Source organism: Apodemus sylvaticus, chromosome 3, assembly GCF_947179515.1.
Source record: "Apodemus sylvaticus chromosome 3, mApoSyl1.1, whole genome shotgun sequence".
NCBI lineage: Eukaryota > Metazoa > Chordata > Mammalia > Rodentia > Muridae > Apodemus > Apodemus sylvaticus.
In genome coordinates this window covers 5571416-5643504 of record NC_067474.1, presented here as the reverse complement: position 1 = coordinate 5643504, position 72089 = coordinate 5571416, and the positions used below count along the sequence as shown (strand labels likewise).

At 40.5% G+C, this 72089-nt stretch overlaps 1 protein-coding gene across 1 annotated transcript; it reads left to right on the top strand.

Moving 5' to 3' along the window:
* Window positions 1–39678: 39678 nt before the first annotated feature.
* Terf1 (telomeric repeat binding factor 1) lies at window positions 39679–71889 on the top strand. The gene is made up of 10 exons (XM_052175929.1): window positions 39679–40014; window positions 41689–41784; window positions 45364–45485; window positions 47178–47264; window positions 49207–49356; window positions 49929–50041; window positions 56133–56192; window positions 64074–64162; window positions 66998–67104; window positions 70888–71889. Exons 1-10 carry the CDS (start codon window positions 39732–39734, stop codon window positions 71047–71049), a joined length of 1269 nt encoding a protein of 422 aa, XP_052031889.1. The 5' UTR covers window positions 39679–39731; the 3' UTR covers window positions 71050–71889.
* The last annotated feature ends 200 nt before the right edge of the window (window positions 71890–72089 follow it).

Genomic DNA, 72089 nt, shown 5'->3' with positions numbered 1-72089 from the left:
AGGCAGAGTGGAAGAGAGCCATTTACATACTTGAGTCCCTGACCTACAGGGATATGAGTAAAGAAATTGTTACTATGAACTTCTGTATTTGGGGATGGTAGTAAATAGCAATATGTAGCTGGCAGAAATAGTTCAATGTACCATTGTAACAATTGCCACAAAGTTTCATGATACCCTGTTTATATCTCTTTGCAATGTGACATTGCCATGTGTCCCATCCAAAGGTAGGAAACTATGACTGCTGGTCAACAGAATACAACAAAAGAAACACTGTAGAAGTCCCAGGTGAGCCTGAAGCCACAAAAAGCCTCAAGGCTCCACCACTCACAGTTTTTGAGCCTGGATTCTACCACATTAACAGAAATCTAAACTTAACTGTACAAAAGGATGCTCCAGCTGATAGCCGACTTCAACCAGCAGATGCTTGAATGAGGCCATCTTGAAGCTCTTCCAGCAAATTCCACAAAATACACAAATCAGCCCACACAAGTTCATCAACTCTGCTGTCTCTCAATAATCAAAGGATTATTGTTTTAAGCCACTAAGCATAGAGACAGTGACTTACACAGACAGTCTGTGCGGCAGATAATAATGGATAAAAATGCTCACCTACATGGCTCTAACCTACCCCAACCCACGAGTCCAAAAAGGTACAATTTAGACAGTCACCACTGTTGGAAGTCCAGCACAGTAGTCAGATCCAAGCTCTAGTGTTATACTCATTGGGTTTATTAGGGCTCTACCACTAATAAAGGAAGTGATTAATCTAATACAAATTTCTTTGTTTGCAAAATAGGGATCAGTTTGTTTGTTTGCAATTAGGGATCATGATAGTAAGTACATCAATGGGATCTCAACAGGCAATTAGTGAAACATCTACATAGTATACATTTAGTAAATGTTAGGCAGCCGGGCGGTGGTGGCACACGCCTGTAATCCCAGCACTCTGGGAGGCAGAGGCAGGCGGATTTCTGAGTTTGAGGCCAACCTGGTCTACAGAGTGAGTTCCAGGACAGCCAGGGCTATACAGAGAAACCCTGTCTCGAAAAAACCAAATCAAAAAACCAAAAAAAAAAAAAAATAAATAAAAAGTAAATGTTAGGCAGCCTTATTTTTTCAAAGGCATAAGGTAGGTTTTTATGGAAAGTCTTTACAAATTTTCAAGTGAAGTCATATCCTTTTAAGATCTTTTTATAAAATGAAACTGAGAATGAAAAGCCCACATTCCATAGTCCTCCAAACCTTCTTCAGAGGTTGTCATGGTAGTACTGAAAGGATTATAGAGAATATGGTATAGGGCATTTTTATGGGATGGATCTGTAGGAGGGAATACTTCTACATGGTAATTTAAAACAGTTTTGAGTGAAACTTTAAGCCCTGATTTTTTTGAAATTGCTACTTCCAATTTATGTCTTAAACTAGGATTCTGAAAACTTCAAATTTCCTGTCAATATGAAGATAAACATCTAAATATTTGTTTATGTTGATGTTATAAGACAGAAATACCCACAAGCACTTGTGTTGTGCTGTTTCATAGAACAGTGAGAGTAACCATTCTGTGACATAACAAAGAAATGCAGAGAAGAGGGCAGGCGACATGGCACAGCAGGTAAGGGTGCTCTCTGCCAAGACTGGGACCCAAGTCCAAGCCTGGGATGCACATAGTAGAAGGAAAGGACTGACTCCCTCAAGTTGCCCTTTGGTTAACACATGCACCCTTTGACCCAAGGCACCTACATGTACGCATAGGAAATATATTCATGAATGTAATTTTAAAGTTTAAAGAATAAAACAAATAAATTCAGTGCTTAATCACTGGAAGCAAAGTTAAATAGTTGAAAATTGAAAACTTAATTAAATGGTGCTATATCAATATATCATGAATTTATATGCTAGGGATAAGGAACCAGTGAGCTGTCCAATCTATTTGATTACATTGCAAATTTTTTGTTTGTATTAATTAGATGGACTTCAGGAACTTCCTCATGACTAAGACATCAAAGTTGTCAAGACAGTAGAATAAGAATGAACTATGTTCTTAACTTGATAAATGAGATGAAAATTCTCTATAACCAAAGGCAATGCTATAATTTAGGTACATTTTAAATAATTAGCATAGAAAATGCTACCAAAATTAATGTATATTCTTTTTATACCCTTTAGAATTTTACTTAATTGGGGTTACATCAGCAAAATAGCCTATTCTAGTAATTGTAAGGAACAGAAATATATTTGTCACAGTTTTCCTGGAGGCTGAGAGGTCTATGGCCAACATGCCAACGTTTTTGAGGGCTCACTTCCTGGTGGGTAGAAGAACACCTCCTTGCTGTGCTCTTACATGGAACAGAAGCAGAAACCAAGGAATAGAAAAAAGAAACAGCAATCCGCAGGCAATATAAGTAAGTTCTCTGGTGTCTCTTCTCAAGTCTAACTTTCAATACCTAATTACCATCCAAAGGCTCATCTCCAAATGCCATCACTGTGAGGATCAGTGTTCTACAGGTAAACGGGGAGGATGAAATCAGTCCATAATGGTAATGAAAGGGTTACTGTGGCGTGCCTGCCTATCTGACAGAACTAATTACATTTCTTGTCACACATGCATTCTTAGCAGGCTTCTGTAATAGGTTTTCTCCACCAGTGAAATAAGTCAATTCAAGCCAAATTAAAAGTATAAAGGCAGGTTCATTTGGGGGCAGTTCTCAGGTGAGTTCAATGGTCCCAGAAAATGAGGTCAGGGAAATCACCATAGAGACAGGGAGACAGAGAAAGAATGGGCATTCATGCAGAAAGGAGAAATGCAGGGGGCCTGGGTAGGGAGGAGGGATAGAGGGAGGGAGGGAGGGAGGAGCAGGGGAAGAAGCGGGAGGAAGACCTTGGGTGGCTGGAGAGTTCTTTTATCTGCAGCATACACCTAGTGCACCTGACAATGGCAGATGATAAGGTACGCAATTGCTAGGTCCCTGTCTCACCGACCAGGAGAACTGCCTGTATATTAAAGGGTTAGGGTTAGGGGAACCAGATTTGAGATCTAACATCCTATAAATCCTTAAATCTGGGAAGACATAATACATCTACTACAAGCAACATCAGTGGTTTGCACTCAAGAATGTCTGTTCCCTTGGGAACATTTGGCAGTATCTAGAAACAAAGAATTATGACTAGAGAAGCCAGTATTGCTACTGCTAACTACCGAATAATGTATAGTCTCAGCCATGATGAGGCTGAACAAGTCTGTCATAGAGATAATCTAAATCAGTGGTTCTCAACCTGTGGGTCACTACCCATTTGGGAGTGTAAGAATTCCTTTACAGGGATCACATATCAGACATCTTACATATCAGATATTTACATTACAATTCATAACAAGCAGCAACAAAAATGATTTTATGGTTGGGATCACCATAGCATGAGGAGCCATATTAAAAGATCACAGCAACCTTCAGATCTGGCCAGGTTTACCTTGGGCGCGAACTCTGCAGCTAGTCCCTTAACACCCAGAGAAAGCTCCACTTCCAGGTGCTCTAATACGCCCAGGATCATAGGATCAGAGGTGCGGAGGACATAACATCTGTCCCAAAACCACTGGGCATAACTGGGACCAGTGGGATCCAGGGATTCAGGAACCCCACCAAACTAGTGGCACAGGTACTTTCTGGCCTGGACTGGTTTACCTTGGGTGCAAACTCTGCAGCCAGTCCCTTAACACCAAGAGGAAGCTCTGCTCCCAGGTGCACTAACACAACCAGGATCTGAGGAGTTTAATCACACCAGATCTCCGGACCCCAGAGGCAGCTTGACTTCCAGGAGCTCTGACACACCCAGGATCTCAGGATCACAGGATCCCTGGAATTGCAGGCCCACAGAGACAGCTGGACTCTGAGGAGTTCTGACACAACCAGGATCACAGGAAGGACAGGCTACAGTCACATATAGCAAGAGAAGCTAGCACTAGAGATAACCAGATGGTGGGGGGGGAGGCAAACATAAGAACATAAGCAACAGAAACCAAGGTAACTTGGCATCATCAGAATCAAATTCTTCCACCATAGCAAGTCCTGAATACACCACCACACCAGAAAAAGCAAAATTCAGGTCTAAAATCACTTCTCATAATTCTGATAGAGGACTTTAAGAAGGACATAAATAATTCCCTTTAAAAAAAAAAATACAGGAGGACACGGGTAAACAAGTAGAAGCCCTTGAAGACGAAATGCAAAAATCCAGAAAAGAATTACAGGAAAACACAAACAGACAAAGGAAATGAACAAAACCACCTAAGATCTAAAAATGGAAATAGAAACAGTAAAGAAATCACAAAGGGAAACAACCCTGAAGTTAGAAAACCTAGGAAATAGATCAGGAGTCATAGATGCAAGCATCACCAACAGAATGCAAGATAAAGAAGAGAGAATCTCAGATGCAGAAGATACCACAGTCAAAGAACACGCAAAATGCAAAAGGCTCCTAACCCAAAACATTCAGGAAATCCAGGACACAATGAAAAGACCAAACCTAAGAATAATAGGTATAGAAAAGAGTGAAGATTCCCAACTTAAAGGGCCAGTAAATATCTTCAACAAAATTATGGAAGAAAACTTCCCTAACTTAAAGAAAAGAGATGCCCATGAACATACAAGAAGCCTACAGAACTCCAGACTGGACCAGAAAATAAATTCCTCCTGTCACATAATAATTAAAACACCAAATGCACTAAAAAAAAGAAAGAATATTAAAAGTAGGAAGGGGAAAAAGTCAAGTAACTTATAAAGGCAGGCCTATCAGAATTACACCAGACTTCTCATCGGAGATGATGAAAGCTAGAAGATCCTGGGCAGATGTCATACAGATCCTAAGAGAACATAAAAGCCAGCCCATGCTACTATACCCAACAAAACTCTCAATTACCATAGACAGAGAAAACAAGATATTCCATGACAAAACCAAATTTACACAATATCTTTCCAGCTCTAGAAAGGATGTTACATGGAAAACACCAAACACAAAGAGGAAAACTGCATCCTAGAAAAAGCAAAAAAGTAATCTTCTTTTAACGAACCCTAAAGAAGATAGCCACACAAAAAATAAAATAAAATAAAATAAAAATAACAGGAAGCAACAATTACTATTCCTTAATATCTCTTAACATCAATGGACTCGATTCCCCAATAAAGAGACATAGACTAACAGACTGGATACATAAATAGGACCCAGCATTTTGCTGCATACAGGAAACACAAAGACAGTGACAAAGACGGTCACTATCTCAGAGTCAAAGGTTGGAAAACAAATTTCCAAGTAAATGGTTCCAAGAAGCAAACTGGAGTTGTCATTCTAATATTGAATAAAATCAACTTTTAACCAAAAGTTATCAAAAAAAAAAAAAAGATAAGGAAGGGCACTTTATACAGGTCAAAGGGAAAAAATCTACCAAGATGAAATCTCAGTTCTGAAGATCTATGCTTCAAATGCAAGGGTACCCACATTCATAAAAGAAACTTTACTACAGTTCAAAGCATACATTACACCCCATACAATAATAGTGGGAGACTTCAACACCCCACTCTCAGCAATAGACAGATCATGGAAATAGAAACTAAACAGAGACACAGTAAAACTACCAGAAGTTATGAACCAAATAGATCTAACAGATATCTACAGAATGTTTTATCCTAAAGCAAAAGAATATACGTTCTTCTCAGCACCTCATGGCACCTCCTCGAAAACTGACCATTTAATTGGTCATAAATCAGGCTTCAACAGACACAAGAAGATTAAAATAATGCCGTGTACCCTATCAGATCACCACAGACTAAGACTGGTCTTAAATGCCAACAAAAACAACGGAAAACTCACGTACATATGGAAGCTGAACAACGCTCTACTCAGTGATAACTTGGTCAAGAAACAAAGAAAGAAATTAAAGACTTTTTAGAATTTAATTAAAATGAAGACACATCATACCAAAACTTATGGGACACAATGAAAGCAGTACTAAGAGGAAAACTCATAGCTCTAAGTGCCTCCAAAAAGAAACTGGAGAGAGCTTACACTAGCGGCTTGACAGCATACCTGAAAGCCCTAAAACAAAAAGAAGCAAATACACCCAAGAGAAGTAGAAGGCAGGATATAATGAAACTCGGGGCTGAAATCACCAAATAGAAACAAAAAGAACTATACAAAGAATCAACAAAACCAGGAGCTGGTTCATCGAGAAAATCAACAAGATAGATAAACCCTTAGCCAGACTAACCAGAGGTCACAGAGACAGTATACAGATTAATAAAAATCAGAAATGAAAAGGGAGCGATAACAAAAGAACCTGGAAATTTAAAAAATCATCAGCACCTACTACAGAAGATTATACTCAACAAAATTGGGAAATCATGATGAAATGGACAATTTTCTAGACACATATCAGATGCCAAATTTAAAACAGGGACAGATAAACCATCTAAACAGTCCCATAACCCCTAAAGAAATAGAAGCAGTCATTAATAGTCTCCTAACCAAAAAAAAAGCCCAGGACCAGAAGGGTTTAGTGGAGAATTCTATCAGACCCTCAAAGAAGACCTAATACCAGTACTCTTCAAATTAGTCCACAAATGAGAAACAGAAGGAACACTATCCAGTTCATTCTGTGAAGCCACAATTACGCATATACCTAAACCACAAAAAGACCAAACAAAGAAAGAGGATTTCAGACCAATTTCCCTTATGAACATTGATGCAAAAATACTCAATCAAATTCTTGCTGACGGAATCCAAGAACAAATCAAAGCAGTCATTCACCACAATCAAGTAGGCTTCATCCCAGGGATGCAGGGATGGTTCAATGTGCGGAAATCCAACAATGGAATCCACTACATTAACAAACTCAAAGAGAAATACCATATGATCATTTCATTGGATGCTGAAAAAGCATTTGACAAAATCCAACACTCCTTCATGTTAAAAATCTTATAAAGAACAGGAATTCAAGGCCTGTACCTAAACATAGTAAAAGCAATATACAGCAAGCCAGTAGCTAACATCATACTAAGTGGAGAGAAACATGAAGCAATCCCACTAAAATCAGGGACTAGACAAGGCTGCCCACTCTCTCCCTATCTATTCAATATAGTATTTGAAGTCCTAGCCAGAGCAATTAGACAACAAAAGGAGGCCAAAGGGGTACAAATTGGAAAGGAAAAGGTCAAAATATCACTATTTGAAGGTGATATGATAGTACACTTAAGTGACCCAAAAAACTCCACCAGAGAACTCCTGTAGCTGATAAACAACTTTAGCAAAATGGCTAGATATAAAGTTAACTCAAATAAATCAGTAGCCTTCCTATACTCAAAGGATAAACAGGTTGAGACAGAAATTAGGGAAACAACACCCTTCACAATAGTCACAAATAATATAAAATACTTAGGTGTGACCCTAGTGAATCAAGTGAAATATGTGTATGACAAGAACTTCAAGTCTCTGAGGAAAAAAATCAAAGATCTCAAAAGATGAAAAAATCTCTTATGCAGGATTGGCAGGATTAACATAGTAAAAATAGCCATCTTGCTGAAAGCAATCTACTGATTCAATGGAATCCCCATCAAAATTCCAACTCAATTCTTCATAGAGTTAGAAAGAACAATTTGCAAATTCTTTTGGAATAACAAAAAAGCCAGGATAGGGAAAACTATTCTCAACAATAAAAAAAACTTCTGGGGGAATCACCATCTCTGACATCAAGCTGTGTTACAGAGCAATAGTAATGAAAACTGCATGGTATTGGTACAGAGACAGTCACATTGATCAATGGAACAGAATTGAAGACCCAAAAATGAGCCCACATACCTATGGTCACTTGATCTTTGACAAAGGAGCTAAAACCATCCAGTGGAAAAAAAAACAGCATTTTCAACAAATGGTGCTGGTTCAACTGGTGGTCAGCATGTAGAAGAATGCAAATTGATCCATTCTTATCTCCCTGTGTAAAGATCAAGGACCTCCACATAAAACCAGATACACTGAAACTAATAGAAGAGAAAGTAGGGAGATACACATGGGCACACGGGGAAATTTCCTGAACAGAACATCAATGACTCTTAAATCGAGAATTGACAAATAGTACTTCATAACATTGTGAAGCTTCTGTAAGGCAAAGGACATTGTCAATAGGACACAATGGCAACCAACCAATTGGGAAAAGGTCTTTACCAACCCTACATCCGATAGAGGGTTAATATCCAATATATACAAAGAACTCAAGAAGTTAGACTCCGAAGAATCAAATAACCCTATTAAAAATGGGGTACAGAGCTAAACAAAGAATTTTCAACTGAAGAATATCGAATGGCCAAGAAGCACCTAAAGAAATGTTCAACATCCTTAGTCATCAGGGAAATGCAAATCAAAGCAACCCTGAGATTCTGCCTCACACCAGTCAGAATGGCTAAGATCAAAAACTCAGGTGACAGCAGATGCTGGTGAGGATGTGAAGGAAGAAGAACACTCCTCCTTTGCTGGTGGAATTGCAAGTGGTACACTCACTCTGAAAATCAGTATGGCTCCTCAAAAAATTGGGCATAGTACAACCTGAGGACCCAGATATACCACTCTTGGGCATATACCCAGAAGATGTTTCAATATGTAATAAGGACACATGCTCTACTACGTTCATAGCAGCCATATTTATAATAGCCAGAAGCTGGAAAGAGCCCAGATGTCCTTCAACAGAGGAATGGAAACAGAAAATGTGGTATATTTATACAATGGAACACTACTCAGCTATTCAAAGTGATGAATTCATGAAATTCTTAGGCAAATGGTGGAACTAGAAAATATCATCCTGAGTAAGGTGACCCATTCAGAAAAGAATGCATATTCTATCCACTCAATGATAAGTGAATATTAGGTCAAAAGTTCAGAAACTCCAAGATACAATTCACAGACCACAAGAAGCTCAAGAAGAATGAAGACTGAAGTGTGGGTGCTTCGGTTCTTCTGAGAAGGGGAACAAAATACTCACAAAAGCAAATGTGGAGATAAAATGTAGAGCAGAGACTGAAGGAAAGACTATCCAGAGGCTGCCCCACCTGGGGATTCATCCCACATACAGTCACCAAATCCCAGCATTGCTGTGGATGCCAAAAATGCTTGCTGACAGGAGCCTGATATGACTGTCTCCTGAGAGACCCTGCCAGAGCCTTACAAATACAGAGTCGGATGCTCGCAGCCAACCATTGGACTGAGCACAGAGTCCCCAGTGGTGGAGCTAGATAGAGAAAGGACCCAAGGAACTGAAAGGGATTTGCAGCCCCATAGGAGGAACAACATTATCACCAACCAGATCCCCCAGAGTTCCCTGCGACTAAGCCATCAACCAAGGAGTACACATGGCTCCAGCTGCATATGTAGCAGAGGATTGCCTTGTCAAGCATCAATAGGAGGAGAGGCCCTCCATTCTATGAAGGCTCGATAGATGTCCCAGTGTATGGGAATCAAGGGTGGGGAGGTGGGAGTGGGGTGGGTAGAGGAACACTCTCACAGAAGCAGGGAGAGGGATAATGGGATAGGGAATTTCTGGGAGTGGGGGAAACCAGGAAAGGATGCAACATTTGAAGTGTAAATAAAGAAAATGTCCAATAAAAACAACATTAAAAAAAAAAAAGCTGGACATTGGTGGCACACACCTTTGATCCCAGCACTTGGGAGGCAGAGGCAGGAGGATTTCTGGGTTCAAGGCCAGCCTGGTCTACAGAGTGAGTTCCAGGACAGCCAGGGCTACACAGAGAAACCCTGTCTCAAAAAAAAAATGAGAAACATAACAATAATAATAATAATAATAACAATAAATGAATGAATAAATGAATTAAAAAGGATCACAGCAATAAGAAGTCTGAGAAACCAGTGGCCTAAGGGGTATGTATAAATGACTCTCTGGGCTAGACTGTAGAGGATACTGTAGCTTCTTCTTAGTGTGTCCTTTTAGAGATTGTTTGCCTTTGGGACCAGCATGCAAAGAAAAACCCAGGCACACAGAGAATCAAAGATCTGAATCATACGTCTTGCAAAAGGCCAAACTGACAAGCAGTAACAATTTACCCAGACACATGAGTGTTGCACCTGGGAGTCAGGTCTCCAGCTCTGAGTTAAGCCAAGTCCCCGATATGTGCAGCGGAAGCAGATTAGCCACCTCCTCAGAGTCTGGACAATGCAGACTCATAAGACAAATGGATGACCTTTCTTTATGTCGCTAAGTTTGTAAATGGCCTGTTCCACAACCAATGGAAAACTGCCATCCATTTATCACCTCTCCAGGTGATACCTGTCATCTGCCTATTTATGCTTTCTCATTAATACAGTGAGAATTAAAACCACATGTTTAAATGGTATGGGGCTGTTGATAAAACATTTAAATACTACATAGTATTTGCTTCATTGACTCTGTTATAAAGAGAACAGATAAGGAGCAGCAATCAACCCTTCCTGGGTACTTGTGAGTCACGGGTCTGTGTTACCCTACAGAGGGAACTGTGACTTGTACCTGCCGTTCGTAAGCTGATAAAAGCCACACACTAAAAACACTGGCAAGACTATCAAAGAGGGTAATTATTGATCCTTCATCAAAATACTGAAATGAAGCTCAGACATATACAGCAGTATAAGAATATTGTTTTTAGGGACTAGAGAGATGGCTTGGTGGTTAAGAGCACTGACTGCTCTTCCAGAGGTTCTGAGTTCAAGTCCCAGCAACCACGTGGTAGATTACAACCATCTATAATGGGATCTGATACCCTCTTCTCGTGTGTCTTAAGAGCACAACAGTGTATGCTCACACACAGTAAATAAATAAATAAATAAATAAATAAATATTTAAAAATAAATAAAACAATATTTAAAAAGAATATTGTTTTTAAGGAATTCATACATATATTATACATTGATAATGTTTTTGAAGTGAAAATTTTCTGGTAGAAAATTGTCCCCAAAAGCAAATTAGTAAAAGAAGTGACCTTGTTTCTAATTAGAATTTCTGCATTGCATTTCAAAAATTACATTAAAAACTTCAGGGCCATTCATACACTAAAGAAAATAATGATGGCAACCAGGTAGCTTAGCATTAGTTGATGTTTAGAATTTGTTATACTACTTCTACTTGACATCTTCATTCTTGGTAGTACTATGTTTAGAATTTTACATACTGATTGAGAGTAATACATTGTGTTAAGAGAGTCTCACATGATTAATATTTAAAAACTTTAGTACCCTTTTCTTGTAAGTCACCTGAGGACCTGTAAAATAATTTTTATGCTCTTGACCCAGAAATCCCTGCAAAATCATGCAAACCAAGAGGTTCCATCTGTGTTCTCTTTAAGAACTCCCATGAAATTTCCCAGTCACCTGTAGAATTCATGTCCCCAAAGCCACCAAGTATCAGAAAGACATAGTTTTAGTATGTGAGCACACATTTAATGATGCATGTGTCTAAAGAGGCAATGGTGAAACCCATTACTTTGTATAATAGCAAAAACAAAAAACAAGCAAAAATAAAACAGGAAAAATGGCAACTTTTTATTCACCTGATATAATTGTCCTCTCTGCGGCTTTCCGCTGAAGGAGCTTAGCCTTTCTAGTGCTTCCTGTTCTCTGGCTGGCTGGTTCAACTCAGCTAGCTGTTCTGGCTCAAAGTCCTCTCCAAGCTTACTGACTCACATTCCGGCTTCCGGCAGCTTCTCACTGAATTGCTCTGCCTGGTCTCTAACTAACTCTGGCAGTCTGTTCTAATCTTCTGGCTCCTTTTTACTCTCTGGTTTGTTCTGTCTTCACCTGTGACCTGTCTCTGTAAAATAGTCCTAGTAAAATTGCCTCCCTCTCACCATCCCCCCTCTCCCTCCCTCTTTCTTTCTCTCCCTCTCCATCTCCCTCCCTCCCTCCCTCCTTCTTCTTCTTCTCTCTCTCTCTCTCTCTCTCTCTCTCTCTCTCTCTCTCTCTCTCTCCTGCTCTCTTAAGTCACCACTCCTTCCTGTCCCTTCCTGTCCCCTGTGAGAGTTATGCATATCTTATCTCGGACTCACACTGTCAAATCTTTCTTGTCTGTCTCTCAATTAGACATCACTTTTAAACATGGTTAGTTCCTTGGTGATCTCTACCCAGAGCAGCCATGTTGCTGGTTTAACCCCATGTCAGTGGGATTGTCATGTGTGCCGAGGCCAAAGAATGGAAAGGGAGTTGGACTTACTACCCCGAAAAGAAAGTTACATTTTTTTCCTATTGTGATTAAAAATGCAGAAAGTTATGTTGATTTAGGTATGGGTTTTTCTTGCCATTAAAGACATCCAAATGAACAAAACACCACCACACTTATAGACCTCATGGTTGGATCAACCAGTATATGAACTCCAACATGAAATGCCTTTTCATCACTGGGACCAAATACCTGACAAGAAACAAATTAAGGAAGGTGTGCTTATGTACGCAGTTTGTGGAGTTACAGTTTACTACTGCAGGAAAGTCACTGGAATCGGTAATTTACAGTGTTGGAAGCATGAGAGTTCCTCTCAGTGGCTCAGAAAAACAGACAAAGAGAGGCTTTCATACCTTCAATGAGGCAGAGCATCATGGTGGGAGCATGTTGCCAAACCAAGCCACATGCCTCATCACTAGAGAGTAAGAGGGAGCGAGGAAAGAACAACTCCACTGTCTTCTTCAAAAGATATGCCTCCAACTGCCTGAAGACCTCCCACTGCGTACTTCTTCCTGAAGATTCCACCATCTCCCAGTAATGTCACACTGGTGATTAAGTCTTTGCCATATGGACTCTGGGGAGAGACTTAAGCCAGGCCTGGTGGCTTATGTCTATAACCCAGCCATTAGGAGACAGATTATAACTTTAAAGTCAGTCTTGTCCATATATTGAGTTCCAGGCCAGCCAGAGATACATATCAAGTCATAGGTCTGGAGATACAGGTCAAGGGAAAAATATCTGTTTTGCATGTATGAGACCAAGATTTGTTTGTGGTGGAGGATCGGAGACAAAGACAGAGAGATAAGAGGAAGAAAGTCAGACTGGGATGATAAAAAAGGATGGTAAATAGGGAGGGTAGGTTGGTCTAGATTATCGATAGATAGATACATACATAGATAGATAGATAGATAGATAGATAGATAGATAGATAGATAGATAGATAGATGGATGGATGGATGGATGGATGGATGGATGGATGGATAGATAGATAGATAGATAGATAGATAGATAGATAGATAGATAGATAGGTAGATAGATAGATAGATAGATAGATAGGTAGATGGATGGATGGATGGATAGATATAGATAGATAGATAGATAGATAGATAGATAGATAGATAGATAGATAGATGGATAGATAGATAGATAGATAGATGGGTGGATAGATAGATAGATAGATAGATAGATAGATAGATAGATAGATGGGTAGATAGATAGATAGATAGATAGATAGATAGATAGATAGATAGATAGGTGGGTAGATAGATGGGTAGGTAGATATAGAGATTGATAAAGAGACAAACACATACATACATACATACATACATACATACATACATACATACATACATAGGTTCTTTTTTATTTTCTTTTGGTTTCTTGAGACAGGGTTTCTCTGTGTAGCCGTGGTTGTTCTAGAACTCTGTAGACCAGGCTGGCCTCCAACTCATAGATTCACCTGCTGCTGCCTGCTGAGTCCTGGGCTTAAGGGCTTGTACCCCAGTATTTACCTACTTATTTGGCACTGTCCCTTTTATTGTTTGTAATCATATGGCCTTATACATCCTCTTGCCTTTGATTGATCAATGACAAATCTTCCTAACTCCATCAACACATATCTGTGGCTCCTTGTTCTGCCTTTGAAGCCCTTGTCCCTCAGTGCACAGAGCGCGGTGACTTTTTCTGTTCATTACCACCCACAAAGTCTTAAACTCTGTAGAGACCTCAAAGAAAATCTGCAAAACACCTACTTGGAAAACTTAGAAAAATATATGAAAAGAGATCTCAGAAACAGTACAGCACAGACTAATTTTTAAGTTGGCTCAATTGGCATGTTTAAGTCATTTCATAATGGTGCTCAGTCTGTGATAAAGGGCTGGTTTCTTATTTTATCTCATTTCTGCAGTTTATGACTAATTTGCAGGTCTGGCCATATGCCCATACAAGAGTCACTACATAGAATTCAATAATGCCTGAACGTGTCTAGACCTTTACTTAACAAGGCAAATCAAACAGTCCACAATTACATGTCTCAGCAATAATTCATTGCTATAGTCTAAAGCTGATCACAGAGGCATACATATGTATCCCACCATTTAGGGAGTAGAGGCAGGAGATTCAGTTCAAAGCCAATCTTTACTGCACAGTAAGTTAGAAGCCAGTTGGGCTATATGAGTCCCTGTCTTACAAAAGTTCCTAGATATTTCATATTAGCTTTGTTCTTTATTAAACAAAAGCAGTAGTTTACAGCACCAATTGTAAGCTGTACTCTATGTAACCCTACACTAGAATTTTCAATTAGCTAAGCTAGGAGTATAGTTTAGGTGGCAAAGTGCTTGCCTAGTAAGCTGCAGTTGAATGCCCAGCACCACACAAAACCAGAAATGATGGTTCATGCCTATAATCCTAACATTCAGGGGTGGGGTAGGATAATCAAAAGTTGAAGGTCTTCCTCAGCTGCATAGCAAGTTCACAGTAAGTCTGAATAATATGAAATATTGTCTCAAAAAAATAAAATAAAATCAATTGGAGCTGGAAAGATGGCACAGTGGTTAAGCACACCGGCTGCTCTTAGACAGGACTCTGGTTCAACTCCCAACACCCACAAGTCAGCTTGTCACCATTTGTAACTCCAATTCCAGGAAATCTAGTACCATCTTCTGAGTGATCTGTAACCCCGCCATCACACACACACATACACACACACACACACACACACACAAATAATAAGATAAATATTTTTAAAAAAAAATCAATTATCCTGAATGATTGTTTTCAGAGAGTATCAGTTAACAATATATTAAATGTAGAAAATGTAGAGCTCCCCCGACCTGGACATTTTTATTTGCATAAATTTCACATTCCAAACTGTCATGCTTTTGCTAACATTTATAATTTTGTTTTATTATGTGTGTTTATATATACACACATGCATTTGCCACATGAGTGCAGATATCCTTGAAAGTTAGAAGAGGACACTGAATGCCCTAGAACTGGAGTCACAGGCTGTGGTGAACGTTATGTGCTCTTCTAGAAGAAGAACAACTACTCTTAACAACTGAGCCATCTCTCCAGACCCCCAAAGTGCCACCTGAAGAGTAATGACAATAAGGGGGAGATGTCAGTGCACACAAGCTCGGATCTCGGCTGCACATCTAGTGAATGTATGGTTTTAGGAAAGTTTCTTAACTTCTTACCCTCAATTTCCCTCATTTGGAATATGTGAGTAACATGTCACAAAAATGGTAGGGGATTCGGATTAATGATGCTGTGAGGTAGTAACCAAGCTGCTACAGTGCAGCTATGAATGAAAGTTGCTGCTTCCATGATTTGCATTTTGTGTTTGTTGGTCAGTGAGTGCTGAGATTTGAACTCAGGACCATATATAGTCTAAGCACATACATGTTGTACCATGATAGCTTGTATCCCAGAGCTTATGTATAAATTGGGAAAACTGCCTTGCTATTGACATTAATTGGCAGTCCATAATTTCATTTTACTCAAGTACAACTTTCTTTTAAAAACTGCTTCTCACAAGTTGGGTCAGATATTTCACATCTATAGTGCTCCTGCTCTGTCCAAAGCTGTAAGAAAGTCAGACAGTTGGGGGTGAGAGCGATGGCTGTTCTGAGAGCAGATGGGTGAATGGTCATTAACTTAGCATAGCATGCAGATTTGAAGCTGAGTCCGGGACAGGGGAATTCTACTTCAGGAATCTAGAAAATATATTAAACAAAGAAACAAACAAACAAATATGCACTGGATAACCATTGAAGGCAGAATTGTGGCATAAGAAAACCAGCAGTTCCTTTCTTCCAGGGTCTAACTCAGAGCAGAGAGCATTAACTCCTCTTTATATGGGAGATAACCATTCTTATTTCCATTGCTATATAAAATATATGTGATAAAACATGAGGACGGGGTAGCTTACAAAGGTTTGTGCTTGGGGCACTTCAGAAGGAGCCTGTGTCCTTTAAATGCTAGAAAGGCGCTCAACCTCAGCTCCCCACCCCCACTCCTTTTCCAAATAGAGGTTTGGGCAACTTAGGCTGCTTTCCCACTCACTTGTAGCTGAGGATAACTGAACTTCTGATCCTCCTGCTTCCGGCTTCCAAGTGCTGGCATTATAGGTATATTCATGATGGCCAGTTTATATAGTTTGTAGGGTTTAAACCTTAGGGTTTCAGGCATGCTAGAGAAGTACTTTACCAACTGATCTACACCCCCAAAACACCTGCAGCACAGACTACCACTGCCACTGCCGCCGCCGCCGCCACCACCACCACCATCACCATCACTACCTCTACCTCCACTGACATGGCACATACTTGAGAGAGAGAGAGAGAGAGAGAGAGAGAGAGAGAGAGAGAGAGAGAGAGAGAGACTTTATAGCAGGCCTTAAATTTGTCATCTTCCTACCTCCTCCTACAGAATAGCTAGGATTGCAGGTCTACATAACTTGCTTTTCTGGGTTCTGTTTTGCTGTGTCTGTGACAGGGGCTGGGGAGGTGAGAGAGGAGGGTTGTTTTTATAACTCATAGCTCTAGAACTTGAAAGACCAAAAGCACTGTACTGGTATTTAGTCAGCATCTAAACCTTCTCATTGCGTGTTCATGGCGTGGCAAAGGGAGGCGCACAGCGAGAACAAGGCGCAAGCTTGGCTTCTCTTCCAATCTTTGTAAGACCACGGTAGCTATCACTAAATCCCTTCCAACAGTAAATTCCACCACTTCAAGTTTAGAGGTTGAGTTCTGCAGAGGACACATCAAAGCCCAGACCACGTTCATGAGAACACTGGCGAGCTACAGTAAACAGTCCTCTGCCGATATGAGAAGTCAATGTTCTGACTTAGAAAAAACAAAACCTACTCCTTTTCCTCACTTCAAGTGTCAGACTAGGAGCTCTTCAGCTGACATGCGAGGACTCCTTTCTGGAGAAACCATCTAATCCAAGAGAAATGATCTATAGGCACTACAAATGGCTAGTGGTTAGGAAGATGTAGTGAAAAAAATCCAGTAGTCCCCTAATCACTCTGCACTGTTACTGATTCATCATGTAGATGAGTTAGGACTAAATCAGAAACAAGCTCTCAGGCTCTGTAACAGAGAACTCATGCTGAGAGCAAATGGGCTGGGGCCCAGTGGACGGACAGTGGAGAATCTACAGCTACAGTCCACGATCATGTCTGCAAAGTTGATGTATATAACAGGCACTGCAGAAACCCATACTTGAAGCTGACCTCGGAGGCACAAAACTGGACCCTGCTCTCCTATTTCTGTGAAGGAATGGTCCTAAAGCCTCAGAGCCCTAGAGGCAGGCACCTTCTACCTACCAGCCCCATGAAAACTCCGAGGGGCTTTTCTGTTTTGCAAATGGGGGATCTGAGAGATCACAATTTCTCTACCACCATTTTCCTCCATCCTCAATTCAGACTTGAATAAAAACTCTTTTCTGCATTAGTCTGTCCCCTGGTTTTCTAGGAAGCATACAGTAGCAGGGCTTCCAAATTCCTGCAACAAATCTAGCACAAACAGCCATGTAGCAGGCATCAGATTTGGGAAATTTCAGGTGAAAACATCCTTGTTGACATACACAGCTGCTGACTACCTCGTCAGTATTCCACGTTCAAATATGGACAAAGGTTAGAAGGTAACTGGGGAAAACGTTTAGTATTTTTAAAAAAGAAAGAAGCTAGAACAAATGGAAATATGAAGTAAGCTGGCAAAAGCTAAAATATAAAATATATCCTGAGAAAGATAAAGCATATGGCATCTAGGAAACACACGGAGCAAGCATTTTCTTTTTTTTTTTTCATGTTATTTTTTTATTATTGAATATCATCTTCATTTACATTGCCATGGTAAAACCTTTCCCAATTTCCTCCCTCCCCAAAGACCCCCAATGTGGGAAGCCGTCCTGAGCTATTCAGATTTACTGCTTACTCATGGCCCTAAGGTGGTGGCTGCTAAAATATGAGAACCATTAACTAGAGCCTTCCCTACGAGCTGTTGGTGCGAGAAGATCCCAAGAATACAAGATGTTCTTGCCCTAACCGCGGAATGTTCCTACCAGCGTTAACTCCAGGTGTCCCCACTGGATGACCTCCTCGCTTCCTGCTTAGAGCACCAGGGGTGTCTCCGCCCTTCCCTCCTTTGTTCTTGTGTTAAGGTCGATTCCTTCTCTGTAAGCCTTAAAACTCATTTACCTCCCCGACATTAAATGAGACCTTGACATAACCCAGACTGACTTTGTCTTTCTTAGTGTGCTTGGCCTCCTTTCTCCCCCCCATTTTTGACCCTCAGGTAGTGCCTCTTCGGGACCCTGGAATAACTGGGCCTGCTGGACAGGTCACCCCAACCCCACCCCTTCCTCCCACCCCCTGCCTCCATGTATATGCCCCTCCACCTGACACACTTCCACCTCCCTCACCCCACCCCCAATTTCCCTTTGTTGGGGCCTCTGTTGAGCCTTTACCTGACCAAGGATCATTCCTCCCACTGATGCCCAACAAGGCCTTCCTCTGCCACATTTTTGGCTGGAACCATCTGTGCCCCTTGGTTGATGGTTCAGTCCCTAGGAGTCTTGGGGCATCTGGGTGGCCGAAATTATTGTTCTTCCCATGGGGTTGTAAACCCCTTCAGCTCCTCTGGGCCACCCTCCAGCTCCTCCATTGGGGAGTCCATGCCCAGTCCAATAGTTGGTTGCTAGCATCTGCCTCTGTATTTGTAAGGCTCTGGCAGGGCTCCTCTGGAGACAACCATTGCATTTGGTATACATTCCTTTTGGTATACACTTCTTGTCATCCTTAGTAGTGTCGGGGTGATGTTTATAGGATGAATCCCCAGCTCTACTACAGAGCAATCATGATAAAAACTGGTATTGGTATGCAGACAGGCAGGAAGATCAATGGAATAGAATGGAAGACACAGTCAGTTGATATTTGACAAAGGAGCTAAAAACATCCAGAGGAAAAAAGACAGCATTTTTAACATGGTGGTGGATCAACTGAAGACCTGCATGCAGAAAAATGCAAATCAACCCATTCTTATCTCCTTGTACAAAGCTCAGAGGAGAAAGTGGGGATGAATCTTGAACACATGGGTACAGAGGAAAAGTTCTTGAACAGGACACCAATGACTTATGCTCTAAGAACAAGAATCCACAAATGGAACCTCATAAAACTGCAAAGCTTCTGTAAGACAAAGGACACAGTCAACAGGACAAAACGGCAGCCAACAAACTGGGAAAAGATCTTTACTAACCCTACATCCAATAGAGGGCTAATATCCAACATATACAAAGAATTCAAGAAGTTAGTTTCCAGAGAGTCAAATAACCCTATTAAAAAATGGGGTACAAACCGGGTGGTGAGGGCGCACGCCTGTAATCCCAGCACTCTGGGAGGCAGAGGCAGGCAGATTTCTGAGTTCGAGGCCAGCCTGGTCTACAGAGTGAGTTCCAGGACAGCCAGGGCTATACAGAGAAACCCTGTCTCGAAAAGACCAAATCCAAAAAAAAAAAAAAAAAAAAATGGGATACAGAACTAAACAGGGAATTCTCAACTAAGGAAATTCGAATGGCCCTAAAGCACCTAAAGAAATGCTCAGCATCCTTAGTTATTAGGGAAATGCAAATCAAAACAACACTGAGATTACACCTTACACCAGTCAGAATGGCTAAGATGAAAAACTCAGGGGACAGCAGATGCTGGAGAGGATGTGGGGTAAAAGGAACACTTCTCCATTGTTGGTGGGATTGCAAGCTGGTAAAACCACTCTGGAAATCAGTCTGGCGATTCCTCAGAAAATTAGACATAGTACTACCTCCTGACCCAGTATACTGACCCATAGTATACTACTCCTGGGCATAAACCCAGAAGATGCTCCTACATGTAATAAGGACACATGTTCCACTATGTTCATTGCTGCCTTATTTATAATAACCAGAAGCTGGAAAGAACCCAGATGTTCCTCAACAGAGGAATAAATACAGAAACTGTGGTATATATACACAATGGAGTACTATTCAGCCATTAAAAACAATGAATTTATGAAATTCTTAGGCAAATGGATGGAACTAGAAAGTGTCATCCTGAGCGAGGTAACCCAATCACAAAAGATCACACATGATATGCACTCACTAATAAGAGAAAGTTAGCCAAAAAGCTCAAAATAAACAAGCTACAATTCACCCAGCCCAGGAAGCACAAGAAGGAGGACTTAAGTGAGGGTGCTTTGGTTCCTCTAAGAAAGGGAACAAAATGCTCACAGGAGCAATAAGGGAGACAATGTGTGGAGCAAGCACTTTCACAGTGAAAAAGTCAGAGGAAAAGACAGAGCTCATGGGCATTAAAAATGCTAACTAGGGACAGGCGAGATGCTCAGGAGAAGAGCATTTGCTGCTCTTAACAGAGGGCCTACAGGGTGCTCACAACCGTCCATCTAACTCTGGCCTCAGAGGGCACCTCTATGCACCATGCCGTGGGGCACACAAACCCAGGCAGGCACACACGCAGACACATAAATAAAAAATACATCTTTTTAAAAAAGCAAGATTTAAGTTAGAAGAACTAAGTATTCTTGTCAAGATACAAGTTCCATTTCCGAGAAATGGAAAAACACAAGAGAAAAATGATTTCTTTTTTTCTAACAAACAATTAGCCAGAGAACTTTTTACTGACCATTAGAAGCTCCAGAAACAGAGAAGACAGGGAGCGGGGAAATTACTAGAAATAATGCAATTCATTAGACTCATGAGACAGGACTAAAGAACACGACTTTCTAAATTAAAAATAATCACCAAGAAAAACCATGTTAAGCAACGTCATGAAATTTCAGAAAATGGCATAGAGAGGAAATTGTTAAAAGCTTCCAGACAGGAGGCAAATAAAGGTTTCCAAAAGAAAGATTTAAAACTGTAATCGCATCAGATCTCACTGTCTTTTACTGGAACCAAAAGGACAGTGAAGTAAGATCTCTCAGCAATTTCCACCATCCAGACCTCAAACAAGTATTTTGAATCGGGAGGTTACTGCACTTTTAGGCAAGAAGAGTTACCTCCCATACAAACAGGGACAAAGCACCCAGATGGGAATGGGATGAGGGCAGGCTACTGTTGACTGCTGCCTTCACCCCCAATTCACTTGCAGAACAAACCTGCCTTCCTCTTGTTACTTACCTCACTGTGACTCCTAACACTTTACAGGTAACTTTTACAGGCTTCTTTAGGGTTGAAAGGCATAGATCAGTAAGATTGAGTGTTTTGTTTGGTTGGTTAGTTGTTTTTGCTTTGATTTGTTTTCTTTGTTTTTTGAAACAGGGGCACACTATATAAACCAAGCTACCCTGGAACTGAATATGTAAACCAAGCTAGCCTCAAACTCAGAGATCTACCAGCCTCGGCCTCCTAAGTGTAGGGACTAAAGGTATGCGCCACCATGCCAGGACTGTAGCCCTGTTTTGAATGCATTTAGCTAAGTATGCTAAAAGTAGAATTGGACCATTTTTTAAAACGTGAAGCTCACTGATACAGAACTTACTTTGGAAGCCCTAAGTCTGATCACCAACACTGTAAGGAAAGGGAGAAAAATAAGAAGAAGATATGTGTCTGAAGTAGGATTTAGTTCCCAGATGGGAATTCCTGTGCTAATGAATTGAGACTCCACCAGGAACCCCACAGACTCTGATGCTACCTACAGGGGGCAGTTCCTCTCACCTCAGTTAACATAGTCAAGATAATCGCTCAAAGCCAACACTATCTAGACAATTCCTTATGAGACTCCACTGATTCTAGATTATTTCAAATTGGCAATTAAAACTAACCATCAGAGCTGTAAATAACAATAAATGTGTACATTAGTACACACACACACACACACACACACAAGAATAACCTGGAGATCACTGCATTAAACAATATAAGCCAGACTGTAAAGACAAATTTTTCATTTCTTTCATGTGGAGTCTACATGTACATACATATATTATGTATACCCCAGTGAAAATGAAGGCTGGACAACGGCTTAGTGGGCACAGTGCCTGCCATGCAAGTGTGCAGACCTGAGGTCAGATCTCCAGCACTTGTGTGAAAACTGAGCATAGGAAACCTCTGCAAGCCCAACTGCTGGTAGGTGGAGACAAGAAGATCTCCACAGCTCAATAGCCAGCCCCCTAGATAACATGGTTAGGGCTTCCTTGCTGTGAAAAAATGACTGCACTGGCTGGGTGTGTGTGTCAGCTTGACACAGGTTGGAGTTATCACAGAGAAAGGAGCTTCAGTTGGGGAAGTGCCTCCATGAGATCCAGCTGTGGGGCATTTTCTCTTAGTGATCAAGTGGGGAGGGCCCCTTGTGGGTGGTGCCATCCCTGGGCTGGTGCTCTTGGGTTCTATAAGAGAACAGGCTAAGCAAGCCAGGGGAAGCAAGCCAGTAAGATACATCCCTCCATGGCCTCTGCATCAGCTCCTGCTTCCTGACCTGCTTGAGTTCCAGTCCTGACTTCTTTAGTGATGAACATCAGTGTGGAAATGTAAGCTCAATAAACCCTTTCCTCCCCAACTTACTTCTTGGTCATGATGTTTGTACAGGTATAAAAACCCTGACTATGACAATGACCAAGAAACCCTGACTATGACAATGACCAAGGCAACCCAAGGAGCTGGGTTACCTCCTAATAGTGCCACTCTCTATGGCCAAGCATTGAAACACATGAACACATACATTACACACACACACACACACAGAAATATGACTATAAGTTAGGCATGGTAGTATGCAACTGCACTTGTAGTACTCAGGAATTAGAGGGATGAGGGTCTTTTGAAGATTGAGGAAAGTCTAGCAAATTCAGGGCCAGTCAGGGCGTATGGTGAGATAGTGTCAGGGTAGGAGTGGCTGGCAAGCAGGTGAAGGCATTTGTTGCAAAGCCCAAAACCTAACGGTGGAAGAAAAGCCATTTCCATGAACTCCTCTGATCTCTACATGTTTACTGTGGCATGCATATGCATACATGTACAAATATATGCATGTAATTTTTAAAAATTTAACAGCTGGGCAGTGGTGGTGCACGCCTTTAATCCCAGCACTTGAGAGGCAGAGGCAGGCGGATTTCTGAGTTCAAGGCCAGCCTGGTCTACAGAGTGAGTTCCAGGACAGCCAGGGCTACACAGAGAAACCCTGTCTCGAAAAAAAACCCAAATAAATAAATAAATAAATAAATAAATAAATAAATAAATATTTAACAAAAACTGGAAGGAAGTGAAGGAGGGAGAGAGAGAGAGGGATAAACCGGTCTCTGAGACAATAGGAAGAATTCTAAAGGAAGGGAAAGAGGGAGTGAGCAATATATATACTATAATGTGTGTCATAGAAGCAGGAAGGAAGGCAGGACGGAAGGGAAAAAAACAAGGACTCAGGGGAGAGCATGGAGCGAGAGCAGAGGATGTATCACATGCACAGCAATTTCAAGGAAATACTCATTCTTCATATGCTAACAAAAATTAATTAAAAAAAAAAAAAGACTGAGTAGATCCATTGAACAGCATGGAGTGAAGTGGTTGGGAGAATCTGGCATCTGGAAGCCCAGCTCAGTTGGAAAATGCTTTCCTAGGATGTAGGAAGCCCTGAGCTTGATCCCTAGTACTACCTAAACCCAACACGTGGTGTGTGCCTGGAATTCCCGCACTCAGGCAGTAGAGGCCATACTATCAGAAGTTCAAAGCCGTCCTCTGCTGCTGTGCTGGTTTTACAACAATGGGACACAAGCTAAAGTCCTCTGAGAGGAGGGGACCTCAATTAAGGAAATATCCTCATAAGATTGGGCTGTAGGAGATCCACAGGGCATTTTCCTAATTGGTGATTGATGGGGGAGGTCCATCCCCCGCCCCTGTGTGGTGCTACCTGTGGGCTGGTGGTCCTGCATTCTATGAGAAAGCAGGCTGAGCAAGCAATTGGGAAGTAAGCCTTAGCCTCACTCCTCCATGACCTCTGCATCAGCTCCTGCCTCCAGGTTTCTGCCCTATTTGAATTCCTATCCTGACTTCCTGTGGTCGTTTGAATGAAAATGGCTCCCATAGGCACACAGGGAGTGGCACTATTAGGAGATGTGGCCTTAGTGGAGGAAATGTGTCATCAGAACAGAGCTTTAAGGTTTCAACACTTAGGCACAGTGGCTCACTCATCCTTCCTGCTGCCTGAGGATGACGACACAGAACTGCCAGCCCCTCTCTAGCCCCATGACTGCCCACATTCTTCCACACTTCCCACCAGGATGGTAAAGCACTAACCTCTGCATTATAATCCAGCCCCAATTAAACGCCTTTCTTTATAAGAGTTGCCATGGTCATAGTGTCTCTTTACAGCAGTAAAACCCTAACTAAGACACTTGCTTTGATGATAAACTAATGTGGAAGCCAAATAAACCCTTTCTTTCCCAAATTGCTTTGTGGTCTTGGTGTTTCATCACAGTAACAGTAACACTGACTAAGACAGCTACCAAGTAAGTTCAAAGATAGCATGGGCTACATGAGTGTGTGTGTGTGTGTGTGTGTGTGTGTGTGTGTGTGTAATGAAAAGTAAATGAAAAAAAGTGAACCTGAGGTCACATGATCTCCTAGCCATGATCCAAGTATGGCTAGGAGATCATATGTCCTATGGAGGAAAGCCTACTACTTCTTCTAAACATGTTATTAAACTACCTTCTAAGAATCTGTTTATACCATAGATCTGTACCACGTTCAGCTTAGGTCAGAGAAGCTTCTTTGTGCAGAGCAGAGTAGTCGATACAGTCTATCAAAAAATGGGCAACCCACAGAGAATAATTGCATGTTCAGCCCTAAATTGGGCATCTATAGCAAACCGTACCCATCAGGGCTCAGAAGACAGCATAGGTAAGAGAACAGAGGAAACGAAACAAACAAACAAAAACAAATGTAAGAGCCAGAGATTGGGAAGGAGTGCTCTGAAACAGCACCCTCTGGACACGCATGGCCATTGCCCTAGTTAGTTCACAGCAGCTCTGGGTACCTGCCCTGCGCGTGAGCAATCCCAGTAGCATTCTAGTGCAAATGGGGAAGCGGCTCGTGCGGCTCCGCTCAGCTGAGTAGCTTCTGGCAATGATAACTGGTGGAGTGGAGGTTAGCTCATGGAGGTTAGCCATGAGAGGTGCTGTCACCGAGGCAGAAGCACGAAGAGGGAAGGCATGGGGGGGGGGGACATGATAGGGGTCCTGGGAGTCAGAAAGGAGAGTTAGGGATAGATACGACTGAGATACATTGTACATATTGTGAAATTCTCAAAAGAATATATACAAATAGTTTTAAAGGAATCTGAGTCCTTGGTGTTGCCCAGCATATGACTGTCCCCTCCATATTGACACACACCCACCTTCTTATTATAAGATATATGTAATTATCCTGTGATTTATAGTATTTAAAATGTATTCTTGAGTTGGAGAGATGGCTCAGATGTTGACTGCTCTTCCAGAGGTCCTGAGTTCAAGTCCCAGCACCCACATGGTGGCTCACAAGATGCCCTCTTCTGGTGTGTCTGAAGACAGCAACAGTGTACTCACATACATTAAATAAATAAATAAATACATAAATAAATAAATAAATAAATAAATCTTTTTTTTAAGACTTTAAAAATGTTTAAGATAAAATAAAATGGATTATTTCTGTTACTGGGATGTGAAATATCCAAGGAGAGAGGTAAGCTGTCTATAATAGGAAAAGACCTTTAGAGAGGAGAAAAGCAGCCTTAGTGTAAGCAAGCTTTCCAAACGCGTCTAGCATTGCCACCCCGTCGTGGACGTGTGGACCATGCTCTCAAGGGCCACCTCTCCTCTGAGTAAGTTTATCTCTGTCCCTCAATCTCTGACTCTCAGGATCTCACCCCAGCGGTGCCACACGTGGCTCTGTGCAGAGCAGGTGTAGGAAATGTATTTTGAAGTCAGAATAAGCTGTAACACCCCCAGGGCAAAGCCACATTCACAGTTACTTCTATTTGCACAGTCACTGCAAACCAGCCTTGTGGACCTGAGGCCTCACATTTACCCTGGATTGGTTCTTTCCATCTTGGGCTTCTCAAAGATAAGGCGGAATGCAGGAAGGAATTTCACAGATGGGGGCGAAGGGAAGCTGAAAAAAATCTTTAAGTGGAGGGAATTATACCACATAGGAGTTTAACCAGATAGTTCACTGTATGGCGACCTCTACTGGCCAAATAGATGAACAACTAAAACTGAAAAAAAAAAAACAAAAAAAAAACAAAAAACAAAAAACCAGCCGATTCAGTTTTGTCAGTCAAGAACTTGAAAAGATAATTTGAGAGAAATGCTATTTAGAATTGTTAAATTCCATGGCACTCGAATACTTTTAGTTTTAAAAAGATTCTATATATTTCAAACTTATGAAGTAGAGAAAATAATATAAAGAACACATACCTGCTACCTAATTATAACTTAACATTTTGGCAGATTTACCAGTCTATGTGTGTGTATGTATGTATGTGGGTATTTATGTGCGTATTCATATATACATGTATGTGTGTGTTTGTGGGTATGTATGTATATGTATGTTTGTTTGTTTGTTTCTATATATTGGAGGGTAAAGAGGCAGTTAAGATGGAGCCTCACTCGGTGGCCTTAGCCTAAACTTCTGGGATTAAAGGCTTGACCTAAAGGCTTAGATTTAGGTTTTGTTTTAGGTTAGAAGCAGTTTGCTAAAGACAACCAGAGCACCGACTCCAGGTCTCCCAGCATACTAGGCTTGCCCATACTCTGCAGAGGAAAGAAGCGGAGGCAATGTGGTCACATTGGTCACATCGAGGGAAAGGTTTTAATCAGAGGCAATGCGGTCACGCCACGTGGAGGGGGTGTTGCGGGTGGGGGAGGGCGGGGAGGGATGGAAGGTTTTAATCAGCCCAGCTATGCAGGGGCACTGGAAGTAAGTGAGTCTCCATCCCAACTGCAGAGCAAGGGACACACAGCCAAGTCATCGCTGCTATAAAACCAAGCTGTCTGGTTGATCATTATCAAATCTGCTGAAGATGGCCTGAAGAAGCTCTTACTGATCGAGGAGATGTGGGAGAGACCAACCCAGCATTGTCCTTAAACACACAAAAGCTAACCGTGCCCCTGCAACCCCATCTTACAAAGGGAATATGCACAACCCCATCTTACATAGTAACCTTTCCCAGAAACCATGGGGAAAACAAAACAAAACAAAACAAAACAAACAAAAACCAGAGACACTGCCTTATGGTTGTAGACCTTGCCACATCCCCTCAGTGGCTCTCTGCCTCTCCACATCTCAAACATCGTCAGACTTCCACTCAGATTTTAAAAATAATCAATAAAATTATAAATAACCATAAACAAAAATGTTGAGGCTTGGTCTGTTGCTATGTAGTGTAATGTTAAATACTGGCCCTTAAGGTCTGCTTGCCCCAGGGAGTAGGAACCCTCCCATTCACTACGTGACGTTGTATAACCTTGCCCCCCAAGCTCCCTGACTAGTCAATAAACAGGTCTACACCCTGTAGCATAGCAGAAGAGGGGCAGCAGGGCTTCAGTTTCTGGGTTTGAGGTTTGAGAAGGAGTAAGAGGGGCCCAGACACAACATGGAGGGTTGTATCTCCGGGTTATTGACAGGAAAGTAGACAAATTCGTTTAGAAGGGTTAATATCTGCCCAGCTCCAGTGCTATTATGGCTAGTTATAAATGTAAAGATTTTGGGTCTTTTAACTGGGAGTGGTCAAAGGTAAGGAAAAACTCCCAATTAATTATTACCCAGCAAAAAGAAGCAAAAGGCAAATGAAAGGCTCATTTCATACAACTCGAGGTTGGATCCCCACTCCAGGGACAGCCTGCTCCCATCACAGAGTCCCTCCTGCTTGGAGCCGGTCGTGTCAGACACGGGCACCTGTCTGTGAGGCTCTGCCATCTCTGCTAATGCAGGTCTACAGCAGACTGGAGGCTTCCGTGTGATGCTGTGGTGGGCTGGGGATGGAGCTCGGTTGGTAGGAGGTTTGCTCGGCATCCTTCTTCTCTTAGGCGTAGTCCCAGCTCAGCAGAAACCGACCATGGCGGCACAGCAGTAACCCGTGGAGAGCAGAGGTAAGAATGCTGTCCCTAACTGCATAGAAAGCTTGAGACCAGCCTAGGTTACATAAGATGCTATGTTAACAAACAAAACACAAACATTAGCAGTGAGCTGCCTCAGTTATTCTTAGGTTCAGGCCTTCAGCCTTGAGGAGGGGAATGAGATAAATTAGGTCTTATCCACACTTAGATAGCCCTTCAGTACTTAGCATGGCTAGGGATTGAGCCAGGGGAACTCAACATTTTAAAACAAAGGAGGCAGAAGCAGATTAAAGGCAGGGGTTCTGGGCTCCCCAGCTTTCAGTTGCCTGGGGGACCCATATGATATCAGTGATTATTAGAAAAGTCACTCATTTCTAAATATTATCATCAAAGTTATATACATGTAAGACTTACAGTGGTCTCATCACCTCTCGAGAAGGTACTGCTTGTTCCCCCCCCCACCCCTCACCCTCCACCCCCCACCCCCGTTAACATTTTTCAGCTTCCACTTCATAAGAATACAGAGTTTTCGTGACAGGCTTTTATGAACATAAAATATATGTAATATATATGAAATATCTATATATATGAAATGTATACCTTTCTGCTGGATGAATTTGAAAGCGGGTAGATAGGTAAGGACACTTCTATGTTCTATAGAAGAGTACGCATGTTTTGATCATGTGCACTTCATATTGCAGAAGAAATCTGCACACGATACCCTGTAAGTTGCTCAGTACATACACTCCATCTTGGCTTTGTGTTTGCTTAGCCTCTAGCCCGGCGGTGCCCAGGGAAGAAGCTAGGCTCCGTAGCCTTGGGAATCCACAAGCCCAAATGCACAGAAAGAAATAACAAGGAGAAAGAGAAAGGGGTAAGGAGAGATGGCTGACCAGCTCAACACAGAGAGGCAAGACTAAACTGTGGGCTGATTCACTTGCCTCTGTTCCCATACAGTATGTCAGCTGGAGATGAGACTTAAGGCATCCAGGGTGCTGCACTACTGTCTTCTCACCGATAGCAATCTGAGCATCTGACGATTCCATTCCTGTCTCTGCTCACTGGCGTTTATGGTTAGAAGCAACATAACCTACAACATTCTAGTTACAAATTGATTCATCATTGAAATCATGGCCTTCCTCGCCCGAGGTGAAGATAAAAATCCAAGGTTTGGCTTGAGGGTTGGTGATGTTAGAGATGGAGTCCAGGTTCTTAAGCACTACCATCAAAACACCGAAGTTTCTATGGATGAAGTGTAGCTCATGATAACAAAGGTAAGACAATGTTCACAAAAGATTCTGTGCAAAATTATTTGAAAGCCATAAAAATGGGGGTGGAGAGTCAACAGTAGCTATATTCCTGAGTATATATAATATTACAGAGACCAGACTAAGTGGTTTTTTGTCCTAAATTTCAATCTGTACAAGACTCCTATAAAGGAATTTCTATGCTAACCTCATTCTCAGTTTTCCTTGGGTCAGACAGTTAATGAAGGACAGTGCCGGCAGGCAAGTGCAACCAGTGCCCCTTACTCTGACACTGATGCCTTGCCAAAAGTCCTGGGAAGTGCATGGAAATCCAGCTGGAGCCTGGCTTTACCAAGCACCTCCTACTGTGGTTCTAGGGGCTCCTAACCACATCCAAAACATGTTTGCAGTGCCTCTCTTCTAAAACCTAACTGAACAGAATTGGACATCTCCTGAACAGAAAAACCTCTGCATCCCTTAGCATAAGAAAGTTAACAATTCTTACTGACTCTGGTGACTGTAACCTAAGTTGGAGATGAGTTCAGCTAACATGCTATAGAGACAAAATATTAATCTTTTCCAGCTAAAATAATCTTGTGTTAAGGAAGAATAACTTAATAGATTATAACATCATTCGTTATTAAATAGGAGGCTCTGGAAGCCCTGCCCTGTACTCTTGTGACTTATTTGCAAAGGATGCTGCAACATGAATTTGGGTTAAGTCTTTAGAGAAAAATAGAATGTGGGGAGCAACCCTTAAAGCATGGAGCAAGTCAGTTCTGGCTTGTGACCACTCTCTGTGTCCCCCAGTACATTCTAGGAAAAGAGAGAGAGGGGGTGGAGTCAGGGTCCTGGGCTCGTATCTTACTAAGTAGCAAACTCACTAGCCTCAGGACAATAATAATACTTTCTATACAGGAGATCTATCCTCAGTGAAACCATGGGTTAACAAATGCATCCACCTTGTACTGGATGGTTTTGTGTGTCAGCTTAACACAGGTTGGAGTTATCACAGAGAAAGAAATTTCAGTTGGGGAAGTGCCTCCATGTTATCCATCTGTGAGGCATTTTCTCAATTAGTGATCAAGGGGGAAGGCCCCTTATGGGTGGTACCATCTCTGGGCTGGTAGTCTTGGGTTCTATAAGAGAGCAGGCTAAGCAAGCCAGGGGAAGCAAGCCAGTAAGAAACATCCCTCCATGGCCTCTGCATCAGCTCCTGCTTCCTGACCTGCTTGAGTTCCAGTCTTGACTTCCTGTCCAGACTTCTTTTGTGATGAACAGCAATGCAGAACTGTAAGTTGAATAAACCCTTTCCTCCCCAACTTGCTTCTTCGTCATGATGTTTGTGCAGGAATAGAAACCCTGACCAAGACAAATTGGTACTGGGAGTGGGGTATTCCTGTGACAACCTGACCATGTTTTGGGGAGGACTGTGGAAGGACTTTGGAACTAGCTAGAAGAGCCATTAGGATGTTAAGAGCTCTGTGGAAAGCTCTGTAGGAGCTTGGAAGACAATGTTAAGAACAGTGCAAAAGATGGAGGCCTAACTTGTGAAATTTCAGAGGAAAGATTAAAGACTCTTATCAGGGTCATGTTTCGACTGTGAAGATTCTGTGGTTTTTGGATAGCTGGGGCTGAAGAATCAGCTGTGATTAACAAGATACCAGAACCACTAAATCAAACCTTTGTGTTACTGGGACTATTGATGCTGGTTAGCTGGAGCTAAGAAATTAGTGGTGATTAAGAAGAAACCAGCATCACTGAAGTGAAATCTTCTGTGAAGTGTTTTCTAAGAGCACAGAAGCTATGTTCCAGAGATAGCCATAACTGTATTTTGTGCTGTGGCTGGACTTGGTACTGTGTAAGAGTCACCCAGGTGGTACTGTTTTTGAAGGCATGAAGGGGTCATGAAGAGCAGCTGAGGCTCGGCACTGTGAGAGGCCAAAGGAGGCCATTGGTGAAGGTGCAACCTCAGTTGCAATTGATGGCCCAGGACTGAAGGGGTCATGCATAGGAGCAGAGGTTTGTCACCATGAAGAGTGCCTATGAGAGGCTATTGGTGAAGCCTAATTACAGCAGAAGAAAGCAGTGTTTTGGAGATGCCAGTACCATGCGATGACCACCAAGAACAGCAGCAGCAGTGGAGCACAGGCAGCTGGAGCCTAGAAGACAAGCTGTGTGCTACAAAGGGCAGAGCTGGAGAAGTGACCCATGCCCTTGGAGGAGCCCAGAAGACCGTGAGTTGGATCCCAGACATTGAACCATTGGAGTTTGAATTTTGCTTTTGATTGTGATTGTGCCCTGATATTTTTCCCTCTTGATGAAAGAAAGTATTTTAGTGGAGCCCACAGTTAAGAGAACTTTGGATTTTTAAAAGACTTTGAATTTTAAAAGATATTGGACATTTTAAAGGGATTGAACTTTTAATATGTAAAGACTGTGGGACTTTTAAAGTTATTTAGATCTTGGGGATGAATAAGAAAGTAAGGGTTGAGGCTTAATAGTGATATGTTTGTGTGTCAAGTTGACAAGGGGTCAATTGTACTGGCTGGTTTTATGTGTCAACTTGACTGAGGTTGGAGTTATCACAGAGAAAGAAATTTCAGTTGGGGAAGTGCCCCTATATGATCCATCTGTGGGGCATTTTCTCAATTAGTGATCAAGGGGGGAGGGCCTCTTGTGGGTGGTTCCACCTTTGGGCTGGTGCTCTTGGGTTCTATAAGAGAGTAGGCTGAGCAAGCCAGGGGAAGCAAGCCAGTAACAAACATCCCTCCATGGCCTCTGCATCAGCTCCTGCTTCCTGACTTGCTTGAGTTCCAGTCCTGACTTCCTTTTGTGATGAACAGCAATGCAGAACTGTAGCTGAATAAACCCTTTCCTCCCCAACTTGCTTCTTCGTCATGATGTTTGTGCAGGAATAGAAACCCTGACTAAGACACACCTATAACAAGAGCCTTGAAAATTAAACTAACACATATAACACAGTTAGGAAAGTATCTGACATCTACATGCCACACAACAGATGTTAGAAATGTGCTATATTGTCAGAATGTGGGTCTTCCCTACCCCCAATTCATATGAGGGAACCTGATGACCAGTGGAGCGTTACAACATGAGACCTCTGTGGTACATGGCAGCCCACATGTATGATCCAGTTACTCAGAGAACTAAGGTGGGGAATCTAGATTTCAACCCAATGCTGGACTATATATTAATTCAGTCTCATGAACAAAATAAAAATTTAAAAAATAGATAGGGCCTTCTGGGAAATGATTAAGTAATAATAGGTTTACCATCGTGGATGGAATTAATGTCCTTATAAAAATCATGTCACAAGGAGCTGGTTACCCCACACACCATGTGAGGACACAGGAAGAAAGTGAGCTCTCTCCAGACACACAATTGGAACTTTTCATAGTTGGAGCCTTCATAACTGTGAGGAACAAATTTCTATTGTTTATACTTGATCCAGTCTGTGGTGTTTTGTTATAGTTGTTCAAATAGACTAAAAGAGTGCTGGCTGTGACCATCATTATCACCACTAACATCTGATCCAAGGGACTGTGTCTAACCTCTCATAGAGAAAGTGGCAAAACCTGCAATGAGGAAGAATGAGCTAGAAACCTAGGGTAATGGAAACTCCCTGCAATCTGTGAGTGTGATCCTAGTTAAGATTCCTAGCAATGGGGAATATGTAGGCTGACTTGGTCATCTCTGGAGGGATTGGGATACTAATCCAACCACAAAACCTTTGACCTACACTTTGTCCTGCCTACAAGATGCACAGGAGTGAAGATGGAGCAGAGATTGAGAGAATGGCCAACCAATGACTGGTCCAACTCGAGACCGTTCCATGAAAGGGAGCCCATCCCTAACACTGCTAATCATACTCTGCTACGCTTGCAGACAGGAGCCTAGCATAACTGCCATAGAGAGGCTTTACTCAGCAACTAATGCAGAGATCCACAGCCAAACATTTAGGTGGAGCTTGGGGAACCCTGTGGAAGAAGGGGAGGGAGCATTTCAGGAGCTGGAGAAGTCAAGGACCCCACAAGAAAACCTACAAAATCAACTAACCTGGGCTCACAGGGATCCAGAGACTGAACCGCCAACCAGGGAGTCTTCATGGGGACTTAGGCCCTCTGCACATATGTTATAGTTGTGTAGCCTGATCATAATATGAAACTCCTAACAGCAGAAACAGGGGTTGTCTCCAACAGTCTTTGGGGCCCTTTCCCCCTACTGGGCTGCCTTTTCTAGCCTCAAAAGAAGATGCACCTAGTCTTACTGGAACTTGATATGCTAAGGCTAGTTGCTATCCACGGAGGCCTCCCCTTTTTTGAAGAGAAAGGGAGAAGGGGTAAATAGAGGAAAGAGGGGTGGGGGAGGAGAGGATGGAGGGGAAACTGAAGTCTGGATATAAAGTAAATAAATGAAGAAAAGCAGAAGTTGCATTGAAGACTCTATTTTCTGTGGGTAAGCATAGCCAAGTCTTGCAGTATTTAAGTTTATTTGTTGTGGTCCTGGGTCTTGAACTTGCCATGTAGTAGCTAGCACTCTAACATTGAACTGTAGCCAAATCCCTCATTGGTCATTTGGTCGATTGGTTTGTTCTTGAGGTAGAATCCAGCCTCAGTCTTCACAGTGCTGGGATTATAGGCATGCACAGCCATTTCTGACCTATTCAATTTTTAAAGGTGAAGTTTTTAAATTCTGGGAAGTTATAACTAATAGGAATGATTTGGGGCGGGGAGACAGCTACGCGATAAAAAGCTTGCAGCACAAGCACAGGATCTGAGCGAAGTTCCCAACACCCACGTAGGAAAGCCAGTTATGGTAGGGTCTTGTGGCTGCGGAGGCAGAGCCAAACAGCTCCCAGTCATCACGGGCAAATCAATGAGGCTGCAGTACAAAAAAAAATAAATTAAAAAAATAAAAAGATGAGGTTGACCTTTGGCCCAAGACAGCAATCTCAGATCTTTTGAAATTGAAACAGGAGGACTGCTGCCCACACATGGCTTAGTCTAAGAATGGAATTGTGTGAGTAGCAGCCTGAGTTCCTAGGAGGAAACCCAGAAAACAAGAGACTTGTGACCTCAGTTCTTCAAAACTACAGAACTGTTCTTGTGTTTTTATGCCCTTGCCAGGTATAGCAGCGAGCAGTGAATTCACCACAGATTGTTCTTCACCCTGGCTGTTGTTGTTTATTTGTTTATATGCCTGTATGAGAAAACACGTTTTTACCACAAGCAGCTTGTCTTTGTGAGTGCCCGCTTTACTCAAGTGACTCTTCTCAAGCCTCAGAGGATAAAATGTCCGATGCTCTAAAGAAAGCTGGCTATTGGTCAGCCTCACGGATTGGCTCATTCTCCAGGTCCCACCATCGTTCTCCAGTGGAAAGTAAGTGGAGCCAGGAATCCTGAGATCCTGATAAGAGAGTGAAGTCTCACAGGCGTGAGTGACAAGAATGGGGCAGAAACCAGGGAACGTTTGCCTTATGTCAATCTTGTGCATAATGTAAAGAAAGAAGGATCACAAGTAATATCACAACTACTATGTTATTTGCAAGTTGTTGATGATTATAATCCTTGGTTTCCAGAAGAAGGAACTTTAAGAAAAGGAAATATGGGAAAGAACCCAAAAGAACATTAAAAAGACATATAAACAGGGATCGTGTTTGTAGAGACGCGGTATGAGGAGACTGCTCCCAGCTTGCCGGCTTCAAGCCGACCTGGAAGTCTTTGTCACTCGGCAGACTGAGACCAAGGATGCACACTTCCTCAAGCAGGGATCCTGGTATTCTGCCAAGTAAGCTGCAAACTGGAGGAAGTGGCCTGACCTCGGGGGGTTCAGGTCACTTTGAGTCAAGATATGCTATTGCTAGGTAATCAGCACCTCATGTAAACTGCAGATGGTGGGAAAATCTTTATTCTGCCTTTTGTATAAAAGATGCTGAAACTTTGGATACACTGTGCATTTGGCTGGCTGTGGCTATGCACCCACTGTGTCCTGTTAATGCAGCTCTGCCTTTGGGATCGCAATACACTAGACACTTAACATCTGCTCAGCGTTGGGTTACTCGGGCATTAGTTTAAACTGTTAATAAAATGCTTAAGGAAGAAAAGGAGGATATTAATCATGAGGAAGAGATGGCTAATTCCTTAAATGAATATAAACTGGATAATCAAACCTAAAAAAAAATGGTAAAAGAGGAAAAAAATCTTACCCATTCAGGCAAAAATGAAAGTAAAAATAGCACCAGCAACACCTCTGCCAGTGTGGACCCCCTCGGCTTGGTCCTGGAGCCTCCATTGCCTGATAATGACCCTGAAGCATGGGATGAGGAATGTGACCATCAGTTTAATCTTGAATTCTCTCCATATTTTGAGGAGGATTTAGGTCAGCCTATGAAAATATTAACTTTACAACCTAGGCAAGCTAGGGCACAGCAGGGGAAGGAAACGTTTCCCAGCCCCTGCCAGGCCTCAGGGGCTGTGCTTGGCATTTCCAGCGCAATTTCTGCAAAATCGAAATGTTTACCTTATTATGTACTAACCAACCTATTTAAAATTCTAGAAGAAAAGACAATGTTAGGCAATCCTTCCACCTTATCTTGAGAGTCAAGAAAAAAACAACTGCAGCTTTTTAAAATCCAGGTTAACTGAGGCATCTGTGTACAGTGTGGCTCTTTCTCTGATTCCCCCACTAAATTGTCTCCTGCGGGTATTATAGCACAAGAGGATAAACCTTTGGACTGGATCTGTCTACACCACAGGGGCCAGAAAGCACTACCTGCTTCCCTTATCATTCCTGCTCAATTAGTAAGCCAGGAGAGGACCCCGTGTTAACAATTATATGGATTTGATCTTTGCTGTATTATTTTATTACCCTTAACTAACGATCAGTTTTTAAGAGCATTACAGGCTCTATAGATTTTCAAATTTCATTTTCAGATTAAATCATTATCCAGCTGGCAAGCTATGGATTTCCTCAAACTGAATTAGTGATTACAAAAATTGCCCAACCTTCTCCCATTCCATTGGCAGATATTTATTCTATTGATAGCTTATCAAATGATCTAGGAGATATTTGTGATCTAGACATTCATCAATCTATTAATATTTCCTTTTCCTCAGCCCAATAGGTAGAATTGTTTTGATTCATTTATTGTGGTTAATTCATAAGCCATTAAATATTGTTTTAATTTCTGCTTATCTTGTAGGATTATTTCTAGCAATAGACTCATACTTGTGTATACTCTAACCTTCCTGGTTTTATTGCAGAAGGAAATAAGCTAAGGCATTAACTTGATGCATTTTTCACTTCTTCAGAAGAAAATTGGGCGGGCGTGTGCATCTGTCCTTGCAGACGGATTCACTGTGGCTTCCTCCCCAAGGCCCTCAACAGCCCCAGACCATCCAGGATGGCAGACAGCACAGGGCAAGGAGAAAGTGAAAATCACTAGCAAGACCTCCAGCTGAGGGGAAAAGGAGACAGTGACGGGACCACCAGATACCAGGTCTACCCACCTATGGCCAAGTTAAGGTCCTGTGCGCCAAGGGAGAGGAGATTCTACAAAACATATAACGCTCTATGTCACTTAAGAATATCTTTCTGACGATTTGACCCATGTATCTGCAGTGAGTGCCTCTAAACATGTGTTCCTTATCCTCCTTTGCTTCAACTGGTAGTTTGAGTGGATCCAACTTCTGTTATCTTTACTAAAGTTTCTATGTTTAGACATATTGTATTAGGGAGGGTTCTCTAAAGTAACAGAATTTATAGATTATATTTGGGATGTATTATCTGTAATATATATATAATTTATATTATATGTGATATGGGGATTTATTATATGCTACACACACACACACACACACACACACATATATATATATATATATATATATATATATATATATATAATTTCTTAGCATGGCTTACAGGCTGTGGTCCAGCTAATCCAACAGTGGTTGTGAATGGAAAGTCCAAGAATCCAGTAGCTGCTCAGTCCACATGGATAAATGTGCCAGTTGGCCTTCAATAAACACTTGCAGTAGACTCTAAGGCCAGTGAAGGAATGGACTAGCTAGCAAAGTGAGGGCAATCAGGCAAAGACTAAAGGCTTCTTTCTTCCATGACCTTGTACAGGACTCCAACACAATGCGTGGTCCAGATTAAACTGTGTCGTCCCCCATCAAGATCAGAAATAAAGGCATGTATAGTCCTACCTTAAAGAGCTAGAAATGGATCTACCTACCCAAATTTAAGCAGAAGTCCCTGACAAGTGTATCCTCCGGATGTCGTCAAGTGGACAGCCAAGAACAGCCGTCATGCATGCATAATGTGCCTTCTTTCATGGGTCTTACGTTTTAATAAAAGACTGGCAAAGAAAACAAGAAAATAGCAATACTGTCAGTCTTTATCCCAGCACCTAAATAAATACACCTATATTATCCCTTAGTGATAAACACAATATAACGAATTCAGATGGGACCCAAATGGAGTGTTCAAGATACCATCTGAATAAAGTGAATTTGCACAGAAATCCGTGACTGAAGAGCCATCAAGTTCTGACTTGCGAGGGACAAGCAGAAGGATGCTGGTCAGGAACAACCTTGGACCATGGGAAGAATAGACAGAAATCCGGGCCACTCCACTCCTGGACTACACCCGCTATAGACACCAGTATCAACCAATTAGGGCTGAGGGGCAAGGGGTCTTAGTTAGGGTTTTACTGCTGTGAGCAGGCACCATGACCAAGGTGACCCTTATAAGGACATTTAATTGGGGCTGGCTTACAGGTTCAGAGGTTCAGTTCAGTATCATCAAGGTGAGAGCAGGGCAGCATCCAGGCAGGCATGGTACAGGAGGAGCTCAGCGTTCTACATCTTCATCTGAAGGCTGCTAGCAGAACTGTGGCTCTCACATGGTTAGGAGGAGGGTCTCAATGCCCACCCCCACAATGACACACTTCCTCCAAAAAGGCCACACCTATTCCATCCAGGCCATACCTCCTAATAGTGCCACTCCCCTTGCCAAGCATAAACAAACCACCACACAAGGTTTACACAACAAAAGCTGATGATATACATGAGGATCTGTAGCTGGGCAGAAGAGAGGTGGTGAGGCTGAAGGTCCTGGGCTTGGGGTCTCTAGAGAGACCGTGAGGAGAGGAGGGAAAGAAGGAAAAAGTCCCGTGGATGGGGTAAGTGGATCATGAGTGCATAGCCGTGATGGCCCGGGTGATGAAGTAGGAACAGGCTCAGGCTAATAATATCTCTGGGGTTATTGACAGGGAAGTAGGCAAAATCACATAGAAAGTTGATAGTGCTCTAGTGTTTACATGTTTATTATAAATATAAAGATTTTGTGTCTTTTATTTGGGAACAAAATGATCAAAGGTGGGGTAGAACCCCCCAAATAATATTTACTGCAACACCAGCTGGAGAGCGTGGTAGAAATATGCCCTTATAGTCAGTGCTAACATTGTACAGAAATAGTGATCAAAATTTGGTCCTGAGACTTAACAGTCTCAGCATCCATGGGGAACTGACTAGACCTGCAAAGTCCAAAGTCAGCACCATCCTACCCCCTCACCCCAGCCAGAACTCTGGAGAAAAAGCAGAGCCCAGAAATTTCAGTTTTAATGACCCTGGATTTCAATAAAATGAACATTCAGGGTAGAAAGACACTCAGTGTGATTACATTGTAACAGGGTTAAATACTCATATTTATGGCGACAAGTTTTAATTTCCTTTGTTGCTGCTGCGGTCTGCTGCTGTAAGGCTCAAGTGCCCCAGGCTGACCTAGACTCTGTACCTGAGGATGGCCCTAATTCCTAATCTGTCTCCACCTCCCGCGTGCTGCTGGGATTACGGAAGCGCAGTGCCACGCAGTCAAAATCTGCAGGCTAAAAGCTCTCCGTTTTAACTACCTGGTTGTTTCCAGCGCTGATTGCATTTTTTAAAAAATTATCCTACCCAGAGCTACACTATCCAAAAAGCCCCGCCTCAGAGTGACGGAGTCTGACTGTAACAGCTCCCAGCCAATCGGAAGCCAAGCTCTAGCCACTAGCCCATCCTAGCAATGCGATTGGCTGACGTCCACGCCCATCGCGAGCCAATCAGCGCAGGGCGCCAGCAGAGGAACGACGCGGGCTTTCGGTTTGACATGGCGGAGACTGTACCCTCAGCGGCCCGGAGCGCGCGGAGCCGTGCGGGCCGGACAAATGCTGCGGATTCTCCAGAGAAGGAGGCGGCGGGAGACGACGCGGGTCTGCTCCAGTGCCAGATGCAGCTGGGGGCCCCGAGACAGGAGGAGAACGCGGAGCTTGTGGCGGAGGCGGAGGCCGTGGCTGCGGGCTGGATGCTCGACTTCCTCTGCCTGTCTCTGTGCCGAGCCTTCCGCGACGGCCGCTCAGAGGACTTTCGCCGTACTCGTGACAGCGCCGAGGGTGAGTGCGGGCTGCCCGGGCCGGGGGCTGCGTCGCGGCCCGACCTGCTTTCCCGCTCGTACCCGGGCAGGATCACCGGTGACAGGCCGCGGCGTGGCTGGGCCGCGGGAACCCGGCCGCTTCCTGTTGCTGGGCGTCCCCCCCCCCGCCCCCCCCCGCCCCCACCCCCACCGTAAAGGCAGCCACCCCAGTTGCTGCCGCCTCCTTGTAGATCCAAACTATCATAGACGAATATAGGAAAATTTAAGAAGGGGAGGATGTGGGTGCCGGCTTGTATAATGCTTATCTTGCAAGCCAGGGAACCTGCGTTTGATTCCCCAGAACCTATACAAAAAAGTTTAACACACTTATACTTAAGGCACTGGGAAGACAGACCGGTGGATAGGGTTCGCTGACCCCTGACCTAACCTAATTTGGCAAGCTTTCGGCCAGTGGGAGGCCAAAAACAAAGGCCTGGCGAGGAAGGGACGCAGAAGAGATGATGGCTCAGCAGTTAAAAGCTCTACTAACTGGTCTAACAGAGAGCCGCGGCTTGATTCTTAGCATTCACGTGGCCAAGTTTTAAACTCCAGGGGATCAAACAAGGCACCGTATACACATGTTACCAAGACAGACATGCAGGCAAAATGCCCCTAGTCATAAAATAAAAATAAATCAATCTTTTGTTTAAATGTTTAAAACGTTCAGACAGTGCCAGAAAAATGAGATCCAAGTTTGTCCTCTGGCCTGTGTGTGGGTAAGAGAGCCAGGATCTTGTACACTTGGCTTACCAGTGTATATATTCACTGCCGAGTGCATCTTTGTGTTTGTTCAAATATTTTAGAAATAAATGTTTTAAAGTTGATTATGAATTGAACAAATTCAGTGGAAACCTTGACATGTGTATACTATTTCCTAAAATATAAAGAATTTTATGGTATAAATTTCGTAGTAATGATTTGATATATTTTATAACTCATATGTAAATTTATAACTTATATGTAAATATATGTATAACTTATATGTAAACTTATAACTTATATGTAAATCTTGGTACTACTTGTCAAAACAATTTCGAGTATCTATTTTACATTTGAGTTACGTTTTGTAGGAACAGTAGTATTAACTTTTTTTCTGATTTTTAAAAAATTGATTAGAATCTACAGTTCTAAATTTACAGTCAATTTTTGTTGAATATTATATTAGGGTTCTCTAGAGAAACAACTTTTTAAGGATCCAGTAATGTTCAGTCTCTGATGCTTGACGTCTTCAGTATATGCCAGAATCCCAAAGTAGACTCTACTGTCAGTGAAGGAATGGACTTGTTACTGAGAGTCGGAGTCAGCTTGGGAAATGGAGAGCATGCCTCTTCCATGTCCTTTTTATAGGCTCCCACCAGAAGGTGTGGCCCAGATTGGAGGTGTCTTTCCACCTCAAAAGATCTGGACTAAAGGTTTGTCTCCCACTTCAAATTCCCAAATAGAAGCAGATCTTCCCACTTCAGATGATTCAGGTAAGCAAAAAATAACTCCCAGATGTCCGCAGCCATTTTTAGGTAACATGTAGTCAAGTTGAGAACTAAGAATAGCCATCACTGTTTTAAATGAATATTTATTTAACACTGTATTGTATCTACACGGTAGGTGTACTGGTTTGTGGTAATATTTTAATAAACGGTTTTTTAAAATTTTTTAGCTATTATTCATGGACTACCCCGTCTTACAGCTTACCAATTGAAAACTGTGTATATATGTCAGTTTTTGACAAGAGTTGCAGCTGGAAAGTCCCTTGGTAAGTATAACTTTTTATTTTATATTTAGAAATCTTTTATTTCTAAATATGCCACATGGAAAACTGCTAATCCTATTTTCCTGTTTTGGGGGTTGAAAAAGTTTGCCTACCTGCATCTGTCAAACACATAAGCATTTCTAAAGCAAGCAACTACAATTTTATCTTTCTAGAACAATGACTCTCAAACTTTAGCCTGCCTCAGATTATGCTTTAAAACAGTAGAGTCATTCTGCCTCACTATGAGTTTAGCTCCCAGATGATTGAGATGTAGTGAAGGACTACATTTTATAGACTCTTGGACATTCAGTTGGAGTTTTCTTAAATAGCTTAAAGATGACAGCTATCATATATGCACTGTTTACTGGCAGCTATTTAAACTTGATGCTGGTCCTTATACAGAAAAAAAACACGGTTTGTGGCTGTAATCTGTCTCCCTTATTTCCAGGGTTCATTTTAGATTGTAAAGAGCAACTTCGTGCATTTCATCAATCATGACTATATTTATAACATGGTCTTAAATGGGCCGTTTTGTAAAAATAATGCCACTAGTTTTTTATATTACAAAACACTTTCCCAACAATGCTTGTTGGTGAGCATACTGACATGAAACTGCTTGCTTACTTATTTAAACTCCCAGAATATTAGTACCATTCTGTATATTAGTACCAATATACTAAACCATACCCGGACCATGTAGCCCGCTTTATTTGGAGACTGTAATTAGTAGCTTGTCTGACATTATTCCCGGAGAGATAGGAAGCCATGACAAACCAAAGTGATACTGCCACCAGACTCTACCTTAGTGAACCATTTGGTCTACTGTAGTTATTTACAGGGTCGTGGGTAACTCCAAGGCAGCTGCATGGTCCAAAGCTCACCCCAGCGTAAATGGCAAGTCAGCAAAGCCGGGGCCTTGGAGTTTCCTGGATAACCTGAGTCTTCTGAGCTGTTTATTTCCTGAGTCTCTATACACTTCCCTCTAGCATAGAATGTTGGAATTAGGGAAAAAACTGCTGCACCACAGGGCTAGAGTAGATGCAGAAGAGAGGGCTGCATAGGTTAGGGCCTGTGGCTGAAAAGATAACAGGCTGATGTGTACACAACTGGGAAACTGAAGACCGTAACTTACAGTATTAGAGTTTATTGGGTGGTTTTGTAAATCAGAATATTCTAACGGCCTAGCAATGCTTTACATACATAGGTACTCCTTATATCTTAGTTTCTTTTCAGGAAATCTTGCCTTCAAAACAAGGGATAAAAACAGATTTTGAGTAACCTTATGGTGTTTTGTTTGTTTGTTTGTTCATTTGTGCAGAGACAGGGATTAAAACCAGGGTCTTGTGTGAATTAGACACATATCTATCCTAATTTCATGGCTTAATCTTTAAATGTACAAAGATTCTGTTTTAAATATATATCTTAGAAAAATCACTAGGATCAGCTAGCAAGAATCAATGTTTTATCATGATTGACTTGAAAGAGATAGTAGTTAAAGTTTAGGGGTTTGGGGTTTGTTGTTTTGTTTGTTTGTTTTGCAGTGTCTGTATCTCCCACTTTGTAGCTGTGACTTCTAGGTTTCTGGGTCTACTGTAGAGAACAAGGATGATAGCCTGATGACCTTTACTTATTAGTAAGAATATCTTTTGTAGAGGAATTCTAATTCAGCAACATGGCTGCTCTGACAAGAGATCACATCCAAAGACGTTTTAGGTCTGTGTGACTGAGCCAGCTGGAATGTAGACATGTTCTGGATTACAGTATAATCAGGCCGAAATACAGACACATACTTTGTACACACCTCTAATCCCAAACAATGAAAATAAAGTTAATTTGTAGATGGAAGCAGCCATGTTTGAAAGTGAAGTCTAATCGGGGGCAGACAAAGTGATGAATTAAGAGAAAGATTTGACAGAATGCGTCAGGGATAAGATATGCCCAGCTCTCACTAGAACAGACAAGAAAGAGAGACAACTTGAAAGAAAGTGGGGGGAGAGAGGGGAGCGGAGGAGAAGCAGTTTTACTGGGACAGTTTTACAGAAACAGATTGCAGAGAAAACAGACTAGACACAGGTGAAGACAGAAAGAGCCAAAGAATGAGGAGGCGCCAAGAAGACTGGCGCATACTGCCAAAGGTAGTGTGAAGCAAGCAGAGCAATTCAGTCAGAAGCCAGACTGAAATCAGTCACTTGGAGAGCTTGAGCCAGAACAGCTGAGTTCAATAAGCCGGAAGTTCAGAAAGAACTAGAAAGGGTGAGTGTATTGAGCAGTAAGCCCTCTGAAATGACATTTCCATCTGGTTAATAAAGACACTGTAACAGTCTGCCTCTGCCTTATCTTCCTCCTCCACTTTCCCACACATTGCCTTTCAATCCTGTGTGGTTTTCTTGGCCATTTTCTCATTATCCGTTTTGTTATTTTCGTCTTAACAGCTCTTTGCTTCATGTGTGCACACTAAGTGTTCTACTTCTGAGCTGCATCCCTTGGCCATACTCTAAAGCTTACAAAGTTTCCAGATGTATCTAGTCATCTATGTGTTTGAAATTTTCTGAATAATTCTGAAGTAAAATAAGCATAGAGAACCACTGGCACAATAACATATTTCTAAGAAAGTACCAGTTATATTGTCGGCATTGCATCATTTATAGATATTCAAATCTGCATGTACAGGAATTGTTTTACTTATTTGTTTTTGTGTTTGCTTTGAGACAAGGTCTCACGCAGGCTAGGCTTGAGTTGTTGGTGATGCTCCTGCCTCAGCCTCGGAAGTGCTGGGATTACAGACTGGAGTCACCATGTATGGTGGTTTCTCTTTGTGTTTGTATCCTAAGTGCTTAGCACAACTCAGATTATAAATGAGATTGAAAGATTGGAAATGCCCAAAGAGGCCAACAGAAAATACAACTTTTTGAAAGAGCTATGTGGATGTGTTATTTAGTGTATGAAATTATAACCAGCTTGAAATTTCTCTTGAATACATTTATTTATTGTGTAGTTGCATTGAAATGAACCAAAGCAGCTCTGAAACTAGAGCTTTAGAGGAATTTAGTAGTTCTTGCCCTCAAAATGTAAAATACAATTGTGTGACCAAATAAAAATATTTTTGCCTTCAGAATACTTAAAATGATAGCTAGACATGGTAATACATCCCTGTGTTCCCAGTACTCTGGAGACCAAGACCTTGTCTTACAAATATATAAATAAATAATAAAATGTTTTTGTTTTGTTTTATTGTTTTGTTTTGGGTTTTTGCCAGGTAGTAGTGGCTCACACCTGTAATGCCAGCACTCAGGGCTGAGGCAGGCAAGTCTCTGCATTCAAGCCCAGCACAGCCTATATAGAGCGAGTTCCAGGACGGCCAGGGCAATGAAGAGAAACCCTGGCTCCAAAGAAAAAGACGTTTCTTTTATAATTTCAGTGTTTGTTTGCTTTATTTTATTTTAGTAAACAAATTAACTTAGAAAAATCATTTCCCTAAACTGTTTTGTATGAAGACTGCATGAAATGTAGCATGTAAAATTGAAATAGAATGAACTTGTAAAGGTTCTACTCAACTTTCAGTTAACTTTTCTGTTTTAAAAGATGCACAGTTCGAAGTTGATGAACAGATTACACCCTTGGAATCAGCCCTGATGATTTGGAACTCAATTGAAAAGGAACATGACAGACTGCATGAGGAAATACAGAATTTAATTAAAATTCAGGTATGAGTATTATTTTGTGCTTATTGCTTTGCTAGAATATTGTATCGATTACTTTTCTCATAGATAAAACAAAATGAGAAGCAACTTGAGAGGTTGAAGGGATGACTTGGTGCTTAAGAGCATTTCTGCTCTTTCAGAGGGCCTGACTTCAGTTCAGCATCCACATTATGAGTTCACAACCACCTGTAACTCCAGCTCCCTGTTCTGGTGTCTGCAGGCAGCTGCACCCAGGTATACACATGCACAGAGATTTATGCACATAACAAAATTCTGAAGAAAAAAATGAAAAAAGTAGTGAGAAGAAGAGTTTGTAGCCTGTAGTTTGGGAACGTGCAGTCGGTGTTTGTGGGGAAGGCATAGTTATAGTAGTGTCCTCGGTCATGAGGGAGGGGAATGGGAGTGTCCATTTCTTCCTTTGTCTTCAACCCATGACATAACCCTCGTCCATGGAATGGTGTGCTGATGGTCAGGCTGGTCCTCACTTCTCAGTTAAACCATTCCGGAAATAAGCTTCTCAGTCAGGTAAACTTGAAAATGAATATTAACTGTCACAAGTATGAAAATATCTAACATCCAAAAAAAAAGTAACCTGTTAGAGTTGTGCTGTAAACCTTATGAAAATCTTAAAATCTTTTCCTTTTAGAGCATTGCCCCTCAGTTTATAGTCTTCACATGAGCACCAGGCCAAGAACTTAATGTTTTATATTTAGGTAGATGCCACCGCCATGATACAGGAAACAATAGAGCTATTTAAAGATTACCAAGCAGATTTTAAAATGAGGGATTCCATGTTCTTGTTTTTCATCTAAAGACTGCAAATTTGGGGTGGGGGTCAGAGATAACAGGTGCTTTGGCTTGCTTGTTTATTGTGGGGTTTTGAATCTGGTTCTGGGGATTAGACGCAGGGCCTCACACATGCAGTGCATGGATTTTTGTAAATAAGAGTATAGACTTTTAACCATACTGAGACAATTTTAGTAGAGTATTTAAGAATAAGAGACAAGACAAACAGGTAATTGCAGTCAAAGCAAATATGTTCTTAGTTCAGCAACTGTTTCCTCAGCTTTAGATTTTCATTATTGTTGTTAAATTGCACAAGAGAGGGAAACCCAAGATTATTTCCTGCTTTCCTCAATGTGGTGATTGTCAGGTAAAATTAGGACCTGGAGATAAGACATATAGGGTAGAAAAACAACTACTTGTAAAAAGTCAACTTAGAACAGAGATTATGTTTTCACAGTCTGTGGGTCTCTAAGAAACCCGACTTTGTGTGCTACGCTCGCAGACAGCTGAGCAGGTAACAGTAGCATTGAGTGTATTTCTGCTTTGGCCACACTTGTACAAGTTTCACATCAATTCTGTGGTGTGTGGGTGCGCTGTCTTTACCAGTTAGAGAACTATGGAGGTGAACAGCAGGATCAGTAGCTTCCCAGATAATAAATTGACTTTTAAGTTATCAATCCCTGCTTTGGGATGCTGAACATGTTGTAAATGTACATAGAACTAGTGAATTTTTTATATCTTTTTAAGACATAATTATTTCATCATTGAAAAAAATGACTATATCTTTATCAAATAAAATTCATAAAAATGTTTTAAATGAAGTCTTTCAGACTTAACTTTATGCACTTAGTCAAATAATGGTTGAATATTTTAAAAAGCAACCTAAGGTTTGTATGTGTCATCTTTAAGGCTGTAGCTGTTTGTATGGAATTTGGCAGCTTTAAGGAAGCAGAAGAAGTATTTGAAAGAATATTTGGTGATCCAGATTTTCACACGGTAAGAATAAATGTTATAACTTTATATGGGGTGAAGAAAACAAAATTGAAGGAGGAAAGGAAAGCTTTACCTAACTCAGTATGTTAAAAAGATAATTGTAACATTAATCAATACAAAAATTTAGCATTTTAGCTACCCTTTTTAAAATCAAGTCTTTATATTTACAGTATGTCCAACTTGATAGTCAACACATTTTGAGAGCTCAGAAGCTACCCAGAGGGCTGGTGGCTGCCACACTGGAGAGCTTAGATATGAAGTGGCTAGCTTGCATAGTTGCTATTTGTTTGTTTATATTACTATATTGTTGAGATAAAATCTGGTTCTGAGTGTAAGGCTAACCTCAACACTCAAGATCATTTTGCCTGACCCACTGCAGTACTAGGATTGTAGGCATGTCCCACCGGGCCTGTCTCCATTTTCTACACGTCCTTTCCCTTTTTCTTTCCCGCTCCTTTTCTTTCTTTGAGATAGTATCTCCAGACTGTATCACCACACCCTCCTGGAGTTTGTGATGTGATCATTTGCAGTTTGTGTCTGTGTATGTTAATACAGTCAATAGGCCTCAAGTTGTTAAAACACTGTTAAAAATGGTGTTATTGGGGTAAATTAAACATCTTCAAAGAAAGAAAAAATCTTTTTTTGGGGGGGGGGTTTATTTTGGATTTGGTTTTTTGAGACAGGGTTTCTCTGTGTAGCCCTGACTGTCCTGGAACTTACTCTGTAGACCAGGCTGGCCTCGAACTCAGAAATCCACCTGCCTCTGCCTCTCAGAGTGCTGGGATTACAGGTGTGAGCCACCACCACCTGGCTAAGAAAAAAATCTTATATTTGTGGTTAATTTTTTACTAGGTATCTGTATCTATAGATGAAAATAATATGTCCTAAGTATGTAAATAGATATGTTTGCACCAGGGAACACAGTTGTGTAAGGAACCCCTACATCAGGAAACAACCTAGCTCAGGATGTAGCTCTCTATGATTTGCCTAACATATATAAGCCCTAGTTTTGGTCCTTAGTACCATCAAAAAGAAAGATCAGCCAGGCATGTTATAGTACATGCCTATAATCCAGCACTCAAGCATGGGGGCTGGGGGGCCTTGGGGGATAATAGACAGTGGTATAAATAACTTTTTCTACATGTTAACATAAATAATTGCCAAGAATATAGAACTAAGGAAAATATAGCAAGTTTCAAGGGGGAAAATCCACTCTTACACAAATGGTACCATTTGTACAAAACCAAAGCCACGAGACTTTAGGGACAGTGCAGCAAAGTCAAGTGCTTGCTCTACAAAGCATGAGGGCCTGAGTTGAGGTTCCCAGCACTACAGACATCCAGAAGTGGCAGATACCTGTGATCCCAGTGTTAGTGATGCATGCAGAGATCAACACACACATACATCCAAAATAGAGAGATAAAATTAAAACTGTGGTAAACAGTACTATCTATTGCTTATAGATTATAAATATACAAATACAGAGAAGTTTACTTTTGGGGAGGTGGCAGCACTGGAAATGGAGCCCAAAGCAATGTCTAAACTAGACAAGCACTGTTTTTCACAAACTACATACATCCCTTTATAAAGGCCCTAAGGAGTTTATAAAGATAGTAGATTCTGAATTTTGAATAGTACATATTGGTGAAGACAGTGGGATCAGATTACAGGCATAAACAGGCTTTAGCCATATTGATATGTTTTCTTTTTAAGCCGGGTAGTAGACAAGTATGTTTATAATCTATGTTTCTTCCTATGTTTGTTCCTATGTGTCTGAAACAAAATGTGGGGTCTTTAAAAAAGACATGAGTCTTTTAAAGCAGAATTATAATTCTTGATCGTATCTCTATTAATTTATAAAATAACAATTACAAAATAATTGTTCAATTATATATTTATAAGAAATGAAATTTGTGTTTTATATCAATACATTTCTGTTCTTTAGCCTTTAGAAAGAAAATTACTTAAGATAATCTCTCAGAAAAATGTGTTCCACTCCCTTTTTCAACACTTCAACTTTAACTACATGATGGAGAAAATTCAGACTTACGTGGATTGTGTGTTAAATGAAAAATCGTCAACCTTTCTAATGAAGGTACACATGTTATCTCAAGAAAGAGAAATTGTTATAACAAAGAGTTCTTAAAAGAGAAAGTCTTAAAATCTAATCCAAAATTTAAGTTACTGGGTTATTAAAGTGTCTGTCTTCATTAATTTGAGGTGATTTTACTTCAAAATAATTAGGCGTATACATGAATAAGTACATATGTGGGTGTGTGCCAGCAGAGGCCGGAAGAGGGCATCGCACACCTGGGGCCATTTGGGAGCCACCTGAAAGCAGGACCTGGGAGTGGACTCTGATGCTCCGCAGAAGCAGCTGTTCACTGCTGAGCCCCAGCCCAGCCACTGCAATTGCATTTTAAATGGCCTAGAGAACATTGTATCTATCAAGTATATTTGCAAGAGAATAAACCTTCCGTAATGCTTATAAACCAAGCAATAATAATAGAATTGCAAGTATTACCAAAATCATGAAAATAGTTTGGTGCCTTCTGTTGACCTGTGAACAGATAATTCTTTTGAAACTTTCAAAGACTGTGTGCTACTTGTTTAAAATGCCTAATTCATTTTTTTCTCCCCTTCCCCTTCATGATCAACCTTTTTAAGGCAGCAACAAAAGTAGTGGAAAGTGAAAAAGCAAGAACACTAGCTTCTGAGGATACACCAAATGCTATCAACCCTGGAACAGAGACTGAAGTTAATTTGAATAAAGAAGAAAGGTTTGTATACTCTTGATGTTTAGTTTGTTTTAGGAATATTGTATCTTTAACGTAAGTGATGGTAGTAAGCCCTTATTAAAAGTAATAATTGAGTAATTGATGTGATCTCTAATTGATAGTTTGAATATTTGAAATACTGTAGAGTTATTTTATGACTTACATGAATTATATGTTAATGTAGGGAGTGTGAAAATATCAGTTTAATGTGTATTAATTTATTTACTAATTTTAATGAAGGTATGCTTAGGAAATAAGGTTGAAATTGGAAACCTGGTTCGTTTGCCTCTTATATTAGCTCAGATCTCACTAAGTTATTTTGGTATTTTAAGATATTATTCTCCATATTTTCAAATATATGATGCACTACTCAAAAAAAGAAAAAAACATTGGCCCCAACGCTATAGGAAGTGTACTAGTTAGTCCTATCTGCTGTGAGGCATAGTTAATATCAGGTTGTCTGAAAATGTCACGCAGTTTCAAGGCTGGTTTTACTTTTGGATTTTGTTTGAGCATCATCCTTAGCCGAGAGTTGTGCTTGGTTTTTGTTTTATTCTTTTGAACAGCTTTTTATGTAACTGCATCTGGCCTTAATCAAACATTCACTATCACTGCGGCAGACTTTAAAGAAATCCTGACCCCCTGCCTCCACCGCCCTAGTGCTGCAGTCCTAAGTATATGGAGGAGTCTAAGGAAGGTTAACTTTTAGGAAGAGGCGTGTCAGAGAACAACCCGTGGGAGTTGACTCTCTTTCTACCAGAGATGGAATTTAGGTAGTCAAGCTCAGCAGCAGGCAGTGACCTTTACCCACTCAGGACACCAAGGGGAAATGTTTAACATCTGTCTTATAAGCTAACACTATTGAAGAAGATAAACTTTGACCATGAAAATTTGTTATTGTTTTAAATTTTATTTATTGCTGTGTATGTGAGTGCATGCTTATGTGTACCATAGTGCATGTGTAAAGGTTAGAGGATGTTAAGTAGTTGGTTGCTTCCTTCGAGGATGGGTTCTGGGAAGTGAAATGAAATCATCAGATTTCATAGTAAGTGCTTTTACTCACTGAGCCATCTAGTCAACTCAAGATTTCTTCTGTTTAACCCATGATAGATTCTTTCTGTTGTTATACACTTAACTGAAGGCTATGTGGTTAGAACCTTGTGATCTCTGGATGGATGGATTTGGTAGCCCACATAATACTTAAAGTTCCAAGGGTGCTATCTTTATCTATATTTAAAGGTATGAGTTGGACCCCTAAGTTAGATAAACACACTTCATTGTAACCCCTTAGAACTGGAGCTCAGTTGTCTTAGAATCTTCGCTCCTTTTCTTCCTTTGTATCCAAGGACAGTTTGCTTCTCATTCATCTCAAAGGTATATTGAAATCCTGATTTTTTCATTGACAAACAACCCATTTTGAGAATTAAGTATCTCGTTTTGGCTTTATTTTTTTGTTTGAAGCCTTTTGCCCAGTATAATACTGCTATATAATAGAATTAAAATTTAGATCATGGTTCTTGGAGATAATAAGTATATTTCCTGTGTTTTCCCCTTGTAGAGCACCACTCGAGTGCTTCAGAGGCTTTCCTAAATACAGACAGACACAGTAGAGTGTGGAGTAGAGCCCTCACATCCCTGTCTGTTTCCCTATGCTATGGCTCTCCTTGGCTTTATACATCAACTGTCTTTCCATCTCTGAAATACTCCTGATGATTTATATCCAAGATTATAGTATGCTTTGCACCACACAAATACATCCTTAAAGTAAGTTCTAGTACAAACTAAATGTTTAGATTTCTTCCCAACTTCAAACTTTTAGTTCATAGTAATAGAAATTAAACTCAGGACAGGACATGAATCATATTTTGTTTTTTCTGTTAATGAAAATAAATTGTTTTTTAATACAATATATTCTGATTATGGTTTTTCCTATCCCTATTTCTGTCTTCCCTACCTCCCCTCCCATCTAGATCCACATCTTTTGCATCTCACATTAGAAAACACACTGTCATCTATGGATGACATAAATAATAATAATATGAGACGGATCAAAAACAAATATTATAAAACAAACAAACAAAAGGTACAGGAAACATGTATAGATACAGAGACATGTTTCCACACTAAAGAATCCTTCCCCCCCAAAAAAAACCCAATCCAGAATTCATGATATATACCCAAAGGACCTGTAAGATGGAAGAGACAGGAAAACTTCGATTTAACATTATGAGTTAAAGATTTAACTTTAAGGAGGTTAAAGGAGAATTTAACTTTGGAGGTTAAAGAACCTCCAAAGATTCTGTTGAATTCTTTTTGTGTTAGGCTATCTACTACTAGGCATGGGGTCTACCTTCTAAGTGATTTCTTAGTGATGGGCCATGTGTCTACTTCCCCTCCCAATACCAGGACCCCATGTGGTACAGGCCCCGTGCATACTGCCACAGTGTCTGTGAGTTTATATGTGCACCAGTCCGGTTTTGTCTGGAAGGCCTTGATACCTTGGGGTCCTTCATCCCTACTGGCACTTAATACTCTTTTCATCCTCTCTTCTACATAGTTCTCTGAGCCCCAAGGAGAGGGATTTGATAGAAACATCCATTTTAAGGATGAGTGCTGTAGGCCTTTCACTCTATAAGTCTGGCTGTGAATCTCTGTTCTCATCTGCTACTGGAAGAAATTTCTCATGCTGGCTGAGAGAGACACAGATTGATGAGTATAGCAGAATGTTATTAGTCATTTTGTTGCTATGTTCCTTTAGGAGAACAGTAATATTTGGTTCACCCCCACCCCCACCCCCCAGGTCCCTGACTGTCAAGGACCAGCCTCAAGCTTGAAGAGACTTCTGAGGAAGGGGTGTCTAATAGCAGTGAAAGGACAACTAGAAGTCACATCTTAGGGAACATGCAGCTGGCTTGTGTTCTGCTTAAGACAACTTTCTCTGGAGATCTCCAGATAGCTCAGACCAAGGCCCAGTTTTTTACTTACATTTTAATTCAATAATTTACTCCAGGTGCCTTTTTGATTATCCCACTAATCAGCATTTTATGACCCCAGCCCCCTGATTCTTAGGGGAAAAAAAAAAAACAGCAAGCACATTTTTCTTAAAGATTGCAAATTAATTCAGAGATCTGCCTGTGTTTGTAAGCACAGACAATAAGCTAGCTGGGTGGAATCTTACGCCAAGATAGCCATTCCTATCACTCACTCCTGGGCCTGACTTATCTCTGTCCAAGGCTGACCTTGAACTCAGGAAATCTGCTTGCCTATGTATCTGCCTGCTGTTGTATCTTTCTGACAAGCTGGCTCACAGTGCATCTGCCCCTGTTCTTTTAGGTCTGTGAAGCTCCTTATACAATTCATACTACAGCCTCATATTTTGCATAGTTGAGAAATTATATATTCTTGAACTCATGTTTTCATAGTTCTTTCCCACAGCCGTTAGGGCTGTCCTGAAGGTCACACATTTACCAGTTTGCTGAGACATTTTGCCTCCCAGGCTCTTGCTGTCTCTGATTATCATGGAGTCATTAACCTTTCAAGAGAGGACACTCCTCAAAGGAGGAACATGAAAATATGTATGTTCTTATACAAACAAGCCTATGCCCACAGCAGCCATGAAGGCCCATGTTCTGCTGGCTCTATTTCATGGGCAGAAACCATGTGATGCTGTCCCTTGCATGGCTAAACCAAATTCAGCACTGGACTATCTAATTTGCCACCTGTGCAGCACTGGATATGGGTGTCATCTCATGGAGTGGGTCTTAAAGGAATTGATTAGTCACTCCCACAAGGTTTGAGCCACTACTGCACCAGTGACTCTTGCAAGAAGGTCACTCTTGTAGACTGAATGAAGGGTTTGTAGCTCAGTTGGTCTTTGCCTTTCTTATTTGGTAGCATGCAGAATATATTCCAGTACCATGAACACTAATGAATAGAGGTGAAGACCTTAGAAAGGTATCAGCATGATTTCTCCATGTTCAGTGAGATATGTAAGTGTTGTCTTCAAGATCAGGCCCTTACTGTCAGTTGACTTTGGCAACAGCTCAGTTAGACATAACCCATTCCTAGTACTGGAAGTTCTGTTTGGTGACGAGATCTTCACTTGGGGCCCTGAGTCCCCTGTTATTTGACTGTTTTATTTAAATGTCTTCATGAATATATGTATTAATAGAAAGCTAGTAGTATATAAGGTTTCCATATGACTCCTCAACGTGGCTCTTAGTTTTAGCTTTCCCTCTCCATATGTCCTTCCTACCTCCCTCTCCCCACCCCCATCCACTCCATTACCCCTGCCTTCTCCAAACATAACTGTTTATTCTATTTCCATTTCCTAGGGAGAAATCCCTTCCCACTAGTCCCTTACTTTCTACCTAACCTTTGTGGTTATATGGCTTGTAGCTTGCTTATCAACAGCTGAATAGTTGTCATCCACATATAAATGAGAACATGATACTTGTCTTTTGGGTCTGAATGACTTCATTTCAGGATGCTTTTTCCCCACTAGCTCCATCTATTTACCTGAGAGTTTCAGGATTCTGTGGGGTGTTTGTGTTGTTTTTTTCTTTAACAGATTAGTAATATAAATAATACTTTTGACCAGGCTGTCTCTTGTGTTTGCAGCCTTCCCAGCCCTTATTTCAGAGCCATCTCATATTTATGAGCTGACATTTGCATTATTGCAGTGCTTATGATTCATGCAATTCTTATTTTACTTAATGACCACAGCAAGCATAAAAGCTACCAATATATCAGAGGGTGTCCTTGAAGTTCGATCTGCCTCCTTTCATCTCTCAAGTTCCAGAATCACAGGACTATACTACTTTACTCAGCTTGTCAGAACAGCATTCTGTCTGTAAAGTTGTATGGAAAGAAAACATTTCCAGGGGAAGCATGATGGTCCACACCTGTAATCCCAGCACTTGGGAGACTAGAGCAAGAGAATCTTGAGTTGAGAGCTATCCTAGCTACCCATAAAACAAACTACAGCACAAAACCCATGATTCACTGTTAGACTATAGATGTGTCAGAATGGGAGTTAGGAACGGCAGAGGTTTTAGGAGTTTTCTTTTGAGACAAGGTTTCACTAGGTAGTCCTGGTTGACCTGGAACTTTCTATATAGACCAGCCTGACTTCAAACTCTCAGGGATCCTGAGTGCTGGGATTAAAGGATATGTGTGCCCAGATGGTTAAGATCTTTGTCTATGGGGTTTGGCTCAGTTGGTAAAGTACTAGATTATCTTGAATAATGCCCTGGACTTGATTCCCAGTATAACCTAAAACCTGAAATGGTAACATACACCTAAACTTGGGAAGTGAAAACACTATCAAAAGTTTGAGGTCTGTTTTGGCTATATAGCAAGCTCGAAGCCAGCAATGGCTTCAGCCTTGGCCCTGTCTCAAGAATAAGAAAGAAAAAATATCAGTAGATGCAAGAGCAAATGTGATTTCAGAAAAGCGAAACAGACTAATAGGAGGCTGGAGCTGAGCATGGCCATGCTGTTTCTGGATGCTATTTTAGTACCAGCAAAGGAGATTTTTTGTTTGTTTGTTTTAAGTTCAGTTGAAAATGTAGTGGTTCATAGTTTTTATACTAGGACTTGGGAGACTAAAGCAGGAGGGGCATGAGTTTAATTTTTCCTGGATTACATAAGACCTCATCTCACTTCCCATCCACCACCACAATCTCCCAAAAGTCCAATTTGAGACTGGTTAGAAAGAGAAGAAAATAAAATTGAACCATTAAATTATATACATAAAGTACATGTGTTTTTCATGTTTCAATTGTACTACAGTAAAGCTGGCAAAAGGCAGTTCATGGAATAGGAGTTTTCTAAAGAAAAACATGGTAAATGCTTGAGTGTAGAATTAACTATGTGTTTGGGGGAGCTTAACTTGTGTTTGGGAAAGTTTGATTTGTACCTCATAAACATATCTGAGCAAAAATTGCCTACCTTTTAATGGACTATACAGGTCTTAATCCAATCATGCTTCTATTCCAGAGAGGTTTCTGGTGGGTTGAAAGATGTCTTGACTGTACTTCCCCTATATAAAGTTCTATTTGTGTATATTCTTAGATTTTTTTTTCTTTTAAAGTGTTAATGGCCAACAGTCTACAGAAACTGAATCTTTAGTGGATGCAGTATCCTCAATAAGGTAAAGTATGATGTTTGTCTTTGTCCTTAAAATCACTGATAAAAGCAATTTATGTATATTTAAGTATAATTAGCATTGATTTAGAATACTATGATTTAGAAGTAGCTCAGTCCTGTTTAGCCCAACAAGTATTCTAGACCCTGAAATGTCTTGAAATTTTTATCTATAAAGACTTTGATGGGATCATTTTACATTGTGTCTAATAGGCTATTAGGCTAACAAATAAGGAACACATGAGTTTGTTCTGGAATTCTGTCCAAAAAACAAAGATTCACTGCTAGAATAGGAAAGGATGAGAAGCTACAATTTTTGATGAGTGTCCCATATTCCAATTATACAATTTATGAGAAAATTTTATAATCTACTATAAATGCTGTAAGAAACAACCTTAACATGTCCAAAAACCAGAAAGTCTTTGTAAATGACTATCTATAGCACTTTAGAATCCAAGATGTTGCATGATTTGTCCACAAAAATCACTATATTAGGTTATGTATACCTGGGAAGGAGGGGGAACAGGGTCTCAATATGTACGCCTGGCTATCTGGAACATCCTGTGTAGGCCATGCTGGCTTCATACTTGGATTAATCATTTTGCCTCAGCCTGCTAAGATTATAGGCATGTACCACCAGAGCTAACTTGAAATAATTCTTAATCGTATCTCTTAGGTATAAGAAAGACATACAAATGATGGGAAGTTCATGGAAAAATAATGATTGGCAGGGAAGAATGGTAGAAGGGGATATGGCTGAAATTTCTGTGGAAGTAGGAGTGGAAGTCATTGGGAAGTAAAAACCATTGGAGTTGGTGCTAGAGCTTAGTGATAGAGCCCTTGCTTATGTAAGGAGGACCTGGGTTCAGTCTCCAGCACTGCAAAAATAAACCATGTGAAGGCCCATCATTGGAACACTGTGACTTATGGGGCTTTGAAAATTAAGATTTCTTCTTGAAAAGATCAAGAGAGGAATATTGTCCTAAGGTAGAACCAGCATAGGTTTGGGATAGACAGAGGTAAAGAGGTTGAGGATAGTGTTCTAGACAGGAGAGAGGAAAGGTAAGAAAGGATTTGCTAGCCGAGCGGTGGTGGTGCACGCCTTTAGTCCCAGCACTTGGGAAGCAGAGGCAGGCGGATTTCTGAGTTTGAGGCCAGCCTAGTCTACAGAGTCAGTTCCAAGATAGCCAGGGCTACACAGAGAAACCTGTCTGGGGGGCGGAGGGGGGCGCGTGACAAGAAAGGATTTGCTACTTGTAGAGTATTTTTGTGACTAAAAGTATAGCTAAAATGTATACATATTAGGTGGGGATAACATACCTACCTAAGGTCAAGCACATTGATTTTTAGGTTCTATTTTGTTTCTTTTTCCTTTTTTGTTTTTATTTTCTATATTCTTTGTTTACATTCCAAATGACTTCCCCTTTCCCAGTTTCCCCCTCCCCATAAGTCCCATAACCCCTCTCCCTTCTCCCTCTCCCTTCCCTACTTCTCTGTCCTGGTACTCCCCTACAATGCTGGATCAAGCCTTTCCAGGACCAGGGCCCTCTCCTTCCTTCATTCTTGAGAATGATTTGATATGTGAATTGTGTCTTGGATATTCAGAGCTTCTGGGCTAATTGATATCCACTTATCAGTGACTGCATTCCATGTGTATTCTTAATGTGAATGGGTTACCTCAGTTAGGATGATATTTTCCAGCTCTAGCCATTTGCCTAAGAATTTCATGAATTCGTTGTTTTTAATTGCTGAGTAATATTCCATTGTGTAAATATACCACCTTTTCTGTATCCATTCCTCCATTGAGGGACATCTGGGTTCTTTCCAGCTTCTGGCTTTTATAAATAAGGCTGCTATGAACATAATGGAGCATGTGTCCTTATTGCATGCCAGGGAATCCTCTGGGTATGTGCCTAGGAGTGGTATAGCAGGGTCCTCTGGAAGTGTCATGCCCAGTTTTCTGAGGAACCGCCAGACTGATTTCCAGAGTGATTGTACCATCCTACCAGCAGTAGAGGATTGTTCCTCTTTCTCCACATCCTCACCAACACCTGTTGTCTCCTGAGTTTTTAACCTTAGCCATTCTGACTGGTGTGAGGTGAACTCTCAGGGTTGTTTTGATTTGCATTTCCTTAATGACTAATGATGTTGACCATTTCTTGAGGTGCTTCTCAGCCATCCGAATTTCTTTAGGTGAAAATTCTTTGTTTTGCTTTGTACCCCATTTCTTAATAGGGTTATTTGGTTCTCTGGGGTCTAACTTCTGGAGTTCTTTGTATATATTGGATATTAGCCCTCTGTCGGATGTAGGGTTGGTGAAGATCTTTTCCCAATTTGTTGGTTGCCATTTTGTCCTTTTGACAGTGTCTTTTGTCTTACAGAAACTTTGTAATTTTATGAGGTCCCATTTGTCAATTCTTGATCTTAGAGCATAAGCTATTGGTGTTCTGTTCAGGAACTTTTCCTGTGCCCGTGTCCTCAAGGGTCTTCCTCAGTTTCTTTTCTGTTAGTTTTAGTGTGTCTGGTTTTATGTGGAGGTCCTTGATCCACTTGGAGTTGAGCTTAATACAAGGATATAAGAATGGATCGATTTGCATTCTTCTGCATGCTGACCTCCAGTTGAACCAGCACCATTTGTTGAAAAGGCTATCTTTTTTCCACAGGATGGTTTTAGCTCCTTTGTCGAAGATCAAGTGACCATAGGTGTGTGGGTTCATTTCTGGGTCTTCAATTCTATTCCATTGATCTACCTGTACCTGTCCCTGTCCCTGTCCCTGTCCCTGTACCAATACCATGCAGTTTTTTAACACTATTGCACTGTAGTACTGCTTGAGGTTCAAGATACTGATTCCCCCAAAGTTTCTTTTACTGTTGAGAATAGTTTTAGCTATCCTGGGTTTTTTGTTATTCCAGATGAATTTGAGAATTGCTCTTTCTAACTCTGAAGAACTGAGTTGGGATTTTGATGGGGATTGCATTGAATCTGTATATTGCTTTTGGCAAGATGGCCATTTTTACTATATTAATTCTGCCAATCCATGAGCATAGAAGATTTTTTCCGTTTTCTGAGGTCTTCGATTTCCTTCTTTAGAGACCTGAAGTTCTTGTCATACAGATCTTTCACTTGTTTGGTTAGAGTTACACCAAGATACTTTATATTGTTTGTGGCTATTGTGAAGGGTGTCATTTCCCTAATTTCTTTCTCAGCCTGCTTATCCTTTGAGTATAGGAAGGCTACTGATTTGCTTGAGTTGATTTTATAAGCAGCCACTTTGCTGAAGTTCTTTATCAGCTGTAGGAATTCTCTGATGGAGTTTTTTGGGTCACTTAAGTATACTATCATATCATCTGCAAATAGTGATAGTTTGACTTCTTCCTTTCCAATTTGTATCCCTTTGACCTCCTTATGTTGTCTTATATCTCTAGCTAGAACTTTAAGTACTATATTGAAAAGATATGGAGGGAGGGGGCAGCCTTGTCTAGTCCCTGATTTTAGTGGGATTGCTTCAAGTTTCTCGCCATTTAGTTTGATGTTGGCTACTGGTTTGCTGTATATTGCTTTTCTGTGTTTAGGTATAGGCCTTGAATTTCTGATCTTTCCAGGACTTTTAGCATGAAAGGATGCTAAATTTTGTCAAATGCTTTTTCAGCATCTAATGAAATGGCCATGTGGTTTTGTTCTTTGAGTTTGTTTATGTAGTGGATTATATTGATGAATTTCCATATATTGAACCATCCCTGCATCCCTGGGATGAAGCCTACTTGATAATGGTGAATGATTGTTTTGATGTGCTCTTGGATTCAGGTTGGCAAAATTTTTACTGAGTATTTTTGCATCAATATTCATAAAGGAAATTGGTCTGAAGTTCTCTTTCTTTGTTTGATCTTTGTGTGGCTTTGGTATTAGGGTAATTGAGGCTTCGTGGAACGAATTGGGGAGTGTTTCTTCTTTCTATTTTGTAGAATAGTTTGAAGAGTATTGGTGTTACGTCTTCTTTGAAGGTTTGATAGAATTCTGCACTAAAACCATCTGGTCCTGTGCTTTTTTTTGTTGGAAGACTTTCAATAACCATTTCTGTTTCTTTAGGGGTTATGGGACTGTTTAGATGATCTATTTGGTCCTGATTTAATTTTGGTATTTGGTATCTGTCTAGGAAATTGTCCATTTCTTCCAGATTTTCTAGTTGTGTTGAATATAGGCTTTTGTAGTAGAATCTGATGGTTTTTTTAATTTCCTCAGTTTCTGTTTCTCCCTTTTCAGTTCTAACGTTGTTAATTTTGATACTGTCTCTGTGTCCTCTGGTTAGTCTGACTAAGGGTTTATCTATCTTGTTGATTTTTCTCAAAGAACAAGCTCCTGGTTTTGTTGATTCTTGTATGGTTCTCTTTGCTTCTACTTGATTGATTTCAGACCTGAGTTTGATGAGTTCCTCTCTTCTACTCCTCCTGGGTGAATTAGCTTCTTTTTGTTCCAGGACTTTCTGGTGTGCCGTTAAGCTTCTAGTGTATGCTCTCCCCAATTTCTTTTTGGTGGCACTCTGGGCTATGAGTTTTCCTCTTAGCACTGCTTTCATTGTGTCCCATAGATTTGGGTATGTTGTGCTTTCATTTTCATTATCTAAAAAGGCTTTGATTTCTTTCTTTCTTCCTTCACCAAGGTATCATTGGGTAGAGTATTGTTCAGTTTCCATGTGTATGTGGGCTTTCTGTTGTTTTTGTTACTGTTGAAGCCCACCCACCTTTTTCTGGTGTGGTATGGATCACTTGTTCCATAGTGATCTGATAGAAGGCATGGGATTAGTTCAATCTTCTTATATTTGTTGAGATCTGTCTTGTGACCAATTATATGGTCGATTTTGGAGAAGGTACCATGAGTTGCTGAGAAAAAGGTATATTCTTTTGCTTTAGGATGAAATGTTCTATACATATCTGTTAAATCCAATTGGTCCAAAACTTCAATTAGTTTCACTGTGTCCCTGTATAGTTTCTGTTTTCCTGATCAGTAAGTTGAGGAAAGTGGAATGTTGAAGTTACCCACAATAATTGTGTTAGGTGCAATGTGTGCTTTGAGCTTTAGTAAAGTTTCTTTTACGAATGAGGGTGCCCTTGTATTTGGAGAATAGGTGTTCAGAATTGAGAGTTCTTCTTGGTGGATTTTTCCTTTGACCAGTAAGAAGTGTCCTTCTGTGTCTCTTTTGATGACTTTAGGTTGAAAGTCAATCTTATCTGATATTAGAATGGCTACTCCAGCTTGTTTCCTTAGACCATTTGCTTGTAAAAATGGTTTCCAGCCTTTTACTCTGAGGTAGTGTTTGCCTTTGACACTGAGGTGTGTTTCCTATATGTAGCAAAATATAGGGTCCTGTTTACATATCCAGTCTGTTAGTCTATGTCTTTTTATTGGAGAATTGAGTCCATTGATGCTAAGAGATATTAAGGAATAGTGATTATTACTTCCTGTTATTTTTGATGTTATTGTTAATCTGAGTGGTTATCTTCTTTTGGGTTTGATGAAAGAAGGTTACTATGTTGCTTTTTCTGGTATGTAGTTTCCCTCCTTGTATTGGCGTTTTTCCACCTATTATCCTTTGTGTGGCTGGGATTGTAGAAAGATATTGTGTAAATTTGATTGTATCATGGAATATCTTGGTTTCTCCATCTATGGTGATTGAGAATTTTGCTAGGTATAGTAGTCTTGGCTGGCATTTGTATTCTCTTAGAGTCCGTATGAGTTCTGCCCAGCATCTTCTAGCTCATGGTCTCTGGTGAGAAGTCTGGTGTAATTCTGATAGGTCTTCCTTTATATGTTACTTGGCCTTTTTCTCTTATTGCCTTTAATATTCTTTCTTTGTTTAGTACATTTGGGGCTTTGATTATTATGTGATGAGGGGGGGATTTCTGTTCTGGTCCAGCCTGTTTGGAGTTCTGAAGGCTTCTTTTATATTCATGGGCATTTGTCTCTTTAAGTTAGGGAAGTTTTCTTCCATAATTTTGTTATAGATATTTGCTGGCCCTTTAAGTTATAAATCTTCACTCTCATCTATATGTATAATCCTTAGGTTTGGTCTTCTCATTGTGTCCTGGATGTTTTGGGTTACAAGCTTTTTGCATTTTCTTTGACTGTTAAGTCCATGGTTTCTATGGTATCTTCAACATCTGAGATTCTTTCTTCTATCTCTTGTATTCTGTTGTTGATATTTGCATCTATGACCCCTGATTTCTTCCCAAGGTTTTGTATCTCCAAAGTGTCTCCCTTTGTGATATCTTAGTTGTTTCTACTTCTGTTTTTAGATCCTAGATGGTTTGGCTCAGTTCCTTCACTTGTTTGTTTGTGTTTTCCTGTAATTCTTTAAAGAGTTTTTTTGTGTTTCCTCTTTCATGACTTCTGCCTGTTGACCCAAATTCTCCTGCATTTCTTTAAGTGATTTTTGCATTTCCTCTTTATTGGTTTCAGTCTGTTGACCCATATTCTCCTAAATTTCTTTAAGTGGTTTTTGTGTTTTCTTTGTAAGGGCTTCTACCTTATTCATGTTCTCCTGTATTTCTTTAAGAGATTTATTTATGTCCTTCTTGTAATCCTCTAATAGCATCATGAGATGTGATTTTAAATCCAAATCTTGTTTTTCTTGTGTGTTGAGGTATCCAGGACTTGCTGTTGTTGGAGAATTGGATTCAGATGCTGCCATATTGCCTTGATTTCTGTTAGTGACATTCCTACGTTTGCCTTTTGCCATATGGTTATCTCTGTCGTTAGTTGGTCCTGTTGTCACTGGCTGGTGTTTGAACCTCCTGTGAGCCTATAAGGCTATTTCCACACCACTGGATGACTGGGTTTCCCCTGGCCCAGATAGCTGATGTGCTGTCCTACTTTTTGGTTCCGTTGGAGCCCTGGTGTGCCTTGCCCAAAGCAATGATATATTCGGGTTGTCTCTGTGTACCTGGTGCTGCCCGCCTGGTCTGTCCAAGAACAAAGATAGCGGAGCCTGCGGGGACCCCCTCCAAGTGCTGGTCACCCTGCAAGGCAAACTTCCCACAACAGGGCTGGCACACAGATGACCCGCAGAGCTGCCCAGACCTTGGGCACAGGCAGAAGCCTGGCCTACTGTGTCCCAACCCATGTTAAACTCAGGATATTTCTGTGTACCTGGTGTTGCCTGACTGGTCTGTCCAGTAGCGAAGATGGCGGAGGCTGTGGGGACCCCTTCCAAGTTGCTTCTTTATAAAATTAGAATAATGCAAGGCTGAAGAAGAGAAAGTTGAGCGGTTGAGAGAGAACACTGGCTGCTTTTTCTGAGGACCCGGATTCAATTCCCAGCAACCACTTGGCAGCTCACACCTGTCTAACTCCAGTTCCAGGGCATCTGACAGCCTCAAACGGACAGACATTCTGGCAAAACACGAATGAACATAAATTGTAAAAAGAAACTTAGAATAATGTTAGCTTTGCAGGATTTTTAAAAAAAAAAAAACATGCCCCATTCATTATTTCTAGCATATAACCTTACCTTCAAAAAACGTCTTTGAATCTATAAAGTAAGTGATCTAACATTAAATAAAGAAATTTTGAAAATTCTCCTGCAGAAAATTATTTAGAAGCTACAGGAAAGAAAAATAAATGTATTTGGTTTGAAGAGTGTTTTGGGAGTTCATTTTGTTTGGTTTGATTTTGTTTAGTTTTTTTCTCCTTTGGAAAACTGATATAATCTTCATCTCTGTGTAGATGTGCTATAAAAAGATGAAATAAATGGAAATTAGACAATATAATTATTAAAAATTAATATGGGTCACTAAGGAGAGCAACAAGAAAGACAAGCCAGTGTAGAAGATTCTGTAGCAAAGATGAAGACAGGTCATTTGAGTCAGTCACAAGCTCTTGTGTTTTATTTAGGTCTCACAAGAACGCCTTATATCAGTTGAAACACAGAAGTGCTCCACCAGATTTCAGTAGGAATGAAGCAAGAACAGGAACTCTTCAGTGTGAGTATTACTGTAGTCAGAGGGATACACTAGCTGTCCATCTTTGTGCTGCAGCACAGAAGCCTGCTTTAGAAAGCCAGCTGGTGCTCATAGTCTAGCTGGTGGTGTTGGCATGTGTTTGGCACTGTTGTTCTGTTCATCTGTGTTCAGCAACTTTATACTTTGGAGTGACAAGTACAATCAGAGTTCATTATTCACACTGACTAAAGAGAAAATACAGAAGGTTTGCTTTCTTGATCTTCACTAACATTTTTATCAACTGATCAATACACAGTAGGATTTTATGTTTGTTTCTATGTAAAGACACCGTGGTGTTGCTCATTAATATTGACTTGTTGTTGCCAGCAGCAGTATATAATGTGTGTCTGAATAAAATAATATATAACTCCCTAATGTTGCCCTCTGATCTCCACAGGTACACATGCATATGCCCACACATAAATAAATGAATGTGATTTTTAAAATTTGAATAAAGAATACGGAGTGCCTTGAAAATTGGCTGTACTTGGTTCTGCAAATATACATTTAAACTTTAGAGTATTAGATGATTTAGGCAAAACTCTGTCCCCAAAAGCCAGTCTTCTGTTTCTCCTAGCTACCCGTTATTGGCTTACCAATGTAAATTAGAATAATTTTGTTCAGTTAGACGTCTAGCCGTGTGGTGTATTCTTTTCTCAATCTTTTGATTCTCTTTAGCCTAACTCCTAGGTGCTTGAGTTACTTGTGTGCAGCTCCATGCCTAGTTCTTATGTTTTATGTACTCAGGGCTTGTAGCATGGTTCTCTTGATACAAAATCCACATGTTAGTTAGATTTATTCTCCATGGTCCCTTCCATCAGGTTTCCTGTTTCCTTGCATCTTCATTTTCTTTCCTATTTTGTCTGGATTTTTTAAAGTCTGTAATTTCTAAATTTCTGAAATGCTATCTACTGTCTTTTTTTTTTTCCTGTAAAGCTTTTTAAGCTTTAAAGTGTAATACTCTTTAGAAATACTTTTTGGTCACAGCTCCACAAACAAGTTGACTTTCAGCTGCTACAGTGGAGAGGTCTGACATTAACATGATGTTCTCCCTCGCTATGTGTGAGTTCCTTTCTCCCCAACATGGCCGGTTTTCCTAGGATGAGAACCCAACGCTGGAAATCCCTCCTGATTACTGCTTTGGTTTTGGATTTCCATTTAATTAAAGTGATTTTTCACTTCTTCTCAGACTTTCCTGGCATGGACTATTTGTACTTGCATATTTAATTTCCAAATAATTGAAGGGTATTCCAAATATCTTTCTGTTAGAGATTTTCACCTTAATTCTGTTATAGTCTGAGAATAGCTTGTAGACAAAAAGAGTACGCTGGCCATGAACTTGCGACAGTCTACTCTCCTGCAGTGGCCTCCCAAGTGCCAGTTGTCAGAAGACAGTTTTCAGGAGTCTATTCTCTCCTTCCACCAGAAATTGAACTCAGATATCCAGGCTGCCCACTAAGAACTTTTACTTGCTGGGTCATCTTACCAGCCCCTTAAAGATTTTTTTTTTTTAAATTGGTCTGTCAGGGTGATTGTTATTGATATATGCCTGAGAATAATGTGTATTCTTTTATGAAATGGGTTTTTTTAAAAGTTGTCAATCAAGTTGTTAATAGTGCCTTTCTGATGTTCTAGTTCTTGTTTCCTACCTGTATGTTCTAAAAGTTGCTGAGAAAAAAAGCATTGAAATCTCAAGTTATAATTACAAGTTTGTCTATGTTAGCTCCCTTTCCAGTTCTAGCCCTATTTTAATACTTTTTTCCAGTACTAAGATTTTTGTTTATAGGTACTGTGTTTCCATTTTCCTGACTGGAGTCCAATGAGTATAATTATCAGATTTCCAATATGTTCGGGTCTGGGTGTGTTCCTGCAACATTGCTGTTATATCTCAGTCACTATATCTTTGTATGGTCTAAGTGTAGTTGCATTGATTTTAAATCCCAAGGCCAGTGCAGTGGACCCAGGTAAATGCTTTCAAGGCAGCAAGCTTTATTTCAGCTCTTAGCCTAGTATTTAATACTTCTGGAAAAGCTATAAAACATTCTAGTAGGAAATAAGCAGTACACTCCCAGGTCGGTGGGGCCCTGCTGAGACTTCCTCCAGCTACTACTAACTGTCTGTCTATGAATAGCTTTGGAAACGACAGTGTAGGCAGATGAATGAGCTGTGTAAGAATTATAGGGACTATGTAACCTGTAGATGTAGACATGTAGATCTTGTCAAGTTATACAAAATTATACAAGTTATACAAAAAAATCTGACTGAAAGTTTTACTATAAATTATAACTATAGATCACAAAGGGGGCAATTATGTCTTCCTATGAATAAAAAGTTATCTCTTTAGCATGTAACATTTGCTTATAAATACATGTTTTTAATTTACATTATATGATGAATTCAGTTAGAGTTACTCACTAGGCATATTGGTATACACTATTAATACAGTGCTTGGAGGTCAGCCTGGTCTACAAAGTGAGTTCCAGGTCATCCTAAACTACATAGTGAGATGCTGTCTCAAACAAAAACAAAGTAAAAGAGTAAGGAAAGAGTTATTAACATTTATTTTACTGTCATAAAAAGAATTTCAGTGATCTTATACAAAAATACTTTTGCTTTCTTATGCAGGTGGGATGATGCTTCTCTGGGAGTCAAATGGATTCCTAGAGTTATGTTGCTTACAGATTTGAAGGGCAAAGAATTAAACATAAAGAGTTCATTTTCTTAGAATAGCTAAAGTAAAGTTTTCTAGCAACTTTTGGAAAGTCCACCCTTTCCCTAGTATGAAACAGTCCTTAATATTAGTGTTTTTATTCATAGGTGAGATAACAACAGAAAGAAACAGAAGAACCAGTGGAAGGAATAAATTATGTATTTCAAAGAATCAGCCAAACACTCATGAAAATCATGGGCGCAGGAAAAAACAGGTACTTTTTGCTGTACGTAAATAACATTTATGAACATTAAAGTAAGCATTTATACTCAAGTTTTCCTAGTAGGTCTAGCTTAAATAAGATTTTTAAGCACTTGAAAACCACACACAAAATAGAAAATAATAACTTGATCATTTTTGTTGTCGTTTTGGGTTTTTGTTGTTGTTTGGGTTTTTGTTGTTGTTTGGGTTTTTGTTGTTGTTTGGGGTTTTTTGATTGTTATTGTCATTGTTTTGAGACAGGGATTCTCTTTGTAGTCATGGCTGTCCTGGAATTCACTGTGTAGACCAGGCTGGCCTCAAGCTCAAAGATCCAAGTGTTTCTTCCTCCTAAGTGCTGGGATTAAAGGCATGTGCCACCACTGCCTGGCTTTAGTTAGATTTTTTTTTTTTTACAAGTCTGGTCAGCTTCAGTGTTTACATTGTTTCTCTCACTTAAATGTAATCAGAATGCTATTTCTCCAGTATCCAAAACTATTGATGTACTTTACCTGATTTCCTAACTCTTGACATCAGACCAACAGATCCAGTGGTTATTACTTTACTGTATCTGGAACATTTTTCTTACTCAGTTTAAGATTGTTGGGTTTTTTCCCAGTCTGTTTGCACTTGGATCCTATCACGTGTAAGAGCTTTAAGAACTAGGCCAGCAGGATTGCTTCCTATGGCTCAAGGCTGTTCTACGTAGATGTCTGTCCTGTTAGCATACTCGTCAAAACAGTCCTCAGCTATCTCATTTGCTTCCTGCAGGACACTCTGGTAGGGGTGTCCTAGATGTGCTGCTGTGCTGAGCGCTGCTTCACTGGTGCAGTTTTCCCTGCATTGTTTATTGGTTAGTTAGTTGATTGGTTTCGTTTGTTGTTCTTACCCTGGGTTATAGAAGACACCTTCCATGCAAGTCTCATTTTGTAGTGATCGTTTGTCCTGGGTTGTGGCCTTTGTAAACACCTCTTAGTCTGTTCTCTGTCGGTACTCCCTGGGGGTGGGGGTGGGGACACAGGTGGTCAGTTAGGGTTTTGTAAAATTAGATTATTTGAAAGCAGGCATCGATTTGTTGAATGGAATATTCTGGGAGTGTTTTGAACTTGGATCATTTTGAAATACTATTCTTCCCTCCCCCTGAGAGAAGTAGCAGTGGATTTTGTAATCTTTACCCTGAAATGTGGGATCATGGAAGTCAGACTTGTGTTGTACCTCTAGAGGTTTTCCCTCTGAGGTTCATAACTATTGAGTGCCATTAGCTCAGCTCTAGTTCATTGTCCCTGACTGAAATGACTCCAGCTGCGAACTAACTGTTCCTGCACTCTGCTCCCAGGAATTTTTATTATTTTAAATATGCTATTGTGTAGCATAGGCTAGCCTCAAACTCTTTATGTAGCCAAGGCTTTCCTTGAATCCTTGCTCCTCCTTTCTTTGCACCACTAGTACTGGGATTACAGACACTCACCACAACCAGCTTTCAGTAATTCCTTTGATTCCCCTCCTCTGTTTGCCCATGACTTACTTATTCTCTGATGGACGTAAGAAGTTTAGTTTGCAGATTGTTCCATTTTCCCTTTGGGGATGGGAATGCTTCCCCACTAGGATTTGAGTATAGATCATAGGTGTCGTTTGTAGATAACTTTTAAGAGAACAGTATTTTCTCTTGTACGGAAGGTATATGGGTGGGTATTAATGATGCTATTGTTTCGTTACCAAAACAGTTAATATGACACTTCCAACATTTGGTTTTATTTTTCATCTGTCCACTACTGACTTTGGGAAGAAAATTTGTTTCAGAAGGTGGCTGACATACTTAATTTTATGTTGTATTGGGGCTCCCAGTTTCCTTTGTTTTGTTTTGTTTTGTTTTGTTTTGTTTTTTAATTTAAATTACTCAGTGCCTACCTGGATGGTGTGTGTGTGTGTGTGTGTGTGTGTGTGTGTGTGTGTGTGTGTGTGTGTGTTTGAAAAGTACTTGAGCCTGCCTCATTAAAATTTATAGAGCATTTTATAAACTTAATCCATGAGGGGAAAAAGTAAATGCCTTTAGAAATAAACCCCTCACACACAAAGATTACACAAGTGTGGACAAGCTTTTCTCATACTATAAATTGTTATTTTGAAGGTACAAAGCACAAGATGCAGGGTAATGATAGTGCATACAGACCTCCATAGACTGTGGCTATAGTTAGTGCTAGTTTCTCTGGTATTTAGTCATCTGTAAACAGTTTTAATATCCTATCTTCAGGCTGTTCTGAGTTCTTTTTTAATACCAGGATTTCCTAATATGAATCTTACTTTTTTTCAATTGTATTAACATATACATAATGTGACATTTATCGTTTTGAGATTTTTAAGACTTAGGAGTGGGGGGTATGTGAGTAAGGTACTCAAGTGTCAAGTCCCTGGGAGCTGGAGTTACAAGCCGTTGTGAGCCAGCCATCACAATCCTGGGAACCAAACTCAGATTCTTCCCTTTGCAAGAGCAGAATGTGCTCTTAACTAATGAACTTTCTCTCTACCCCACCTTCATCATTTTTAATGTACGGTGTAGTCGTATTAAACATATTTGTATTTTCATATTGTCACCATGTCTCTTAACATCTTTCAAATCAAACTCTAGACCCATTAAGATAATTCTTCCTTCCCCTTTTCTCTTCCATGCTTGGCAACTGCCATTTTTACTGCCTGTCTCAGAATTTGACAATTCTAGGAACCTCATATCAATGAAATTATACAGTACTTAAATTATTTTTTATCTAAGATTTACTTATTTAGTGAGTGTTTACTACTAGTGTACCAGATGCCAAAAAGGTCAAAAGAGAGCCGTGGATTGCCCTAGAACCTGAGTTACAGACAGTTGTAAATTACCATGAGGATGCTGGGAACCAAACCCAGGTTTTCTGGAAGGGCAACAAGCACTTTTAGCCACTGGACTGTCACTCTGGCCACAGTTCTTATCCTTTCAAATCTGTAATTTCACTTGGAATAATACTCTTAAGGCTTAAGAGTACTATTAAGTATGTTAATTATGACAACATATTCTTACATTGTCAGAATTTCCCTTTTAAAGATAAATAATATTCCCTATATACTGTATGCTGCAAATTGATTCATTCATTGGTGGATACCTGACTTGCTTTCTCATTTTAGTGTTGTGGATAATACAGCTGCAAGTTAGTGTACAAATAGTGTGTTACACTCAAATTCCTCTTTTATCATCCAAAAAAGAAAATAATTTGTTGGTCACTTATACCAAATATTAAATGTTAGTACTTTCTCTATGCAAAGTATTAGATCTCATTTAAGTTTTTTTCAGCATTTTCTCCCAACTTAATTGTACATTTTAATTAATAATAGTTGTGTTTCTGAAAGTCTGTCTTACAGAAGACTTGTGCTCTCTTCATGTGTCCCTCCCCATCGCAGGTGCACAGGATTTTCAGAGGTCATAAGTGAAGGAGTATACAGTTAAGAGTTCTGTTTAGAAATGTAGAGTAATCTATTAAAAGTTAGCTGAATGCTTCTTAAGATACTGTAATGAGCCTAAAGTCAGGCTGTCACTTTATAGACTATCCCATTGTAGATGGCTGAAATTCTGTAAAACTACCCTGCAATGTATACATGGTAATGTTAAGGTCTTGCAAAACCATATATATGTGTGTATGTGTTCATATATACAAAAATATATTTTAAAAAATCATCTCAGTTTTAAGAAGCTAATCATTACTCTGATTTTTAAAAGATGTACTTTCTTTAAAGAATGTTTCTTTGAATAATTTTTATGTTCTTTCAACAGACATGGCTTTGGGAAGAAGACAGAAGTTTGAAGTGTGGTGTAAAGAAATATGGAGAGGGGAATTGGGCTAAAATACTATCCCATTATAAGTTCAACAACCGAACAAGTGTCATGTTAAAAGACAGATGGAGAACTATGAAGAGACTGAGACTGATTAGCTGAGACACTGAAGGCTGAGTTTGTTTCAGCTTAATACAAAGATAAATACTTGGATCGCTACATTTTGTTTACAACTTCCTAGTCAGTAATGATAAATTACTGTGTGTATTTAATGTAAAAGTAGTGTGTGTGTGTGTGTGTGTGTGTGTGAGAGAGAGAGAGAGAGAGAGAGAGAGAGAGAGAGAGAGAGAGAGAGAGAGTCAGTGAGTGAGTGAGTGAGTGAGTTACAGGAGATTTGTGCTATAAAAGTAAAAGTATATGCCATCTTTATTTTCTATAAGAATCTTTATTTTTGTGAAATATAGGTATGTTGAACCCTGTCAAATTCAGTTCCCCATCCCATGTTCTGTTTAATACACAAGTAAGAACCTGATAAGGTAAAAAGGATTTATGACTGTTTCCTGTTTGTTCTATTCCATGTCTATAAACTCACCTAAATGACACCTAAAGATAGAGTTTCCTGAAGAATTGAATTGGAATAATCCTGTGACTTTACTGCTGGATTTATGGCTAATGTACTACTTACTAAAGATTACTAGAGAGATGTTCGAAACGACCCATAAGGTCTAACTAGCCCGACTTGGCTTCTCTCAAAAGTTTCATTTAAAGGAAGTTGAATTTTCACCAAAAATTTATTCATTGCAATATTTAGTCAAATACTACTTAATAATTAGCATTTGAGTTTTATGTGCCATATTTAGCGAGTAAAAATAAGTCTCAACCTATTGAAATATTTTCGAGAAAGTCAGCATTGTATATTTCCTTCAAAGTGTCATGCATTGCTTTCCTGTTCTCTTGAACATGTTCCCTTATATATAATAAACAGAGTTAGTAATTGCTGTATGTTTTCTGACCCCATGTGCTGCAGCCACTGTGTGCTCGCTTTGCTGATGATTCCTTCCAAGACTGGCGTCTTGAGTCACAACAGGCATATATGTCAAGCTCACCCTATCCCCAACTGCCCACCTCTATCTGCAGCTACCATGTAAGAGCTGGTGCTCTGGGGCCAACGTAATGTCAGACAATGCAGTGCAGTGCAGGTC

Bases quoted from the DNA above. Each gene is read 5' to 3' on its own strand.
- Terf1 (XM_052175929.1), top strand. From the start codon at position 39,732: ATGGCGGAGACTGTACCCTCAGCGGCCCGGAGCGCGCGGAGCCGTGCG. The intron at 50,042-56,132 runs GTTTGTATACTC...TTTCTTTTAAAG, and splicing joins AATTTGAATAAAGAAGAAAG to TGTTAATGGCCAACAGTCTA. The intron at 67,105-70,887 runs GTACTTTTTGCT...TTCTTTCAACAG, and splicing joins ATGGGCGCAGGAAAAAACAG to ACATGGCTTTGGGAAGAAGA.